Source organism: Elaeis guineensis, chromosome 12 (genome assembly GCF_000442705.2).
Source record: "Elaeis guineensis isolate ETL-2024a chromosome 12, EG11, whole genome shotgun sequence".
NCBI classification, from domain to species: domain Eukaryota; kingdom Viridiplantae; phylum Streptophyta; class Magnoliopsida; order Arecales; family Arecaceae; genus Elaeis; species Elaeis guineensis.
In genome coordinates, this window is record NC_026004.2 from 2,455,237 (window position 1) to 2,526,555 (window position 71,319).

Sequence of the window (71,319 nt, forward strand, 5' to 3'; positions counted from 1 at the left end):
GGAGGATCTTGCGGACGCCGGTGCCACGTAAGCTCTCCTTCTTTTGGTTCCTCCTTCCCTCTATCGCGGCAGAATTTTTGGGGAGGGACGGCTCTTGTACTGGAGGAAACTGAAACGGTCACACGTGAAATGCTGTGCCTGGGATTCAAATTTGCATGCCTGCACGTGCAATGATGGAGCTTCCGACATGGGTCATGCCCCACACAGAAAAAGGTCATTACCACCATGGTAACGCAGGTCCTGAGCGAGCATTTTACTAAAATGCCTGTGGCAACTTAAAGCAAATTATACAGGACATGATACATTACCCAAATTATCAAGAAAAGATATACCATGTTAAGCAGCCAAATGCTTGCATCCATAAAAAAAATATATATATATTTTTAAACTATAAGCAATGTCAAAGCAAATAGTGCTTTAATTAACTCATTTTCCACTTTATAAAATTATATTAAATTTGATGTACAGAATTTTTTTAAACAAGGTTCGTAATCTCGGTACTGAACCTCATACTCAATACTCGATACCATACTAATAATGTGGTATTAGTATGCTCAATATGGAGTCAATTTGGCATACTGAGATGTGGTGCATCCCCTTTACCAAATCTTGATTAGATAACCATACATGTTAGGATATATTTAGTACGGAGCATTATACACCGGTATGACAAACCATGCTTTTAAATGTTTGGTCTTAACATCTATTGCAGCACAGTGACCTTTCCAACTGACTGACTTATATATCTACATAGTAATGAGTAATCTAACACCAGGATGGCCACTTAACATAAATGACCTAGCATCTCTAAAGCCACTGACATAGACTGAAGAATGGACCAAACACCTCTGTTTCTCCCTTCCACAGTAGACGAGGCATTGAAGTCCTATCTCCTGCCAGTCAAAAAGGAAAAAACAAAAACAAAAACACATGTTAAGAAAAAGTTCCAAGAGACACCAAAAGCTGAGGAAATGCATCCAAAAATTTATACATTAAAGAGCAATGAAGATGCAGCATCACCCGTCTCAATATAACAGATAAGCATTAACACCCATGACAAAGTGAAATCCTTAGTTAACTAGCCTGTGGAATCCATAAGCCAAGCCAAATACCATTTCAAGGGCCAGAACTGAACATCAATGTCATACTGCTAGTTTAAAATATGATGTAGATGCCCATAGCAAAGGAAGTTAGTTATTTAGGCCACAGAATATCCCTAAGCAATGTTCTACTCTTAACAACCGTGTCATGGTATACAGCCAACATTCAGTTCGAGTGCATGACAGCTTATACCCTTTGATGAGTGTCACAAGTCATTTTTTGCCATCGATCAACTTAGGAATTACTACTTCAGGAGTAGCCCTTGGGTTCCATATCAAGAAGACAAGCATAGCTAAAAATCAAAGGAACCCTAAGAGCAATCATATGTGAAACACACCTTACCCATGGAAGTTCTTGGAATGTCCATTCTCAGGCATAAAGCAATACTCGGATGGTCATGAAATGTAAGAATGACTAAAGCATGCATTTTGTGTTTCAATGTAACATAGATCTTGTCTTTTCCATTTATACAAGAACCAACATACTCAGTCCAAACAGGTAGAAAGACAAAAGATACAAGATACTTCCCCAATCCATAACACAATAGCCAAGAAAATGTACGTTTCATAAATCAGCTGAATTATAAACAATTATCATCTGCATATTATTGTACCCACTATCACAGTATATGAATAATTGGGAATGTCCAAAATGTTGGATGCCTAACAAACAATGTCATAACTCGAACAAAGAAAAAGAAAACAAAAGAAATTTTAACCCTTGATATATTAGATGAGCATAAACTACATGAACAAGCAGCTCTGTAGGAAAGAATGTCTCACCAAAGACAATAGATCTAAAACTATCCAAATATGTAAATTGATTGTTCATAGCTTAAAGGGGAAAATTCTCCAAACTTTCAAAAATGATATGCAGACATAATCATGCAAGTTATAAACAAGGCTAGGATCTAGAGTTGTAATTAAGAAATTACAAAAAGGACATCCCCTGAGAGGACTGCTGTAAATGACAAACTCTATGAAAATTAGCAGGAATTCAACAAATACGTCCATTTTAGGGATGCAAATACTTGTCTAAAGACTGTGAGGCCCCACATCTTCTGACTACAGACTTGACTAACTATAAATAATGAAATCCTAAAAGTTGGGTAAAAGTTTAGTGTCAGGATTAGTCTAGGAATGTGGATGAGCTTAAAAAAAAATTTGAGTAGCAAGTAACATAGTGAGTTCCAAAATTGCTTCTGCACCTTCACATGTAAGGACAACTACAACATGAATTTTACCATCACTTCCATGACTTTTTGGTTTTTTTTCCCATTAAATACTTATGACTGAGTAAGCTTTACAAGCTTCTACCTTTACCATCCACATCAAATGCTCTCAAGTTTAAAGATCCCTTGGCTGCTATACTTATTAAAAACTTAATTTCAAGTGAGAAAGATAACGAAGAAAGATTACAAATTGCTTCAGCATCATTACATGTAAGGAAACCAGCATCATGGATTCTACAATCAATTCTAGAGAGATTGATGGATAAATTTTATTTCCTTATATCATATATCATGAAACCCTAGGTAATCAGCTGAATTTTTACAAACCTTTAGTTTTACCATCTGTATCAAAGCCCCTAAAATTACAAACCGTTTGTATCTAGTCCTTTTTCAAGAGTTTCTTTCCTACTCTATGCTCCACAGGCCAGTCATTCCTCATGTCTTATCTGTGGTTTCCAGGTCGCATCATTTCCATTGTTTTGAATGTTGTCACATGTGTACCGCAATAAAGTATAGATCATTAGACTTCATGTTTAATAATACCATAGACAAAGAGAGGCATTTGCCGTACATTAGCCAGTAGGGCAATTTGATCTTTGACACCAAGTATTATAATGTAGAAATAGGGCCCCCTGACATAGGAACATCACGAAAATATTGGGATTGGTTTTCAATTTTTCATTCATCAAACATAATATAGGTATTAGGTAATTCTCAATCTAATTATGCCCTGTGATTAACTGATAAAGAAAAGCATTTGTCCAGGTCTAGGGATTAATTTATAAAACCAATTTCTGTTCATAAGCAATCAGTATGCTTAGTGATAGCATTTAATATTAACTAATCAAGTGCAACGTGCTTGCACCAAATCAAATTGCCAATAACAAAATACATGTATTGTGAAGTAAATCTGATTTCAGGAAAATATTATCTAAAGGACTGTTTTGAAATATTTAAAAAATAAATTGTAAAATATATGGCATCAAATTGTATTCTAAGTTCATATAACATCTACGGTTTCTGAAATTTCTATCTACTATTTAACACACCCAATCATCAAAACAGTGGACTATCTATCTTACAATACCATTCTCAAAATTTCCATGCCCACAAACAAAGAAGATGGCAAAATCCCAATCAGACAGAAACAAAGAGAGCTCCAAAAATCCCTAATTTGATTAGACCCGCATGGGCCAATAAAACATTCACATCCATCAAAGATTCTTCCTCGAACCCTGCTTTCCACAAAGATGCGACAATAAGAGACATTAACTCCTGTCGAATAAATAAGAAACACCAACTCCCATGGAGACACAGAAAGAATTCTCCTTTTACAATCGTGCACCAAATCCAGAAGAGGAGTAAAGAATCCCAAACAAACACACGAACACCCATCAAAGGTTTGTTCCGAAAACCCTAATTTCCACAGGCACGAATCGAGAAACCATAAACCCTAGAAGAGGAAGGAACGAGAAGCGATAAAGATCAAGAAGAGGAGAAGGGAAGTACCGGGGAGGGAAAGAGGGAAATGGTTGTTGATCAGGCAAGGTCTTGGTCGTCGAAGTCGTCGTCGAAGGAGTTGAAGAAGTCGGCGTCGACCGGGGGGAGATGCTTGTCGAACTCGGGGAGGACGTCAATGGGGTCGGCGTCGTCCACCTCCATGCCCACCCCGCCGACGACGCCCGCCTCCTCCATCGTATCCTGCTCCTGCTGCTCTTGTTGCTGGCACAAGAACCCCCCCGCCGGAGTCTGCATCGCCTTCTCCTTCTTCCCCTCGAACGGCCTCTACTCTGGAATTCGCTGCCTACACCGACAAAGAGGGTGAGAGACCGGCTCCTCTGGAAGGAAAGCGTAACATGAGGTCGGCAACCAAGGGGCAGCCACATTGCCGACTTTCATACATGTATCCCTTTTCTTTTCTTTTGCGTTCATGTGTGTATGGTATGGTCTTTTTTTTTCCAAAAAAAAAAACCAACAACTATAGTCGTGTAAGAAGGTCGCATGGTTGCTGGTCTCTCTAGATTAGGGATGGATTTTGTCGGGGGAAGACTTTATGATGTTTCCCCATACAGATCTTTTCCAACACAAGGATGCAACAAGCCTGAGGTAACGCCTTGGACCGACTGAACCTCTTGACCCGGTCTGCAGATGTGAAAAAGGAAAAGCAAATCTGAGCTGCCAAAATGAAAAATTAGTAGAACCAAGCCTTTATCTCAATGGAAAGCTTCAGAGTAGAACTCAACAACTTGACTATCGGTGGATGATCAATGTTTACCAAAACTATAACAAAGTAAACCTGAAAGGAGATGCTCTTAACCATGAGATGTTATCGTCGTAATAAGAAAGATAATAATGGATGAATGCTACAATGATAGGTCACGATCGTCTGAGCCAAAAAGCTTTTAAAATTGTAGTGTTTTAGGTTTGTACTTCATAACAATAGTGCCGAGGAATATAATGATATATGATAATGTGAAAACTAGAAATCATAGCCCATCCACAGAGATTAGCCAAGCTGATCCCCAAATAGTGTTTAATTGTCATTTTCTCTGCTTTCAGATCCGAAATGATCACATGACAGACTGCCTCATGCTATTTAAGGCAGCAACAAAGAATAAGTGTAGCTTATATTACACCAGTTGAAGCGCCCCTGCTTATTTCCAAGTCTCAGGAGTGGTGGTATATGTGAAGCTTAGTGCCAAAATGGAGCCAATCGGGGGTCTGTGCGCCATGGCAAACCACTCCGAGCACCCAAAGCCCTACATCCAGCGGCTGCCTGCAACCGATGCCCATAGATTCGTGGGCCAAGTCATCCACAAAGAAATGAAATGAGAAACAAAATTTGGAATGACAGATGAAATCCCAAATCAAGCTGCCTTGAAGGGCAGAAGAAAAGCAAAACCAGAAATAAAGATGGCCATTAACTAGCGAAATTGAAGTCTATAGTGGTGGACGAAAGAAAGTTAGCGTACCACTTGAGAGGCAAAAGGCAACATCTTCTCAGGAGGCATGCCTGCACATAAAGCTAAACAGGAGATGTGGGTGGGGGGGGAGGGGAGGGACACAGTAAGCACACAAATGGCAATATGAATTACACAAAAAGCACATGGATAAACACCAAAAATATTCGTTCAGGCACAGCAAGAGAGATCAGATGACATGGCTCTGAGCTTTTGGCTTAGAATTATTGTTTCGAGCTCTTAATGCACATCAGAACATGAACTCCGGACTCATGAACAACAATAAATTTCCATCACAGCTTTCAAACCAATACACGATGTCAGGTGGACAAAGAAGACATGGTATGTTCTTTTTATTATCTATATTCAAAATTAAAATTAAATTAAAACCTCAATCATATGACTTATAGAAGATGACAGAGAAAAGGCAGTTCTTGATTTAGTTCAAAACCAGAACTTCAGAAGAATGAATGACTAATTAGGATGACAAACAGAGACTATTGAAGATATTTCCACAAAATCATGCAACACAAAAGAAAATGAAAACCATATGTTCAAAATACCATAGAGAACTGCTCCAATGAATGCATCTCCAGCACCAGTGGTGTCAATTAGCTCTGAAGGAGGTACCACCTCTGCTGTACACACAAGTAACCTCCCACTTATAGCACCTATTCCATCTGCACTAATTCTGAGGCTTGACTGAAATGATATAAAGAATCACAAAGTTATTGGATCGTACAACAAGCGTAGAAATACAATGCTAAATTTTGGAGGTTCCTGAACAAGTTATTTAACTGGATTGGTTGATATATAGAGTTATTCAGGTAATTAGTTTGACATATTGCATTAGGGCTGATGAGCTTGAGGCAGCAGATCATGGAACATCATGGTCCATTTATCTTGGATGAAGCTTGAGATTGCAGACTCCATATCCCAGCTCAATCAAAATAATTTGGAGAAAGAAAATATATAGGAGAGATTTATGTTGTCCGAATATACCTTGGAAGAAATACATGTCGGAATCGTACTGCTTCCACTAGCTTTCTGCCTCAGTGACTCAACTAAACTTTCTACATATGTTTCCTCCGTCTCAGGAGCCTCTATTGAAGACAGTTAAGATGGCAAAATGAGTAAGGCAGATAACAACAGCACAACCTGATCAAGCCTGGCACACTCATCCTCATTATTCAGACTTAAAATGCCTTAACCAACATCATTTTGCAGGGAAATACAAGATTTGAAACTCACCATTTATGCTTCTCTCAAGCAACATGCAGCCTTTATCTCCAAGGGTCACAATTACAAATTTGACATGAGGTAGTCTCAGAAGAATAGATACTAGTGCAGTAGGAATAGATGGTGCAGTTGTCCATGCCTGTCAGGTAAAATTATTAAACCAAAGAAAGAATTGTTTATCCTTCATAGTACTAGGTGACTACAGATGATCTGCAGCTTTAGACCCAAAGTACTGATCAAACTTTTTGAAGATAATTATATAAAATTTACATTATAAAAATTAACATGTATTGTAAGTGGATTGGCATTACGTTATGTATCTAATGAAGATCAATAGTAAGGGCTATTTTTCTACTGACACAGTTGCAGAAAATAAACTAGTGAAGGAATACACAAATGATATGTTTAACATGTCAAGGGCATGTAGGATGGAGCACTGATAAGAAGAGTCTAGTGAACTTCCAGGATTGAAAGGGCCAAGACAAGGGTCTGCATTAGATTGTTAAGTTGGCACCTCATACGGTGCTTCTCATGCTGAATTCAAGAATTGCAAAACCTAGTACAGGAAGCCAACACCTAGAAGATGCTGCTCACGGCATACCTGAACCCAACGAACCTAGATCCACCCATTAAGGTGCTTCTCAAGAACTCATCCAGGTCAAATTTAAAAAGAATGTACACATCAAAATGCTGCTAATGCTGCCCAATCAGGCCAGGTTCAACAAAGAAGCACCTTGCAGAGATGCTCAAGAGAAGGTCTAGCCATGCACAGAATAGGAGTAAACTTCCATGAGAGTAATGTGTATAAAGTTCGACTCAAAAGAGTGTTTAAGGGTCTACTGACATCATAAATAGAACCAGTCAAGCCATTTTAGCTAGCTGATAAAGCTGCCTTTGGGGGATTGATACATTCTGAACCATATCCTAGTATTGTGATTTAGCAAACAGACTATAACCATAACTGATAAGCCATATGCATTCAGAGATATTATTGTCCACCAGAAAATTTTGACTTCATAGACAAAAGAGAGAGGATATAAATCCATTCAGCTTCATCTAAAAAGATTTCCTTGCCTGGGGAAATTTTTCTGAGCATACAATGTAAGTTGCCAGGTTAAGAAGATCATCCAGTCCCTCCCTCTTTCTTTCTGCATCAATTAAAATAGGAATTTTCCTTCGGCTTGCCTGCACTGAGGGATTCCTTGAGCAACGATTAGATGAATTGGCAAAAGAAGGAGAAAGTTTAGCATAAAAAAACATAAAGCAAAAAACATTGTTTCCATAAATATTAATATGCTCTTCAAGACTTTCAGAACTATAAAAGTAAGATATATTATTTATAACATAATCATAGACAGCTTATGCACAATGTTCAGCCAACTGCAAACCAAGTAAATGTTATGGTGAAAATGTTGATACAGGTAGAGAAAAGTATCTAATAAATGTTTTTATATATTTAAGCTTTGGCGCTAGATTGGGCCAAGCAGAAGCGTAAGCAGAATCATAAGCATGTCTCTTCAGGATGTACACTCTAATGTTTTGCTATCTTTAACATCAATGTATTTTTTGATAGTTGGTGAGTATTTAGCCTCCTGCTTTGAGTTATTAGTAAGCCTATGCAGAATGAGAAGGCAACACAAGAGCTGTAGATGCAACCAGAATAAAATGATTACCACCTCTTCAGCAACAACCAAAGCAGTTTCATGCAATCTTCCATCAAAGTACACAAGACTTGCACCATCTAAAGCAGAAGACAAGCTAGACCGTGAAAGATCTTCTGGCACCATTTCAGGGTCTCCCGGGGTGTGAATACAGGTACGAGTTTTCCTGAGAACACAATCAGAAATTTAATCTACCATCACTGCTGCTTCAGAAATTCAATTGATTACACATGAATTTTTATCCCCAGAAAGATCAACTATAAAAACTCTATCACATAGTCTGAGTCAAGAAGACCCAAAGATCAATATGGTAGCATGTAAAGAGATGTTGAATAGCATGCTCTATCTATCATATTTCCTTTCACATGCTGTAACCATATAAATCATTTACAAACTGGCCACTCAAGCTGGGAAGGGAACAAATAACTAGGAGAAGAAAAAAGTAAAAGGAAGTATGGACACAACTGGCTGACATAGAATATATTTTTTTTAAAAAAATTGTTATATTAGCTTTCATACCTTTTTTAAGAAATAAAATGTCATAGGTGGACGCAAAATAGTGCAAAAATTTCTTAGGTCAAAGTAGCTTTAGAAAAGGCATGGCAACAGTAACTAATCATATGAAGAAAATGAATATGGGTGACCTTTTCATATTCCAAATCAAACTTTTCTCTGGGTTTGAAGATTTACGACCAAACGGTTTATACCTTGTAGTTCAATTCTATTAGATATGGAGTTAACTAAAAGTAATCAAAGACCCAATAAAGTTGCAAGGCATGCAACTGAGATGAGTCATGTGTGATGCAAATCCTGTAATTTATATTGCCTCATCCGTAAGCTTCAAGGCATTTCTTAAGTGACTTGCCTAGGTGTGAGGTTTTGCTAGATATGGATAAGCTTTTTTTAACCAAAGTTTAATGTCTAAGTATGTATGGTTACCAAAAATTTAAACTGCAAAACAATCTAATCAGATTACATTTGCTCCAATAATGAATTCTTGATAACCGCAACCAAGAAGATTGTATTTGTCAATATCATTAGGGCAACACATATTTTGAGATTGACGGTAGAACAGTAGAGAAGTTGAACAGTAGAAAAGTGCTTACGTTTGGTTGTCGACTATTATATAGGTAAATGGTGAATTTCCAGTTTCTGAAACCTGAAAAAGAAATGGCTCAAGTCATGAAAAAGCACCAAACACTTATTTTAGGGTAGTGCAACTAGTTGTACCCAATTTTGATGAATTCAAAAAAGAAAAAGAAAAATGCACGTTAAATGAATTGAATAATAAGACAAGAATTTAAAAAAAAAACTAAATAATGTGTTTGTTAGAGAGAGAGAGAGAGAGAGAGAGATAGTTCCTAATAACATGACTAGATTAGCATCTATGCACCATTTTGGCTAAGTGCGTTGTAGGAAACCTGAAAAGGGGGGGATCAAGAAGCATGATGACCAGTGAAGAAATATTTGGATGTGGTATCTCTTCTTTCGTAAGCTTACAATGACAATCATGAAAAAAACCTTTCACTGAAATAAGCAGTCCATACTCATACCAGTAACTCATTTACATTTAAAATTTCATCTCTCCTTCCATCAATGCCAGAACACAATGCAGTAATAGGTAGATGGTATAATTCATGGAAACAGTGAAAATTTATTTGATAACCAATTCAGTTGGCAGTATGTCATGCATAATATATCAGGGTTATGGAAACATGACAACACATGATACATCTAGTGCAATACATCTAAAGAGGAACATGAAGAATTGTTTGCCACGATACATTTAAATAAATGCTTCAATAGGCAGTGATGGAAAAGAAAGGCATACTGAACATACCACCATATAGGATGTATCAACTCCATCAGCTTCAAGTTCTGCAAGCGCATTTTCACCTTGTGCATCACTAGCCACCTAAGGCCAATAAGTAGAAGATGACATGAGTAAGGAGATCAGTCGATAACAAAAATGTCAGTTGTTCATAAACTGAATTGCGGTTAAAACTTTAATAAAAATTCAAAATATTGCTTTAGAAGAAGAACAGGATGCAGCAAACGAATATGACCTAAAGATTGAAGCTTGTAGCACATCGGCTCTGTTTTTTGTATAACGTACACAAGCATATTGCACATAAGCAAATCTGCTGTGAATTGAATTCTCCATTATTTTTTAAGGAAACGTCAGGTCTGGCGAAAGATGAAACTATAAAAGAAGGAAAATGGTGCAAAACCTTAGAGATTATCCTAGGTTTCAAACCCAGACGAGCTGCACTTGTTAAAGCATTTCCCGTATTTCCGCCTCCTCCTACCTGTAATTGTACATGATAGGTTAGAAACCCAAGTTACAGCTTTACTTTGAAACAATATAATGTTAGTTGTACTAGAGAGTAGTATCATTCCATTTCACCAAGACCAAAATCACTCGAAGTCTCAATCTTTTCTAAGCAAAAAGTTGGTGAACCCCCAAAGGAACAATCTTTCGCAAAAATATGGGTATCACCATCAGATAATCCAGTATAGCCCCATACCCTACCCTAAAGTGAAGGTTAAAACGCACCTTCAAGCTCGTGCTTCGGATCTTATCATCAGGCTTTGGGAAGGAAGCCACCGAGGCCAAATAATCCACCGACACCGCGCCGCAACCCAACTGCCGACACAAAATAGAACCGGAGAAACGGCGAGGAAAGATTAGATTCACAAGATCGCTCAACAAGAAAGCGCGCTGCATGGTAATGCTCAGGGTTTTCTTGATTAAGAGTAAGGGAAACCCACCACGATTCGGTTGGCCGGTAGAGGAGGGGCGGAGGATGAGGCGACGGCAGCCTGCTCCCTTTGGGAGGAGGAGGAGGAGGAGGACGACGACGACATCTCCGCCCTTTCCACGGACACAGAAGAAGAGAAATACGAATGAGAAAGGGGAGAGAGAGATTAAATAATGGTGATGGATTGGGAGCGATACCTCGGGATGCGTGGTCGAAGGAAAGGGAGGTTTGGGCGGCGAAGACAAGGGAAGAGGAGTAGGAGGGAGGGAGAATGGGGCCCGTTGGAGATGGCGGGGGTCAGCTTCATCATCATCACCTCATCCGCCTTCGGATGCCACTGACGCAGCTGCCTCATAAGAATGGCTAAAAGCGAACTGGACTTTCTCAAATCTCAGCCCAACACATAACTTGGTAAGTGGGCCCACGATGAAATATAAAACTATGAGAAAATTTTTGTGCATCACATACGGTACAATAAAATTATCATAAAATATACTGTCCAATTACATTAGAACACATAGGATAAAAATCAATTATATTAAAATATATAGGATAAATATTTAACGAGTCCTACACTCATGCAATGCACAAAATTTAGAATAAAAAATTTATAAATGATAACAAAAAAATAATATTTTTATTAAATTACATAAAAATAAAAATAAAATATAATTAAAGATGAAAAAATTAATAATAAATAATAAAATTAAATTCATATAAAAAAATAAAGAAAAAATAAAAGATGAAAAAAGAAGATCCATATACCCACGTTAGAAAATATCAATATGTACCTATATTTTGGAAAGCACTTCTTATTGTTTTAAGTCTCTAATAGCAAGGAAAAATAGATATTTTTAGGTTTAGTATGTACCGCTTAATTCTTAATGAGCAACTAAGCTTAATAAATGCCTTTCTAATTTGAAAGTTCAATAGAATGAAAAAAAAAAAGATATTTCTGATTCAAAGCTTCCCATCTTCCTTTTGACTCACTCAACAATATGCACCCCATCTCCAGCATGGGATTCAAGTGCCCACTTAGTATCGCTAGTAAAACTACTGCATAATTATAGACATCACTCTTCTTTGTTATGTTCATAGTATAGCCATACTCTGCAATTGCAACGGTGATTAACATTGTTAGTATCCAAACTTGTAGCTTTAAATAATTTTTGCATATTGTTAAAAGATATATCATTTGGATGTTTGTAACTATTCTAATTGATACAAATAAAAATTGCAATCAAAAAATTAAAGGGCAATTAAAAGATCTCTCAAATATTCATGATCAAGTGCTTTAACAATAAGAAGCAGTTATTTTAAAGACCTTCCAAGTACCTAAGTTCCAATGCTTCAGTACTATATTTTTTAAGAGGCGGAAAGGAATTCACAGAGAATATTTCAGCTTCGTTATCACATGAAGCAGAGAGTAAAATTAATGAATTTGACAATAAAAGTAGCTTTAATAATAGAAAGCAGTTATTTCAAAATACTAATAGCAAATCTTATTAGAGACAGAAATTTTATACATTAAGCAACACATGTTGACAATTCAGGTAGAAGCTACTGGAACTCAAAGGAACTATAATTTGCTAGCCTTTACTATGATACTTAAAGAAACTATATGGGAATCCAATAAAGAACATCAAAAATTCCTTGTAAAATAGAAAAATTGAAGTTAAAAAATAAATATGATGATGATCAGTAGATATGATTATCATTGTAACATCAAAATAGTATTATTCATCTCACAATACATCAATAATTTAGAGAAGCAAAAGCTCCATTTAATATTCTCCAAATGTAATATTATATTGTAGAACTAGATTTGATATGCAGTGAGAAAATACAATGCGGTTTATATTTGATAGCAATTTTTCTGATAAAATATTCTACAAACAATATTCAAATAAAGGAAGAGAGTAATTCAGCAAAGTTATAATTTTTTTTCTTATCACGCTAAAAAAGTTGTTCAGAAGAAGCACTTTTCTTCCAAGTTTATCTATCAGAATCATTACAATAACTGAGCCTAAAGTGGATAAATATAGTTGAGAGAAATATAGATACAAAAAACTGCAAGGATATTTGAGATGAAAGCCAGTACATTAAAAAATAAAATTGATTGTATCAATGGGATGATATTACTTCATTAAAAAATATTTTTAGATTTTTTATTTTTTTTTTGAAATCTCACATGTTATGCACGTGAGGCAGGAAAAGAGAGACTCAATAAAAAAATTACATCCTATACATCGCACGGGCCTATAAACTAGTATCAATCAATAATAATAGTTGCATATGATCTAAACCTATAGATTCTTTTAACAGAAGTATACAAACCAGCACATATCTAACAATTATAACATCAGTCTTCCAATTATCTCAAATAAAAAAAAAATAATACTTTGGACATATAAAAATATAAAGACTTATGAAAATTTTAAAAATCTTACATAGATTTTGATGCTTTTTCAATCATTATTAGATTGTTGATTTTGAGGAAGTATAGAAAATTGACTATAAAGTATGCATCTCGCATTTAGTGCAATTCAAGATTCTAAGTATAAAAAATTGAGAGGCATTCATATTGATTATGTCAACTGATACGCATTAAACATCATTCTTAAGTAAGGCCTAGGAAGAAATAATCTTAACAGAGGTAATGACACAGTTTGATATTTCAGTTATTTATAATAATTAAGCTTGTTTTTATGTTTTAAAGATAATATTATATACCTTATATATATGGACAAAATAACTGTGTAATCTTTTTATTTCATTATAAGTACCCTATGTGGGTGACTTCTGATCCAAAAATTACTTCTAATTATTACATATGTTAATGTTTATTACAAATACCACTAATATCCATAATTCAAAACTTTAAATTGGAGTGCAAAATTCATTCTTTTCTTTTGATGGAATTTAAAGTGGAAAACACCAATACGAAATGATATCATAATTTCATAAAATTAATATCCATAACTCAAAACTTCAAATTAACACATCTAAATATCCCATAAACTTTAAACAAAAGTAAAAGAAGGTAAGTTTCTTCAACAAAAAATATCATCATTTAATGTTTCTAAAAAAAAAAACCCAAAGACATCCTAATAATAAAATCCTTCATATGGTATCTTAATCCTTTTCTTGCTTAATAATTTTTTTCTGTTTGATGTAATTAGAGGATAATTCAGTAGCTAAATCTTATCCAGAGTCTTCATTAAATACTTCATCACTAAGCCTCTTGGTAGGAGTAAGTCCCTTAAAAGGGATCATACCACTCTCATTTTCATCCTGTTCAGAAAAATATGTCTGAAACAATTTTAGAATTTTACATACTATTTAATTATCTTGTCGTACATAGAAAAGATATCAGATATAATGATAATAAATTAATTTTATTTTTATTTCAATAAAATAGTACTATCAAACCTTATCAAGACTATTTTTATTTTCAAAACTATCATCAAAACTCTAAGATTATTTCTGTTCAACACAATCCTATTGTACCAAATAAAATAACTGAGTATAAAAATTAATATTAATATGATAATTAAACAGATAAGTATGTAGAAATTTTGAATATATAAATATAAAAAATAATATTATATCGAGAAAGAATAAGGAGTAGGACTAAAGAACTTAATAAGTTCTTCATCTGAGCAGACCTTCACAACAGAATATATGTTAAACTCTCCAGTTAAGTTTTTTGCTTGATTTAAACTTTAAACAGATATTATTTTCTAATTAAGATAAAAATTTTATCAGGATAAATACTGACATCTTTTTCATTCTGCCAGATATAATTTTTTAATATCAAAATTGAATACAGTGAATTACAAAATAGTTAATATTTTTTTTTAAATATCAAAACTGAAAGCAGTTAGTTATAAAATAGTTAATAAAATTTGGCTGAAGTATTTTAATTTATCCTGATATATTTTTCAGACAATTCCTACTAAGTTGGAAGCCTCAATGTCAAATAATTTATCCTAGTACGAATTTCATATACAAAAATTCCTACTAAGTTGGAAGCCTCAGGGTCAAATATCACAAAAGAAGTATTTTTAGATTCATCAGCTATCCAAATTTGGATCTTAAATCATATATATTACAACATATTCATACTAGGATATAGACACATATTTTCAGCATAAAATATTCTTTAAATATTTTAAATTTAAGCATACCTTGGCACAATATTCCTGACATGATCTGAATATTTTTCAGCAAAAGAATCTTCCACCATCAGGCTTTACTCTGATGTTGTGTAGCTTGCAGACAATATAGTTCCAATCAAGTTGATTCTTTATGCATTCTATAATTACAAGAGTCATAAATTTTTCAATCTGTATCAATAGTCAAATTACATTTTAGATTCAATACATAAATAAATTAAAGGAGAATGAAGTAAGCAAAAGTTTATATACATTTCAATAAAATTTTAACAATCAATTCTAACTTTTTTGGAATCTGGGATCTCATCTATAGTCATCCATTTAGTTTGATGCAAGAAGTCATTAAGTATGGAGTATGAGGTCTGATTTCATATCTGACTTAGTTAATGCTTGGTCTCCACCAAATATACTATAAAATTAGAAATATAGTGTATATAATATGAGTATGAAGCAAATAATAAATTAATATATTATTGAAATTCAAACTGACTAATTTCAAATATTGAAAGGATCTATTTTTGAAATCAACAAACTCAGAGCCATCACCATTTATGATTAACTATGATTCATAAACTATATTTATAACTTGAACGGTGTTTGCAAATTAAATATAAAAAAATATATAAAAATAAAAATATTTCAAATAAAAATCAAAATGGTATTATAATAATGTGCAGTTAAATAGACTAAATCTTTATATAACTTTATCCGAACATAGATAATGAGCATGACAATAGGACCGTCGGAATTTTTTTCAAAGAAGAAAACAACATCCACAGCTAATTTATCCCACAGGAACCATTTCACCTGAATTTTTCTATTTAGAAGCGATTATCATTCATAATTCAGAATATATATTTCTAGATGGAGAATAAATTCTCATTTTGAAACACTTATCCCAAACCTTTAATCTTTAGTTCTATTTTTTTCTTTAGTTTCCCTTCCTTTGTTTTATTTTCAATGTCTTCCACCCCAGTAAGCAAACCAATAGCATCTAAAATCATATGTAATTACATAAATTTTAAATATCACTATCATATTAGACAAACATGATCAGCATAACAATAATAAACATATAGAGCCCATTGTATATACCAATTAAACAAGGATATTCCTTTTCGCTGGCATTTGAAACAATATCTTTAAAAGATATAAATAAGTAGCAAGTAAGGAGAATCTTGGGATCTTCACATGGATGAACAATGGTCTTATATTGAAAGTTAATTTTATAATGATTCATCATGATTCTGAAATTTTCAGATAGGACTCAACTAAATAATGATCCAGCATATATACATTGCCTTCAGTCAGCAAGGGCTTAAATTTATAAACTAATATGTTCTTCACACTTGCATGAATCTTCTCACCCTAATGAAGTTATTAGAATAATTAATATAACAGAAGTTAAGTCATATATACACAATGATAGAAATGCATCAGGTCAAATAGAAAAGATCAGAGAAAGAGAGAGAGAGAGAGATCAGGGATGTTAACCAAGCCAACATTGCTGATAGTTCATTAAAAACACTGGTTTAACAATACATGAGTAAAAAATCATGAAATAATAGAAATAAAAGTTAATATATCATAAAGCATCAGCATTGAGGCTTTAGATACAGGATATCAAATATGCTTCAACTAAAAAAGTCATTGATACTTTTATTTTTTCTCTTTTTGTAAGGACCGTGGCTGTATCTAGAGCCTCAATTTATAACAATATTTTTTTTATTGATTAAATTAAAAATATTACTATCTTAGTAGTTACATACCAATTCATCCAAAAGTACTATTTCAAGACTGCATTCTTTCTTTTTTGGATTGGAACGGAATGAGACCTCCCATGATCTTATTATTCTAATCTTAATCTTCTGTGGCTTACCACAGCAGAAATATTCTTGATATGATGAATTTTTTAGACCATCATAGAAATTATAATTTTACCAAGGGAAGACTAACAGTTTGTAATAAAGTTCTTGTATGATTCACTGATGAATATAGAGAAAGGAGAGGCAACGTTCCCAAGTATTGCTTTATTTTAAGGGTTAGCTATTTCAAAGGTCAGATTTATGGTTTCAAAGCATAATTTCAATAATAAAGAAGAGAATGTCTTGTAAATACCCAATAAAGATTGGATTTCAATGAAAAGGTTTGAAGAAAAGAGGGAATTGAGGAGCCAGATTTCAAACGTTCAGATTTCAAGAGAGGATAATAATGAAAAGGGTTGAAGGAAAGAAAGAATTGAGGAGCTAGATTTTAAGGAAAGATAATACTGAAAAGGGTTGAAGGAAAGAATGAATTGAGGAGTCAAATTTCAAGCTATCAGATTTAAAGAAAGGATAAATGTTAGATGACAAATGGCGGATTCTTAGCCATCATACCTTGTAAATGCCCAATAAAGATCAAATTTCAATAAAAAGGGTTGAAGAAAAAAAGGAGCTAAGGAGTCAGATTTTAAACGATCAGATTTAAAAGGAGGATAAAGTCTCCTTTTTTTTTTTTGCAGCTGAGATTTTATTATTTTTTATTTTTTTGTATTGGGATTATATTTTCAGAAGGTCACAAATGGTAGATTCTCAACCATCATACCTCTGCTTTTATATAATATATTGATGCCGGCCAGCTTTTTCTTTCTCTAATTTTCAGTAACGAAAATGTTTGTTCCTCCGTAGAACAAAAAAAGAACAATATTATTACTTTCTAATATCTTGTATGACTTCTTATGAATATATATAATATTTTGAATCATATATATGACTTTTTATATATTTATGACATCCTGAACAATATATATATCTTCTTAATACTTTGTATAATTTTCTATGAATATATATGATATTCTGAATAATATATATAATTTTTTATAAATATACATGATATTTTAAACAGTATATATAGCTTCTTAATGCCTTATATAATTTTTTGAACAATATATATGATTTTTTTTGAATATATATAATATCTTGAATAATTTATATGACTTTCTAATATTTTATATAATTTTTATCAATATATATGACTTCTTGTGAATATACATGACATCCTAAACAATATATATAATTTTTTTATGCTTTATATGACTTCTTGTTGGTCATATAAGGTATCAGAAAGTCATATATATTATTCAAGATGTCATATATATTCACAAGAAGTCATATATTTTATTCAGGATGTCATATATATTCAAAAGAATTCATATAAAATATTAAAAAAACTATATATATATTGTTCAGGATGTCACATATATTATTTATGATGTCATAAAGATATAAAAAATCATATATATCATTTAGGAAGTCATATATATTCACAGAAAGTCATCTAAGGTATTATTCTTTTTTTTATTCTATAGAGAGAATGATATTTTTATCATTGAAAATTGAAGAAAAAAAGCTGAGCGATATTAAATATCTATCATATCTAAGTACGCTACGTGCTCCAATATTATTGGACAGTGCGCTTCTATTGCACTTGCACCGCATGCGGTGCATAATGAATTACTCATAAAATTATACATTAGGATAGTGACTGGGTGGGGGGCAGAAAGTTTGAACACCCATACAAGGCCCAACACTGTTGATAAAAATTTTTCCTCTAGAGAAATTCTTTGTGCACTGCAGGTGATGTAGAAAATCTAATGCAGAGTGCACTGCCTTATCCAATTGGTCCATGTAGTCACCACTTTTCAATGTGCAGTTAATATCTGCAAGTTGATTTTTTCTTTTAAAAATTTTATATCATGAAAATAGCTGCCTTTTAAAAAAAAATTATTATATCTTATGATGTAATATAGCTCAGGATGTCATAATATGGCCTAAGATATCATAATATGAGAGGAGTATTTTTGTATAACCATTTTTCAACGCGCATTTAATGCCTGCAGATCGATTTTTTTATTTAAAAATTTTGAATGATGAAAATACTCTTATTTTTTAAAAAAAATTATGACATTCTGTGTATTTTATGGATGCAGGATGTCATAATATAGACATTGAATATCATAATTTTTTCAAAAGATAGGAGCATTTTTGTCATATCAAATTTTTAAATAAAAAAAATAACCTGTAGGTATTAAATGTGCATTAAAAAGTGATAACTATGTAGACCAATCGGATGAGACGGTGCACTCCACATCGGATTTTCTACACCGCCCGTAGTGCACAAAGAATTTCACTTTTCTTTAGAGAAATTCTTTATGCACCACAGGTGGTGTAGAAAATTCGATGTGGAGTGCATCGTCTCATCTGATTAGTCCACATAGACACCACTTTTCATCATGCATTTAATGACTGCAGGTTATTTTTTCTGTTTAAAAATTTTACATGACCAAAATACCCTTATCTTTTAAAAAAAATTATGACATTTTGTGGCGTAATATAACCCAGGATGTCATAATATGATCAAGATATCATAATATGAGAGGAATATTTTTGTTCAACTATTTTTCAACGCACATCTAATGGCTGTAGATCGGCTTTTTCGTTTGAAAATTTTGAATGACAAAAATACTCCTATTTTTAAAAAAAAATTATGATATCCTATGCATATTCATTCATAATATGCACAAAATTGATCTGCAGACATTAAATGTGCATTGAAAATGGTGATTATATGAATCAATCGAACGAGATGGCGCACTCTACGTCGGATTTTCTACACCGCCTGTGGTGCACAAAGAATTTTGCTTTTTCCCTGTAGCTGGCACACCATGTGGCATGAGAATGGAGGATCGTATTGACATCATGTATTGAACCAATCAGCCCATGCCATGTGGAATGCTAGGTAAAATGAGAAAATTTTTGGTACAAGATAGGGCTGCTATGTTACATGTTTGGTTGTCCAAAACAGAAATCAAAAATTATTTTTCTATTCCCAAGTAATCTATTCACGAGAATCATTGTGAATGGTTAACCCAATTCATGTGCAGACCTGTTGGCATAACCAATAATATGCCATCAATACATTAATATTAATATATTACTATTATTAAGATATATATTAATGAATTATCAATGTCATTCAAATTTTGGTAATAAGTATTAGGATAATTTTAACACATCAATATATATATAATAATAATAATGATAATAATAATAATAATAATAAAATTATATTGATATTGATAATATTGTGACAATGATTGCTCAAATCTTATACCATATAATATTATATATATCACATAAGAATGTTAACAGTACCACCAATTGTAACATTAATATACTCATATTACTCAATATTATTAATATCGATTATTAATAATATTAAACAATTATTAGTGATTGAATAATATATGACTAACAATATAATTTTATAAAATAAATAATTTAAATATGATAGATGATATACGATATTATATTTTCCATGTTTCATACACATTATTATATTATCTATTATATATCACTGATCTTCCTAAATTTAATAATATATTTGCATTTTTGCTCGGACATGTAGCTAGGACTCGAGAAATGTCATGCAAGCTTCCCTTAGGTATGGCATTACTTATTTTCTATGAGAATTCAGTGCCATTCAGAATTAGCATTTCCATGTTCATGGGAGCTAGCAAACATGGCAACGGCCGGGTTGGAACTAGGATGAGAAACGGATATATACTTATTCTCATCTCCCAATTATTGTAAATAAAATATGGTTTTAACTTTTTACAAAGCTAAATGAAGCTCAACCATCATCTATCACAGCGGAGTCGGTCCTTTGTATCAAATCTTACCATATGGTATGTATCCTAATTGCACCAATTCGATCATGCCATGGGAAAATAGTTTTTATTGGATATGTAGTGACCTGTAATATGTTGTAATTCTATTGGAGCTAGGGAAACGACGGCGATAGTTTTAAATGTGTTGGCAGAATAGAATTGCAACTTGAGGTGCCAATTAACAATGCTAGATAGTTGCTTTTCATATCCATTTATGTTGACATGCAACAGAGCTGGCCACAACTAGTACCTGGTTTTAGATGCATTTTTTTAGTGTCATTGCATGTGTCTCACTGCTAATTGCATTTTTCTCCATAGTCGGTGCATGTTTGACGTTTGCTTGCATGATATGTCCATAATAAGTCATGTTTATGTCGGCCATATAATCAAAGTATGGAATACAAGACGCTAAAATGCATAAGCTCAGACCAAAATGCCATACACATCACGTCCTTTGGTCATTCTAACTCATGCAAAACAAATACATATGAAAATTATATAGCACATGGGACGAGAAGATAAGATCATTCTGTCCTATTGCATCAAGATTTGGTTACTATTTGTGCTGGAATTTTCACATACAGTCATAGGACCCACTAACATCAGGCCTAAGGTCCGAGATCTTCGGATCTAATTCAACCAATAATAGCCATGGTAAGGTATAGGGTTTGGCTGGAGATGATGACTGCATTAGTGCCAAGTTATCCTACTTGTGTATCACTTGGACTACACTTCACAGTTATAGTAGTGGGGGGACCATTGGGACCACAGAGCCATCCCTCTCGCAATCAGTCACATGGCAAGCATCACGCTGACACTCCAACAGCTTCGCCGCACGGAAAGGGTCTAATTTGGACCTGGTGTGTCTGGATCAAGCCCAAATCGTGACCCCTTATGAACCCAAAGTTCGACATTTTGGTCTCGATTAGATTGCCCGATCAAGTCGATCGAGTGTGGTCTAATAAGATCGCCAAGTGGTAAATTATATAGCTTAGAACACTAAGATCTGATCCATGGAACCCTGTCTAAAATCATGAACCTCGGATCTCAGGCAAGTGGAATGAATTCCGTGATCGGTCCAGCTCTTGGTCCGAAAGCTGAATCCAAACCCCGAACCCGGTTCGAGCCGTTAACATTGCTATCCACAGGATGGAATTGTGGACTTGGCAACCCAAATGTAGACACTGGGCTTGTAATGAGGCGCGGGCATGGGTCTCTTTCACTGAAGGAATCCTATGAAGGGATGCTTGCTACAAACAAATGCAACTAAATGTGCATGCTTGCTCGCTTTGTTTAAAAAAACAGGAAAGGAATTCACAGGACCACTTCATATCGTTGGATAGCGAGGGGGATAGCTGCTGGAATAGTCTAATATTGGCAACCTTGACTCCATTAGAGTGCCAGAGAGGTCTCTTTTTTTTTTAAAAAAAAATCATTGGGGAGTGTGCGACGCAGAATGGTGTATATATTTCTCTACGAGAACATGTCATCGCACTGATAATGACCGAACACCTTAAAGGTTGCTGCATTGTCTTATGGACCGTTTGGATGCGAGATTTTATTTCTTAGATCGATCGTTGAATGTTAACCAGGAAAAAGAAAGGAAAAAAAAAAACACATGCATTATGTACATTTCTTTATATTTTCATAAAACAAGTCATAGTACTACTCGTAATAGTATAGAGAAAATCTTTTAAATTATTTACAACTATCATTGTACTTAAAGTTTCATCACTATATTTGAACGTAGATTATTACGGCCAATAGTCACCACATATGAATGACCACAACCTGCCATGTTACCCTGTTTAAATATAACAATTGAGTGGACTTCCCAACAGTTTTTTTGTTTTTTTACCAAGGGAAATAAACAGTGCAAAGATGCTTGCCGAAAACAATTTTTACCGAAGCTTCATACTTTTTAAGAAATAACTTATCATATGTTCTAAAAAGAAATATTTCTTATTATATTATCCATTCAAAAAGCAGCATCAACATGGAAACCATCTTTTACATTTTTTCAGAGAAAAAGGTGTTACGAGGGGGCAAAAGTTTCTAGTGACCATGGTGACAATTGTTACTGCCAAAAACAAGATGAAGACAGGAAACAAGGATGACCAAAACGGAGTTCACTACCGGTAAAAAAGAAAGACTTCTCTCTATCACTCTCCCTAGTCTTCTCCAGCCTCTGACTTTGGGTACATAGAGAGGGGAGGGAGCAGGACCCTTCACACTCTTTGTCGCCTACAATATTTATCACGCCAGACTTGATGAAAGGTAGCCACCCCAACGGTATAATATATCCAGGGATGGCATTTCCTCCCCCCACGAGATTCTACCTCCAACTTATTTATGTCAGCTGCCCATCATTATCCAAACCACCACAAAACCTCCACCACAGCCCCCATGACCCCATAGCACGGCCCCTTAATGACCACGTTAAGGACATCAAGGAGGGAAGCCAGTTAAAGAGAGAAGGCTAGAGAGAGAGAGAGAGAGAGAGAGAGAGAGCCAAAGAGCTCTCAAGAAAGAAAATGGGCATTGCCACCAGCAAGTGTTACAACTACCACAAAAAGTGCAGAGAATTCAAAGCTAAAATCCGAGTCCTAGAGGAAGAGATCAAGGAGGTGAAGCGTGCGAGGGAGCAGGAGGCTCGCGTCTATGAGCAAAAGGTGGCGGTCTTTGCAGGCAAGGAGGTGGAATGGAAGCGAGAGAGGAAGAAGCACAAAGAGGAGGTGACAAAAATAAGGAAAAAGCTCAAGGAGGAGGAGGATAGGATGAGAAGATTGGAGGAGGTGACAGCAAGCAGAGGTGACAAGGAGTGGTACCAGATAAGCACCGGTTACCTTGTGGAGCACATGAAAGAGGAGCAAGCGCGGATGGAGGAAGCGGTGGAGAAGTGGAAGCAGCTCTACCTTGCCATCAAAACCGAGCTCGACGACCTCATCCAGAGGACTAGAGAAGGTAATGTACTTTGGACTAGTTCTCCTGCTTCCAATGCCTTGGCAGACAAGTTTTCAAATGTAACTCTCCAAACTTCACATTAGTCTCTTGTGCTTGCTTCATGATAACCCTGTCTGAAACAGAGACGGCAGGAGGATTAGTGTGAAGAAGGAAATTACATTAACACATCTGATCTACAAGTCTTATCCATGATTAATTTAGCTAAACTTACTCGGGAAAGAATAGTTCTTAACAATTTAATAAGAAGAATTTTTTGATGAATCTCTGATCTGAGGAAAGAATAACGAAATACAGGAAGCGAATGATTATATGATGGTAACTAAAAATTGAAAGAAAAAAATGATATGAGTATACTTCTAATTACAATATAAGGTTGAGTGTATCATGATGAAAAAAAAGATAGAATTTTGTGTAATCGCTGTATACACGTCCATTATCAAAAAATAAACTCTGTTAAGCACCCATATCAAATAGCTGTTATAATTAATATATGAATGAAATTCTTTTTTAAATTTACAGTTGCTGTTTAGTTTCTAAGATACTTTTCTCTGATAGAATCCAAGGATACAGGTAAATAATGTTATCCTAATACTGGTGGCATGTGGTTGGAAAGAACAACTTAAAAGTGTTGCTTTAAATATGAATCATCTCCCTTTTCTTCAAAAAAAAAAAAAAAAAAAGAAAAAGAAAAAAAAATGAATCCATCATCTCTTAGAAATACACCAGAAAAAAAATAGGGTAAGATTAAAAAAAAAAAAAAAACATTTCTGAATCAAAATAAATTGTGTCAATCATGCTCTAACTTTCTGAGAGAAAAATCTTCATTCATGGAGCAGGAAATTTTTTCACTATATTACAGCCACCTAGAGAACTGCCAAAATGATAACAAGAACAAACATATACAGCCTCGTTCAGAAATTTTTTCAGACGCATGACACATTTCTACATGTTCTTCACATGAATGAATACATCAGTCAAATAATACTCTCTTTGTCCTCTTCTCTCGGAAAGGTATACATCAGATCCGACTACAGGGTTGCTTCTATAGTTCCACATTGAACATCAGTAATCTTTTCCTTGATTTACCTCATGCTTATATCAGCCCTCTAGAGGAAACAAAACTACTGAAGGTTCTTGGGTGCTCTTCTTTCCTAACAAAACATGAGACTTATTTTCTCAATTAAGGTTGAGATATCTCAACTCGCTTACCACTCTCTATAATTCAATCTGATGAAAAGCCTGTGGAGAATCAAGAAAGACGAGCATGGTCTGCCGCCATTAGGACACTGCTGTTGACTCTGAACTGATCTGAATCGTTTCTCATCTCTCAGAAGATGTTTAACTGCGTCTTCAGTCTCGTAGATGAACTACTGATCAAATTTTATCGCAATTAAGTGTTCTCAAGTTTTATTCCTACACCTCTTGTTCTGGTATCTAACATCTAGACTCACCCTTATCCTTTCACTTTTCAATTTAACACCAATTCTATATTCCATCTAGAATCTTATAAAGATCCAGTGAGAAGATCATCATTAGATATTTCAAATTAACACCTTGATCTTTTATAGGGGAAGGATTCTGCTGGGGAGTCAAAGAAGGCATGATTGAAGAGCTCCACAGGGAGCTGAAGGCCAAGGAGGAGACCTTGGAAACGCTGAGATCACGCATATCAGCAATGGAACAAGAAGGAATTAAAAGAGATAGGGAGATGGACATTTTGAGGCAGAGCCTAAGAATTCTTAGCAACACAAAAAAGAATCGCATCAGAAAGAATCCGCCCAGAAGCATGCGCTTGGGAAGTGGCAGAGAGATGCAGTTAGCAACTTGCATGGGATCCTTAAATCCAGAGTGATCTCATGAAGTACTAGTGCAATAAAAACCGTACAATTGGTTTTCACGTTGAAAGATGACAAGCTGTGGTGGGCAATTAGCAAGTATACTAGCAGTCACAATTAGATATCAGAATAAAGATAGCGTTGGTTCCTGTTAATGTCTTCATTAAAGTGCATGCAAATGCAATTGCTTTTGAGTTATTCCAGAGATTTTTTTTTTTTTTTTTGCTCTTTTGGTTCTCTTCTGGTGTCAAGAGTTTCTTAGGTGCAGACCAAGCAATCGCCAATTGGAAACTTGAGCCTTCACATCACGTCATTGTATCTCTAATTCTTTGACCTCAATTGAAGTTGCATGAGCAAAACACCGATCCAACATTCTATATCATAAGAAATTATTAGGCGGACCAGGTTCATGGATTTAGGGTAAAATCATCCTAACATGTCTTGTTATTACACATCTAAAAAAGCAAAAAAAAAAAAGAGAGAGAGAGAGAGAGGGAGGTGGGGGTGGGGGGCCAAGGGATTCGTTTTATACCTAGGTTCATGTTCGATCTATGCATGCACCTAATAGTTTCTCGGGTCAGGGTCCAAGCCTATATCAACAGACATGAATGCAGAGGCATCTGCCACCTTGATGGGTCCAATCATGTCCATTTTGCCGGGCAGCAGCACCAGGTGTGACTTCATTCCAAACCCATCTCTACCCTGTTGCCAAAAATCCAAGGAGGTATTAAGTGGATGAACAATTGGCTCTCAATAGTTGACCAGACTATCATCACCATTATTTGTTCCCCATACCGCTAATTATTGGATGGTTTCATGGATATTATTCTGTGTCCTCCATCAAAGTAATGTGGGACTAGATCGGGCATATCAATCATGCTTACCAGCTAATTTGCTAAACTGTAGAGTCATGGATCCAAGCTTTATAATCTCATATCCGAGAGAAGCCAAAAGAATGAAGCTAATTGATACTCCAATCACGTCAGGGTTTATAAGTCCCACCCCAAACTCGAGTCAACGAGGAATACTCGCTTCGTGGAGACCTTGAATCTGCTATAACCAAAGCTTGTTATTCACGAAATTCGCTGGTGCCCGTTTGATGTATGGGGGCACCTGATCCTGGAATATATTTGTTTCGAGCACCAAAGCCCTGTGGTGCACCCACGAATGCTGTCCATCACACGATGAACTGCTGCGCACAAGCATGAACCGTGTAATGAGCGTCATGCACAGTGATCCATCTTATAATGGACGGCATCCACAAATGCACCGCATCCTCCAATGCAAAATGTGCAGTACTAGTGCATGAATCGGCACTCATGCATTTTGATGGAAGAGAGGATTCTAGAGTATATTGAGACAATGTTTTGCTCCTCTTCTGAGGTTTCTCTCTTAAAAGTACCATGACAATATGAAAATGTAGAGTCCGTGTAATCTAAAAGCCAAGGCCTAGAATGGTCAATAAATATAATGGGCCTTGTAAATGGATTTCCCTTTCGAGCTTTTTTTTTTTTTTTTTTTGGGTGTGGGGGGCGGGGGGGTGTTAGAAATAAGTTTTGTATTCTTTGGTCGCATGCTATGGTCAAATTATCTAAGCCATGAAGTATAATATTCCTTCTAGGAGCACCTTTCGAAGGTTATAATACCCAATATATTAACCTTTAAATATACATAATGCAAAATTTGATGAATGCATTTGATTGGCTAACAGTCATTTTGATATTGCCTTTTTTTTTTAAAATTATTTTTTACTTTCAAATAACCCATGAAGAAAAACACTGGCATTTGCTAATCATTTCTCATGTTCAAATTGAGTGGTTGTGAATAACCATTGTATTCTCAAAAACAAATCAAAATAAAATCAAGAAACATTAGAAATTCTACTCAGAAGTTATCCTCAACATCTTCTCCAAGAGGTGTTTCACTGATTTGTAGAGAAACAAAATCACTAGTAAAAAATGATACTAAATATGCCCTTAATAATCGGTTGTTTCAATCAACAATTCAAAATCCGGGCCAGTATAAAATACATTAACCAACAACCAGCTAAAGAATTATACTAAAAAAAATAAAATAATATATATATATATATATATATATATTTTTTTTTTTTTCAAAAAGATCATAGAAGATATTGGAGCAAGTCAAACACAATGATTGTTCTTCATATTTAGCAATGGTTAATTACGACGCGGACCAAATCAAGAAAAGGATTCAATCATTATACCAATATAAAGTGCTACCAATCCTGCAATGCTCTTCAAAATCAAAGTACATTTTAAATTTGAAATTATATCATATCTGCCATGATCAATGTTTGAGGAACAAGTATGAGTACAACTGATAAACCATTTTGTGAAAATCAGGGAAATACCTATTTTAGTATCTAAATTTAGCTTCAATTAGAGGAATCGCTACAAGAAATAATGTGCTAAAAGCCTAACAAACTACTCTAGGGCGTCTCCAAGAATGTCCATGCTCCTCTTAAGCTGTCAGGTTTCAATACCATGCCGGGCCACTGGACCAGACCGGAACTAATAACATCTCAAACCTGTCGCTTTCGGCCCGGTACATTCAAACCCAACCGGCCCAATCTAAATTTGAACCCCACCGGTTCAGTTCCCGAGCCGACCGGCGCATGGAACCAGAATGCCAGGTCGTTCATTTCTTGGCGCTTCGAACCCTAGCCGCAGGAGAGGAGAGGGGAGGGAGGAGAGATGCCGGCCGGCCATGGAGTCCGATCGCGGACGAGGGATCTCTTCGCGCGGCCCTTCAGGAAGAAGGGGTACATCCCTCTGACGACGTACCTCCGGACGTACAAGATCGGCGAATACGTCGACATCAAGGTGAACGGCGCCGTCCACAAGGGGATGCCCCACAAGTTCTACCACGGCCGCACCGGTCGCGTCTGGAACGTCACCAAGCGCGCCATCGGCGTTGAGATCAACAAACAGGTCCAATCGATCCCTGTCCCTCATCTTTCTTTCGAGCCGCGTTGTTAGATTGATAGCCCAGTTCTCTTCTTGGTTTGATTCGTGGGTCAGAATGATTTCTTTCGAGGTTTTACTGTTTTTACTTAGTTCCTTTGGTAAAAGATGTAGGAGTGAAGTTAAATCCATGCTTATAGATGCATAAGAGGCTTTCTAATCTTAGTTCTGCTCGTAGTTTAGCGATTTCATTTGATGTTCTTGTGGTATTTTTGTGCTTTTGTCTAGGGTTGTTATTTTGATTGTTTATTGGTTCCCTCTTGTTGCTGTTGGATCAGCGTTGGATGGTGGCGATTTTATCTGCGCATTGAACGATGGTTCCTTTAGTATTAGGTTAATAGAGACTTTTGTGAGGGATGGTGCTTTTGCATTTAGTTTTGGGGCATGTTAGATGATTATTCTCTGCTGCGGTTGGTTCTTGTATCTCTTTTCTTTTTTTTTTTTCTTTTTTTTTTTTCTTTTGAGTTTTAGGGAGATTCATTTTGTTGTTTTGCGAGTTGGTTTCAAAAATGTGGGTTTGGGTCATAGGTTTTGTTTTTTATCGTTTTTTTGGAGACCAGAGATTTATTGATTGACGAATCTAGGGATCGAATTCTCATCAGTAGTTTTATGGTTATGGAGATGGCATGTTTGTGCTGAGTAGGGAAGAGTGGTCGGAATTATCTTGATAACTTTCAGTGCTGTGTTTCAGGGTGGTACTTCCTTTCTGCCACCAAAGTAGTGATCGAAATTTGGGGAAAAAGGGTTTGAGTTTTTTGAGGGTGTATTTGCTACATGTCTGGAGGTGACAAGTGAAGGTAAGAAAGATGTTGGTGTGTGGGACAACATATTTAGTTTCTATCTTTATATTTTATAAACTGATGGCTGAGTAAGACATGGAGCTTATGGGAGAGATCGGATACCAGTTGTAAACTTGCAGTAAAGATAGCTAACATTTAGCAAATGTTTTAAGGATTAGTTGAGGCAACGGAATGCAGTGATAACTAACTATTCTTTCTTGAGCATGGTATCCGATTATTGCCTGCCTAATGTTGTAGTTGGTACAAATGTCTTTATAGTTCACGTATATGCAATTCTAAAATCGGAAGAACTTTTGTTATAAGTGCTGATTTTGGAATGCACTCTGATAGGCTTTGCTTATGATCAATTGTGCCTGCTGGATTATAACTGGTGTGGCTGGTTATGGTAGGTGAACAAGCTTTCATGTTTGCATTTACCTGTCCTCTAGCCGTTTTGGTCATAGAAGGAAAAGGTGAAAGTGAGATTTTTTTGTTTTGTTTTTTTTTTAAAGGTTGTGCAGATTCTCTGTGGTGAATTTTCACCAATCATAGGAAAGAATTATCTTGTGTGGAATTCCAGCTTTTGTTTGTCTGTAACTACTTTATGGGCAGGTTGGTAACCGAATCATTAGGAAGAGGATCCATGTTCGTGTGGAGCATGTGCAGCCTTCCAGGTGTACAGAAGATTTCCGCTTGAGAAAGAAAAAGAATGACCAGCTGAAGGCGGAGGCAAAGGCACGTGGTGAGATCATCAGCACAAAGCGGCAGCCTGAAGGTCCCAAGCCTGGTTTCATGGTTGAAGGAACCACGTTGGAGACTGTCACTCCAATTCCCTACGATGTCGTCAATGATCTCAAGGGTGGTTACTAAGATGTTATCTCTCTCTCTCTCTCTCTCTCTCTCAAATGTTTGCCTCTGCTTTGCTAGTTTGTCGGATGCTGTGTGTTTTTGGAGCGCGCTATGATACCTGAAAATATTTTATTTGCTTCCGTGATGGTTAAAGCGTTAGAGACTGGTAGCCAGATTTTTGATTTTTAAGTTGCATGTTTCATTTGGTTTTATCAGTTTTGCGACCTCAAATGCATCCCTTCTTTTCCTAACAGAAAGTCGGCAAAAGAGTTAGAGCTGTTATGTTTCAAATTCAAATTGACCCTGGAGAAAAATTGGGACGGCTGATTCTGTTGGGAAATGTAAATTCACCTTTGGCACTTGAACTTCATTTATTTATTTATTTTTTTGGAGGTCAATGTTGCGGTTTTATGTTGGTCACTTATGGGTGAGGACGTCAATGTTGCAGTTTTACGTTGGTCACTTATTGGTAAGGGCTTTTTTTTTTCTTTTTCCTTTTTTTTTGGGGGGTTTTATTGGGGGGTGGTGTGCCAAAATTCGTCTTCTAGGTTATCTCATCCCATCATGTGCACGGCCCTGTTATTTCATCTGCCCGCGTAGCTGTTTTCTTTATTTGAAGTTCGGGGCATCGGTTCTTCGTTTTAAGTTATTTGTTTTGTTCTTTTGTTTGAGTCGCGACGGACAGAAAAAAAAAGTACAGGGCGTCGGTTTTTTTTTTTTTTTTAAGAAGGCGAGGGGCTATGTGGCTACGTGCACAAATTTATGCTGCGCTGGGATGATGATATTAACTTGTGGTCGGTTGTAATTTAGAATCTAGGGTGGATGATAGGTTTCTGTGATGCGGTTGTGCAAGCTTTTGATTATAGGGTAACTTGAATTTTGATCAAGAAGATTGAGGATGTAGAAACTGATATCCTTGTTGAAGAAGGAAAACCAGCCAAGGGTTTTTGTTATTTCTCGTAAAATCAGCAACTTATTTGGGTTGATGAGTGATGCTCCTTGTAAATGCTCATGAATCTCTATCCATAATATCTTTTAGAATAACTTACAATGATCTCCATCAAAATTTGAGGTAGTTAAATATTCCTTTCAATATTTTAGAAATATATATTCTACTTCTTAATTTTTACCATATACATGACACAATTTTGTTAATATTTTTTTACCGAATAAACTAATGATCTTCCTAACATCTTCACTATCAAATCTATTTCAGTTTTAAAATATTTTATATTTTATATTTTTATAATTTTTTATTTTTTAAAATTTTAAGTATTAATATTTGATTGGAGGATTTTATATATATATTTGAAATATTGAGTGGAATCATCTAATTATTCCAAACTTGAGTGGGGTCAGGATAATTTATTCTATCTTTTAAACTATATAATCCATGCTTCTTTGCTAAGTTGTCGCCAATAATTCAGAGCATGGCAAGCTTCTCAAATTATATACATCACGCTGTAATTTCGAGGACTCAGCAAAATGAAGAGGAACATTGATATGGTCAAGCCTCATTTCAACTGGTGCTTAGTTGTAGCTTATTGGGCTGATCTAGAACCCCTTTTGGATTAAGTACGCTCTGGGCAGGCATGATTACCGCAGAACAAGCTATAGATCAGCTCGTCCCACGTGCATTTTCTGTAAGGCTTGTGTACCATTTATTGATTGCGATTGCACACTGTAGCAGGAAGAATTACACATGCACGTTAGTACAGGGAGCTTGTATATCATTTATTGATTTTTGATTGCACTGTAGCAAGAAGAATTACACATGCACGTTAGTAGGGATGTCATCACAGTCAACCAATTTTGCATCCATACTTCCCTCATTCTCCTCAACACATAAATGAATCATGAGCTTCAATATTATGAGGATTGATTACAAAATGCTGAGGATGAGCTTCAATTCATCCTAAGTAAGAAATTAATGAAACATGCTTTTCTTCAGTTGGGCTGAGAGCCTACAAGCTCAGGATAGGCTTGGCTTCTCTTTCCACCATCCACCTTTGTATGGCGAACAAAAAGCTTGCTCAGCAAAAATTTGAAGAACAAATATCATATCAGTCACAGCTAAATTCACAGAATGCTCCTGCATGGAACCTTCGAGACAGTTTCTCAGCAGCCAGTTCCACCCTTATCTTGTTCTGAGGCAAATATGAAGTTTAGATGCACATGAACAAAATCTCTCCCATTAAAGAGGGTAAAAAGAAACCACAAATTTGCTTGCTTATGAGTAGAAAATGTGATATTGCTTTTATTCTTACTGTGGCATAAAAAGATTGAAAATTAAAAAGATGGAACTCAAATGAAGATCTTGGAATAGGTACCTTCCCAACAAAACTTATTATCAGAGGACCAGCTCTAGACTTACGATGGCATCCTGCTTATTAGAGAATCAAAAGTTAACAAACAGAAAGATCATTTCTATGGCCAAATCCATCACATGAATAGACTGATAGCAAATATGTACATTCGCACACTAAAAAAGGACCACACAAAGACGCACGAAAGGGGAAAAAAGGACTGCCTGATTGTCTCCAACATATGGGAATGCTGAACAACTTACCTATATAAATATCTGGAAAATCCATGCGTAATTTGGATATGACCTGAGCAGTTTCAATCTGCACAAGGGAGGATGAAATATAAGACAATTTAGATATCAAATCAAACTTGAGATTTTTTTTCCTTTTTTCCCTAAAGGCCTGTTTGCAAACATCCTTGCCGGATCCGGTGGAATAGGAAGGAAGAAAGCGTGAATAGGAAGACAGGGAGTGGAAGGTTTTGTGATGAGGCCCAAACCCAGCCAGATTAGAAAAAGACTTCCAAAGGCTTATATATATATATATATATCCTGATGAGATTGGACCTGTAATCCTCTCCTCTCTTCTCCCTCTACCTCTCCCCCTCTCCTATCTGCACTCTCTTCCCCACTGATCCCACCGGATCCAGCAGGGATGTTGCCAAACAGACGCTGAAGGGTATCAAAATCCAGCAATTTCATTTGTAACACAGTTAAAGTTATGAATATTTGAAGGACAAGTTGATTAAGAGGCTATTTGGATATTTAGCATAGTTTCACATGGAAAGAGTTCATGAATTATGAGATAAAGCAAAAGAAATATTTGCTGATGTAGAAACCATAAATTCTGAGATAAAAGTGAGAGAATATCATATATACAGTTTATTTCCAGGTTAAATACCTACCATTCTGGAGAGGAGCGAATGGTTCATGGATAGTGGAAAACATTAGTTAATTGGCAGAATCACAATTTAGTGAGCAATATTCAAATAGATCACTCGGGACTTGCACCCAAACAAAACACTCTGGACCATTAAAAATGGAGGAAGCCCAGATTCAAGCATCTTGATAATTTCATTTTCAATAGCTGACGGAACACAGCTGATGCACTCTTCCAAGCACAGCTTTAAATATTATGTATATTGCCATTTCCAAAACTCTGCCATTTGCTTGACAAAATGATGTAGAACTAATCCAAAAAATCTAAGTGAAACCTACAAGATAGGAATTTCTTTTAAAAAAAACTCATATTTAAAAACAAGGATGAATCTGAAAACTTTGAATTTAAAAATTTCATATTTAAAACAAGGATGAAATCTGAAAAGTTTGAATTTCTCGTGCAGAAAATCCACACAAGGAATAAAAACCTACTCTTGAGGATGATTGACAATATATCTGGGGTGATTTCTCAAACGCCCAAATAGAGAAGAAGAATTAGAGATGAAAATAGGAGGAAAGAAGCAATAATGTATACCGTTTTGAGAAAACACATCTATCATTTATGAACAAAACCTATTTTACACCATTCTCCTCTCCTCTTATAGCTCTAGTAATGTCAAAACTTACTAAATGATAACTTGAAACATTTTCCTAACTCAACCTAGATCTCAACTGTGATTCATATAATCCCACCTAAAAATAAGACACAAGAACCAACTAGAAAAATGGCCCTAAATATAAGCACCAAAATTGCACAAAAATAAAAAATACCTTATCTTCTCTCAAAATCAAATAAAAACCTCTTAAGACTCAATAAGACAGCAAATCAACTGAAAATGAAGTCTAAAAACTAAAACTAACTGAGACTATATTTCAAGCTTAACTAATAAGAAACTAGCTTTAATGCTTAATAGAGACATATAACAGCATATTTAACTCAATGTTATATAGCAGATTTTGAAAACCCATGTGCCAAAGTAATGGTGTAACCGAAAAGATATCCTAGTGTCAGCAATATACAGAACTTTTAAGCAAAGCAGCACTAAATTATTGAAGGAATTTAGCATAAGAAACATAAAAATGACAATACATCTACAGAAGAGAAGCAAGCACAGAAATGTACATCAGAAAGCATGGTGCTAAGATGCTTTGATATGAATGGTGCCATCTGCACTAAGGGGGTATTTGACAATTCTAGAAGACACTCCCATTGCGTTTCTAGTTCGCATATATTTGTTGCAGCAAAAATAATTACATTTCGGCATTTGATCTGCAATAAAAGGTCACTGCATGCTCAGGCACACAAGCTGCCGATCAAATAGAAAAAAACTGTAGAAAAATAGTTAAATTCCAAAAACATTGACACATACATAATATTCTTAAAATAATAAAATACAGATGGGAACCAAACTTGCATAGCTTAGCAGGAAAAAGCAAAATTTTTACTCAATTTGAATTGCAACTGACAAAAGAATATTCCAAGGCTTATTAAGAATCAAACGAAACATCATAAATCTAAAAACACATACAAGTAGCATTCTGACATTTTTATGTATTCAACCCTCAAGAAAAGAATCCTTTTTGAAGGTAGTGATCCATACCCCAAACAAATTTCATCATCTTTTTCTAGAAATTCTTACTTAGATCTTCTAATGGAAAATCATGTTCATGTCCAATACATTTCTAGAAATTTTCTAATAGTAGTTCTTCATACAGGTCTGGATGTGTTCCAGCTTATGGGTTAGGCTTGCTAGTAACATTTAAAATGCACGAAGATGTAGAGATCTAGGATGAGATACAGGATTTTCAATTTGCAAATAGGACACCAATAGATACTTTTAGTCTGCCAATGCTTGAGCAGAAGCCAAATGCATGCACTTACACAATTGTAAGCTTCATCAGGAACACTGAAACCCAAACACTGAGGCCTAATATACCCAGATTGACATAACTATAATGGATGTCCTTGTCTTCTCTCTCTCTCTCTGCTTCCCGCCGCCCCACCCCCCCTCCTCCTCTTTTTTTTTTTTTGAGAACTAGGACGAGAAATCCGAGCCGAAATACAGGTGAGGTTGGAACTCAACCCAAGTCCTTGGTACCTCTTCTTCTTCTCTCTCTCTCTCTCTCTCTCTCTCTCTCTCTGCTTTTTTTATTTTATTTTATTTTATTTTTTTGAGAACTAGGCCAAGAGAAATCCCAGCTGAAATACAGGTGAGGTTGGGGCTCAAATCCAGGTCCTTGGTACCAACCCCTAAAGACTTGACCAACTTCACCAGTTGGCATCCTCCATTATGGATGCCCTTGTCATAACTATTACTTGGTATTTTACTTATCATAAGTCACGTCATAAAATTTTTTGTGTCAAGCACAATGATGAATCCCATTGTTACATGTGTCTTTTGAGGACGGCAGAGCTTATTTGAATGTCAAATAGAACATACACAAGGTTTACCCAAGTGCAAAGATAAACAAAAAGAAAAATCATCCATTCAACCTACAGTTTTTTTGAGAAAGAAAAAAAAATCCAGGTCAAAAGACATACCAGTGGCACAGGTAGTGTCTCATGGTGCAGTAGCTCAGTTATGCCTTCAGGCAACAAAGCCAACTGGAAAATAAAGCAAACCACAGATCAGAATGGCAATCCTTTAGCATGTTCTACTTATAATGATTCTAAAGTTTACGTTACTAATCTTATTAGCTTGAGGTACTCAAACATGGTTAATAAAATAATCATCTGGGTTTGCAATAATATAGATATCAATGTCCAACAAAAGTATTAACAACACATGAATGGCTTGATAGGTAAGCTGAGCATTTAATATACATCAACCAAAAATACCATAAAACTTTGCCATATTCTCTGCCCATCCAACAAATACACATCAGCAAAAATGATCAATTACTAAGCACAATCATATGTATCTGTGCATACGAGATCCATGAATACTTTCAAAAACCTGTTATATGCATGTGTATTTCAGTGCCATAAGAGCTAAAAAATGGTCTTTATGCCTCTGTTGTCTTCAAAGGCGGAGAAGAATTACTAACAGAGGAGGCTGTTCAATCTGCTAACACAACAATTGTTACTTATCCTCCCGGGATTCTTATTTTTCCTTGCTTTAATTTTAAAGCACTGTGTCATACTTTTACTTTAAGGAAGAAATTGACAGAAATATACCATTCAAAGATATCAATTATATGCCAACTGACTCAAGAAATGTGTTTCTCATGATAAAGATGACGGTTACAACAAAACTTTCTCTGATATGTTGAAAAAAATCCAGAATTTATAAGATATTATGCGTAAACATATAATACCCTACATGTGTAAGCAATGAGACTTCAAGATATCCATTGTTATACATGTTTCCCCATTACAGTTATCAATATGACAAAGCCACAAAAAGATGGTCTATGCAGTGTTTCATGACAGACCATGGCAATATTATTTAATGTCTAAAAAACGGAAGAGATCTAATAACAGACCTTTTAACTGGTAGCTCCAGAATTTATTTAATGTTACTTTCACACATACTAATTTTAGTTTCTTCTTTTGATACAGTAATGGACAGACTTGACATAGCATTACAAATTAAAAAAGGTTTACCTTGATCACAAAAAAAAAATGATAAAAATTGGCATCCATCCTAAGAATCAATATTAAAATATTTTAGATTTACTAAAGTCTAAAGGAATAATTTTAAAATTACTTATAAAAATATATCCTATGTATATGGCATAAACTTTATGAATCCATCAAGGTATAGTCTGTCAAATTGTGAGAATGTTTTACAACAAGATCTCAACCTAATGCCAAAACTCTAGATAAAAGTGTTGACTTCCTGGCCAAGGCAACCTTTCACAAGAGATGGCCAGCCATGAAACTTGGATTTTGCGTATACAATTTAAGCTCATGCAATTACAAAGCAATCCTCTAAATGTTCTGCTAGACCTGGAAAGATTACTAACAAAGAAATATACAAATTGAGACGTAGTTCTAATATGAAAACTAAATTTGCATCATAATCCTCATATGCCTGAGTATCACATCACCTCATTATGGTCACCAGTGCAATGGTCCCCTATAAGATGCCTAAGAGACTCCTCAAACTCTTCATCAGGGGCCTGCAATTCAACAGCAGTTTCACATAAAAAAGGGACTAAAACTAGATGAAGAAAATGCAAAGTTAAGATCAATGGGACTTAGAATTATGTTTTATCTTGAGAAAGGTGGATGCTTTTACTCAAAATGGTCGTTACCAAACAAAAACCTTAAAGGAAAACTTAGTAGTTAAAACAAAATAGTTGGACGTTTGTACGTACTTCATTTCTCTAAATTGTTATCTTGATCATAGCAAAGAAGACACTACATTTGAGCTTTGACCATTCACTGGACACTAGCCATAATAACTTGAGAACACAGATCATAATCTTCTGCAATCTGCACCTAACAAACTTTAGACATTGCATGACTAGGAACTCTCTCTCGCCATCTCATAACTCTTGACTCTTCACAAATTTCCTTTTATGTGTATTTCACAGATACACTGGAACCAAGGATTCAAGTGCCAGTGGGACATCCCGCAGGATACCAGGATGGGATATCATTCCATATGTCAAGACAGGGCCGTCCTGCTAACGTTCCAACATCCCGATCGAGATGCCTTGGGACATCCTCTATCCCAAATGTTGGGACGGGACGGTGGGATGTCCCGTTCCATACGAAAATCAGAATAGTCCCGTCCCACGGGATTTAAAACCTTGACTGGAACCAAATGCTATGAACTGACTCATTCATGGAACCTAGCTATGGCATTTTTTGTACCACTTTGCTCTCTATTGTGCTTAATAACTTCAGGTTTGACCAGAAACAGCTTCACACATACAGAGGGGAAAACTTTCCAGAGATTTTTCCAAACATATAACAGTTTTGTATGGTCAATGAGTCATGCGAGTCAATGCATTACATGCCGGTAACTAAAAAAGAAAAAGGAGATGCCATAAAGCAAACTCCTTGATATATAAAAGTACTGTGTTATTAAAAAAAGGGATAAAATGTCCAACTATACAACATTTTGCTATGCAGCCATCAGTTTACTAAACTCACTAGACAAACTCCAAATGCCTTTGCAACACCTGCAACTGAAACATCTGAATGCAAAGGGCCCAGTCCTCCAAACAGGAACACCTGCAATTAACAGTTCAAGACTAGTTTATGAAAATCCAAAACTCAGCTTTCGCTAAACCTTGAGATAATAATTGCAAATAAATAAGAGCTGATAATCCTAACAATGTCGTCTCTAGACTTCCGTTGTTCAACTTCTTCAGCAACAGAGTCAACCTGTTTTTTACATAAACAACGGTACATGCTTGTAAGTCTTACTGAAAACCTGCTACTCAGCTAAGTGCCGTAAGGCAAAGACCAAGTTTCAGAAAGTAAGTATGCAGCATCAATATCAGGACAACATCTAAAGTCCTCTGAATATGTGTATCTATATAAGACAATTGATTTTGTATAAGCAACAAATGCCAGGGTACTCAATATTGCAGTTTAGTGCTACAATGTGTACAATATGAAAAGAGATTAATGAATCAAGAGAAAAATGCTAAGTGGCAGAAAAATCACCATTGCAAATCCTCTCCAGGATGTGGTAGTGAGTGATACAATTGATTTTTTTTTTCTTTGTTCATGATAGAAAGTTCTGCGTGCAATATATGCTCACATAGTAAGAAGGGATTTTCAACATAAGGTAGCCAGCAAGTCTTAGTTTATCTATTTGGGTTGCATATTGCAATATATCCAGAAAAACTGATAACAGGTCCAGCAAAATCTTAGTTACATGCTGAACTGGGAACTATAGAACAAATGCACAATTGGGAAATTGTACATATATAAAGAAACTAGCAGGAGAATAAAATTGTCAATATCATTTTTAGATCCTGCAGATGAACAGCACATGAATTTAGGAGCAGAAATGGCCAGCATACAAGTCATCTTACATCATTCTGAACAACTGCTATATGGGCAACTTGCCAACCGGTGGCATAAAGCTTTTGGCACAATGTTGCTCCTATTTGGTCCTCAGCAGTCCCAAACCTGAAATTATGTGCACTAAAATTTGTCAAAATGTTTCTTTGCTCAACAAAAATGACAAAAAAGAGAATTTTGCATATAAACATGTATGTATGCAAGCTGCATGTGTTTGTATATATATGTAAGTATTGCTATTTACGTACATACATAAATTTGAATCATATGGTCAATGGAAGAATGGTTCATTCTATCCTAAGCAGTGTTTTAGGGAAAATATCTAGATGTTTTAGTTTTTAACCATGACTGAGCAATTGCTGATAAATTTTCAAAGGCATCCAAGCACCCTCCATCCAGTTATCTAAATGAACTATTCTCACCATTAAAAGAACATAACAGATCGGTAAGATATTGCATAAAATTAACATGACAAAGACATGACCACTGCATGTCAACTGAGTATATGTTATGTCTCTATTAACTAAAGCATGCTCGTGCCATCCAAATGGAGAAATCTTATATTAGTAAAAGGGCAAAGAATTTCTACTTATGAAGAAGCTGGAGTCTATCCATGCCATTCCAATGGAGAATTTACCGCTTTAATATAAACCATTTTTTAGTAAAAAGTTAAGAAAAACAAAAACTCACTACTTATGAAGAGAATCCGATCTACATTGCCATTTCAGGAAAGCAGATAAATGGCTAGTAAACTAGAATAGCCTTATTTGACTAATCAAGTTTAACTTAAGTCCACTCAACAAACATAAGCAGAATCTCAGTTTCATTAACCTAACTGAACATTTAGCAAGTAAAATAATGACATTGTTCCCAGCAGAAGCTCAAGTAGATTTTTTTATTTTTTTGGCATGAAAAATGGCAGGTTACTCTAAAAAACTACTACACATTACATGGAAAATAACTTACAGAATCTCATCACCTACAGCAATGATTGATGCTGTGAGAAAGCTGCTCCTATGTGCACCAGTATTATCCATGCCATTGCTTAGAACATGAGTGCTTTCGCACTTTGAAGAAATCTTCTTTGCTCTCCCAGCCCTTTCTAGTCTTCCATCCGACAGCATATATGCAGGTTTAAAATTTTCTTTCGTGCTTGAAGAATCAGCAGTGCTCAACAATGCATTTGGAACCGTATCATAAATGCTCCCAATGGAAGTATATCTAAACAAAGAAAGTATCAAGTAAGTCTACATCGACATCCAAAAAAAATAAAAAATTTAATTAGGTATATACATGTAATAAGCAGGATGAAATAAAAAAAAGTACAACTAAATCCTGAGAAGTATGCACGTGTGTTAAACCTCGGACAGAGCTGGTGATAAGCTCATTAGGATGCTTGGAAAATGTTTGATTCCATTTGGTATTCTGGAACAAAGGCATAGAAGGCCTCATTGCAGAGAAAGAGTAATGATAGGGTCATAGATCTATATCCTTGTTCAATTCTTTCAAAGTGACCCGATCCCTTTCTTCATCCAAGAATCTCCCCCAAATGTAACTAAGATCACATTTTCATGGGAGCATTTTCCATTTATGATCAAAGGAGAAGATTATATTCTTTTTTATCAAACATAAGCAAATTGAACCCACATGAAGTCTTATCATGAGCAGTATGCATCCATTGGGCAAATATGGGTTCAATCAAGATTTGTTTTTCAGGAGTACCAAGAGCGAAAATGATGTCATTATGAACATAAAGGCCCAAGGTATGGAGGATGAGGGTTCTGAAAATGAGTTGAAGGAACCTATAGTAATGAAGCAATGAAAAAAAGGACTCCCAAGAACCCAACAGTACACAAAGAACAACACTTGCATATGGTTTAAATATAAGAAGCAGAACCAAAAACAGTAACAGCAAGAAATTACATAGTCACAATGCAAAATTTGGAACTTAAAAGTCAAACAAGAGAAGTTTTTACCCTTGATCATAGAGACTGCAGTACTTAACCTTGCAGGTTAAAATGAAAGCCCACACATCCCTGTTGGATAAAAAGTAATGAAGTTAAGACTATTTTTTAAAAAACGAAAGAGGGTGAGAAGGAAAAACTACAGCTGATAATTCAGTCATATGACCAAAAGAAGACCTGTATGACCAATCCAAGATAGGATTCACCCTCATAAAAGGAGGCCATCCGGTTGAACTAGGGGAGAACTGCTCCTGACCAACCTGAAGGGGAAATATAGCAACTAATCTGAGTAGAAACTAAACTGCTGTTATGTTGAAACCTTGCACATTTGGTAAAACTTTTTAAGACATAATCATGATATTGAAAGATAGCAATCCTCATTTTTCCTAGCAGGGTATAATGCTGTTATAAGAAGCTAGAGAAATACCGCATTAGGATCACCAATTCGGGTACCAAGAAAAATAGCTTTGATAGGTTTTTCCTTTAGTAGGGATTCTAAACCTGACTTGAAATCTGAGCGCATAATTTCCAGTTGCAAGTCATAACTAGACAAAAGGAGCAAAAAGAGAGTGATAGATTTAATGTTACAAGCTTGGACAATAAACATGCTTAAAGACATATTCCATGATAAAAGCAAAATTCTAATTAGTTCTTGTTAGGGAGGGGAAAAACATCTAAGTGAAGGAAGGAGTATTCTTACGCAGCAGCAGTTTCATAAGTGAATGAATTGATTTCAGGGAAAGCACAAGGGCATTCAAAATAGATAGTTCGAATTGGACACTTCAGCATGCAGTCTGGTTGGTTCCCATTGGAATAATTTATTTTCTCTTTGTGCAGATAATATCCAGCCCGAAGCAAATGCAGCAAAACCTGCCATATCAATATCATGATAAATACCAAAATGCCACAATCTGCTCTTTCAAATCATTCAGTAGTTAACAGAAATAAACATGTAGAAATAATTACAGTTGAGTCCTTTCCCCCATTAAAGCTGAAGGCAACCTGTTCAAACCTGTCCAGAGGCGATTTTCAATGGTTGAGAGTTTAAACAATATGATGTTTAATAGATAACACTAAAGAGAAAACATAACATGTTAACTTATTCCATATAAATCTGACACTAAATTGTGGTGAACATGTGCAGCTTTTCACCAAACTTCTCATCAGCATGTTGTGCACAGAGTCAGCTGGAATGGATAAGCTTGTGTGATCTTCCTCTCTCTATCTCACCCTCACCACTTAGTGTTTGTGCATGTGCACACAGTCTTGCATCAATTATACGCATCTTGAAATAACTTAAAGAACAGCAACAAACAAGACTAAGATATGATTTTTGCCAGAATTGTATTTTTAAGTATGAGGGAGAAATCTATCAGCATCTTCTTATTTGTGCCAATACAACATGAAGATTTCAAACAGTATCTTTTCCAGTAGTTCGCTGGACAAGAATCAGCCCTTACTTCTAACAACATACTCAAAGCAACAGAATGAAACTGCTCTTTTTTTTTTACATGGATTGAGGTTCAGAACTCGCATGATGATTTTCCACTAAGAGCTGCTAAAACCTGTTCAAGGGCTTCTACATGAATATGACATAGTGATTCACAATCAAGTAAGATATTTAAGCATAAACAGTAAACTAGAATCCTGTGTCAAGAATAGTGACTTTCTAAAACATTTAAAGACTCTAGGATAACCAAATTTCAACCTTTAGGTAGAAAGCCAAAAACTATTCAAGCTTTGCAGGGGGCGAACAAGCAACTGACAACAGCATCTGCCAGCAGGCTTGCACTCGATTACTGTTGTTGAAGGCTCTTAAAGGTCCCCCAAATGTCCTAAAACTCTGGAGATTTTTCTTCTGCAACTCTTTTTGTTATTTATATATTTTCTACTTTGTTTTCTAGTTCTATATCACTTTGATAGCTTGAGGTAAATTGAAGCCAGATCACGCTATTGTGCTTTTATTAATGAATTTAATGATTACCTTATAAAAGAAAATGGCATCCAGATTAGACTAAAATGGCAGAGAGCGACTAAATAGATTTTGGCATAGCTCAAAATGGACACTATACTAAAAACTGAAGACTAATGAAAACTGCCAAGGTGTATACAAAATTGCCTTCAGCATAACTCAGGAACCAAGAATATACGACAAAGAATGAAAGCCGCCAAGGTTTGTGCAAGATTGCCTTCCGCATAACTCAGAGCTGACAATATATGACAAAGAAAGCTAATTAAAACTGCCAAGCTAAATACAACATTAGTTGAATGACAGGGACATGGAATGCAGAAATTTTTTATCTAAACAAAGATTAAAAAAAACAAAATGCCCTAAAGCTTGGGCTAATAACAGGATTGAATTTTTCAGGGAACAAAACTTGGATTATTGTCGACATAGAAAGAACATCACTATGGAATTAACTTCCATCTTCTTGTCTGAATTGAACAAACCCTTTAGGCTGGCATTTCATCATGTGGAAACCGCTGATGGAAGATAGTTTTGCTCATGCTGCATAACTCACACTTCAACATCTTTTACATATCTTTTCTTTTCGCAAGACCTCCAGTATGGATCACAGATGTCACAAATGCTCAGACCATATCTTGCTGTAAACAGAGATATAATCTGACTACGCAACCATGAAATCATCAGGAAAGGGTTGCAATACCTCATTCATGACTGTAATGAATGTTGCCGGTGAAAGGACTGGTGAGTGACACATGAAAAAACTACTAGTTAAGAGGACTAAGTGTTGCGGCCAATCCCCTCGTCGCCTGGTCGCCGGGAATGAGCGCCTGCAAAAGAAGTCCGCACTGACCGGAGGTGACTCCGGCGGGGACCCTCCGACGGTCAAGTCAGAGAGGAGACTAGACAACAGTAGAAAGGAATCAAAGAGCTCAAGAGGAGAGGGTGAGAGCAAGAGCTAGAGAGGGAGAGTTCGAGGGTTTCGAAAAGACCTCCTCAGCACTATTGCTTTCCCTGATTTATAGTAAGAGGCGGTATGGTCCTGCCGTCGGTGATGTAGACAACTGGAGAGTTGTCAAATCGCCGGGGGTTGTCACGTCGTTGACGAGCTGACAGGTCCTAGGAATTAATTCGTATCCTTGGCAGGACAGCGTCCCAGGCTCCTGGCAGGACAATGCCCCCTGGCGGTTGCACGACATGTCCTTGATAGGACTGCAGCCCATGCAGCTCATTCGGCGTCTAGAAGGACTTGCAGAGGTCGGACGTCGGTTGTCCAATCCGACGGTGAGTCAGTGGTGTCCCATCCGACAGGGAGTCGGTGATGCTAGATCGGCTTTCAGACGATCAGAGATAGAGTCGGACGGTCCGGCCGGTCTGCTCCGATCGGGCACGATCGGTAGTTACTGTTGGTGTTGCCCATCATCGGACGGGCGAAGTCGGTCGGTCCATCCTCGTGGATGGGTCGGCATTGGGACCCGTCGGTGAGTCGATGTCGGGGATGGGTCGGCGTCGTGACCCGTCGGTGAGTCGGCGTCGAGGATGGGTCGGCATCGTGACCCGTCGGTGAGTCGGTGTCGAGGATGGGTCGGCGTCGTGACCCGTCGGTGAGTCGGCATTAGGGTCGGTCGGTATATCCCAACAGTTGCCCCGTCCACTCCTGAGCCTGATGTCACATCGGCCCGCGTTTCCGCATGGGTGGGGCGTTGGGTGAAAGGAGTGGATTCTTTATTGCGTCCTGCCTTGATCCTGCTGATCTCACCAGCGGACGATCCGGACAAATCGATATCAGGCGTCCTGACGTTCGATGATTTGACGTCAGATGATCCGGTGTCAGACGACCCAGTGTCGGACGATCTGGTGTCAGACGATCCAGTGTCGGACGATCTGGTGTCAGACGATCTGGTGTCAGATGATCCAGTGTCGGACGATCTGGTGTCAGACGATCCAGTGTCAGGCGCCTTCTGGGGAACGCAAACCGCCGCCTGGCGCCTTCTTTGGGAGCGCGGACCGCTGTCAGGCGTCCCATCGGGGACGCGGATCGCCGTCAGCGATTTAATTCTGAGGCGCGGTCTTTCTGCCACGTGTCGGGAGGTCGTTGGGCCGGCGTCATTCGCATAAATGAAGGCGACGTGGCCCGATCTGGGATGGGTGCGCCGAACCGTCGGACCGGAAGAGGGCCCGAATGCCGCCACGCGTCGATCATCCGGGAGGTCCTCGTTGGCGCGGCCACATCCATGCCGTCGAAAGGCCCTATATATATGGGGTCACTCGTTTCTCAAATCTAATCTTTGACACTTTTGCTGCGGAGACTCTGCCCAAGCGATCCCTGACCGTCTCAGGTAGCTGCTTTCGCCTTCCTTCTTTGGAAGGTTCCCCGAGTCTTGTGCTTCCATTTGCTCTGTTCTTGCTCCCCTCGAGACCCTTTTTCTTTCTTCTTCTTCTCTATTTTTTCTTTCTTCTTGGTTCTGGTGTCATGGCCAGGACTTCTCCTCGGGAGGCTCGGTCGAGGAACCCGACCGATGATCTTCGATCGACCCCGAAAGTGGAGGTTTCCTCGCTTTCGGGGCCGAATGTCAATCGGCTTCGGGATCAGTATTGTATCCCGGAGCAGTTCCGACTCTTCGCCCCTAGGGCCGGGGGACGGGTCAACAACCCGCCCGCGGGCCAGGTGGCTCTGTACGTCGAGGACCTCCGGACTGGTCTTCGGCTTCCGATTTTGGAGTTTGTTCGGAATCTGCTAGATTATTACGGACTTTGTCTGGCGCAACTGGCGCCGAACTCAGTTCGGTTGATAATCAGCTTCGCCCTGTTGTGTCAGCTGTTGCCGACCAACCCTCGGGTCTCTCTCTTCCGGGCGTTCTTTGTCCTCCGACCCCACCTTAAGGCCCGAGGGTGGTGGCTCCTCAATCTCCGGAAGGGTCTTTCTTTCATCACTGATCTTCCATCGTCCATTCATGGGTGGAAGAATCAGTTTTTCTTCGTTTCCTCTTCTTCTCCCTGGGGTTTTCCTTCTTGCTGGGGCGTGCCTCGGACCGAGGCGAACGAGAACAGCCGAGTGGAGGCGGACGACCGGGAGGATTTCTACCGACTCAAGGACATATCGGTACCAAAGCAGAGGGAGCTTGTTACCGAACAAGCCCTCTATGATGCTGGCCTGAGCTTGGTCCCCCGTCTAGGTACCGTCTGATCCATCGGTTGTCTTTTCGTTTCGCGTTTGTCCCCGAACATGCACTGATTCTCTTGTTGAAATCGCAGGGACGCCGCTGAGGATGAGGCCGACCGACGCCGAAATCAGACAGTATGCGGCGAGGAAGAGGCCGACGTCCGGGGCCGGGCCCTCACGACCTCCGAAGAAGCCCTCGACAGCAGCACCGACCACCACCGTGTCGGCGGCCGATCGGTCGGAGTCGGTCATCGCACTTTCGGCTCCGACAGCGCTACCGGAGGAGCAGACGGCAGAGGGAATGACCGAAGGAACATCGGCAGGTTCGCCGATGGAGGAGGTACCGGATACCGTTCGGGAACCCGAACATTGTCCGTCGGTGCCCGCTGCTGCCGCCGGGGGTGCTCAATCAAGCTCGAGCATCCCCTCCTTCCCTGACCTACGGGCTTGGGCGGCCGATCGAGGGAAAGCCCCGATGGCCCCTGCTGACGACCCAAGGTCGGGGAGCCGCGCCGCGTCGCCTGGCGCCGGAGTCCCTGAGGGAGCGTCAGCCCTGGCCGACCATAACTTGGCCAGGAGACTATGTCAGAGGATCCTCCTCCCAGCCGACGTGGAAGTTCTGAAGGCTCGACAGGTGACCGAGATGCTGTCTTCTTTTTACCCGACCATGGTCGGGGTAAGTTCCGCCTCGCCTCCTTCCTCCTTACTGTCATTGTTATTTCGTCTTTCTGACGGTCAGTCCTCGTTTGCAGTTGATTTACACTATGTCCGAATTGGAGGCCGGGTATCGGAGGTTCGGAGACATTCGGGCGGCCAGGAAGGACAGGGCGACGGCCGTCGAAGCCGACAAGGCGGTACTGGTCGAGCAGTTGAAGCTGTCGACCGATCGGGAGGCGAGGCTTGAAGACGAGATCTCGTCTCGGGGCCGAACTCAAGTCGGCCCGTGGGGAAGCCAAGCGCAAGGGTCGGACCGCTCACCGACTGCGGCGCGAGTGGGACGGCGTCGTCGCCGAGCTCGAGGCCGAACGCGAGCAACTCCGGGTCAGCCTGGAGAATCTTGCCAAGGCCGAGGAGGACCTGTCGGTTGCCCAAGCCGACGCCGACATAGCGAAGGCAGAGGCAGAGTCGGTGAAGGAATCTTTCGATCGGGCAGAAGCGGAGGCGAGGTCGGCGAAGGAGTCGCTGGGTCGGGCGATGGAGGACTTCCGCGGCTCCGACAGATATCGGGAAGAACTTCCGGAAATCGGCTTCGCGTCGTACCGAGTGGGGTACGAAGACAGTCGGGATGCAGTCCAGGCCTTGTACCCGGAGCTGGACCTCAGCAGTATCATCCCCCCAGGATCCGAGGACCAAGCCACAGAAGAGGTGGCCGACCCATCGCCGGGAGACGCTGCTGCGGTGGAGGAGGCCGTCCCAGAGCAGATCGCCGAAGAGGAGACGGCTCCGACCCCCAACCTGGCTCCGACCTCCGACCGAGCGCCGACCTCCGATCCAGCACCGACCATGGTGGATGCACCGACTGTCCTCGAGCTCTTCCCGATCGAAGAGATCGACTCCGAAGGATGATCAGGGTCTTATCACTTTTTGTTTTGCTTTACATACTTGTAACTGGGCTTTGGCCCAATTTTGTAGACTTGAATATACTTAAGAATCCTTTCAATTTTACTTTCAACTTCTTCCCTTCGCATGTCAGGATGCGCCCCGACTTAGAGTCGTAGAGTTATAGAGTCGCAAAGTCGTAGAGTCGTAGACCCGACGTACCACATTAGGTCACTTAGTGACATCCCAAGTCGCTAGTCGGGGTAGTCGGCAACATACGCCATAGGAAAGGCAAGGCAAACTTCGATCACGAACCGTCCGTTCGACGGTCGTAGTGTGCGTCCGTCGGAGGCCTGAGCCGAACGTCCGTCGCTCAGTCGTGAGCCGAAGGTCAGGGTCGAACGTGCGTCGTCCTGACACGAGTCAGGCACGTTCGTTAAGTCGGGGGTCGACCGACTTCCAGACACGCGTCCGTTGAGTCGGGCACGTTTGCGGAGTCGAAGGTCGTTCGCGGGGCCGAAGGTCGACCGACCTTCGGGCGCACCCCGATGACCCGAACATTGGGTAGGGTCGAATGTCGTCTGATATGATCAGTCGGATGGCGTCCGACGCATTTAGTCGGGGAAACGATGACAAGTCGAGTTCCCATTACCCAGACCTAGGTCGGGTGCTTACGTCGCGCCGTGTGATAAACGGTGGTAAGCCGAATATCCTTCGACCGGTCGTGACCTGGTCGGTAAGTTGCGAACGCGACGTTGGTCGCATTGGCGCTCTGCCTTTCTTGGCCGGGGTCGAGTCGGCAAATCGGCCGATCGTTCTGCACGATCGTTTTGCCCGAGAGTTCTAGCTGTAGGAGTGTGACTCCCGTCGTCGTGGATATATCGGTTCTTTCAAGCGCCCGATGCATCGTCGATGGCCAGGCCGTTGGTCCTCAGTGGAACGTTAGGCTCAAGTCGGGGCGTCGGGACCCGTATTTCTTGACGAGCACCGATCCACGGTCGAAGAGTCGAAATCCCAAATTCCGAGGTTTTGAAATTGGATTTGTATTCCTAGTGAAGGGATACAGGATTCACTGGTAGTACAATCTCAGATTGTCGGCATTCCAAGTCCGTGGGATGGCCGTTCCTTCCAGGGTCTCTAGCCGGTAAGCTCTCGGCCCGTAGGTGTCGGCTATCTTGTAGGGTCCCTCCCAGTTTGGGGACAACTTTCTCCGATCCAGGGGCTTTGAGACTTCCGCCTTTCTTAGGACTAGATCTCCAGGCCTGAAAAGCTTCGGCTTGACCTTGGCGTTGTAATATCGGGCCACCTTTTGTCGGTAGGAAGCCATACGGAATTGTGCCTCGCGTCAGAGTTCGGGCAAGAGGTCCAAGTCGGCTCTCCGACACTCGGAGTTGTCTGGCTCGCGGTACTGCTCGACTCTGGTCGATGGTAATCCGATCTCCAGCAGGATCATGGCTTCCGTCCCGTAGGCTAAGTTGAAGGGAGATTCCCCGGTTGGGACACGAGGCGTCGTTCGGTACGCCCACAAGACAGAGTTCAATTCTTCGACCCATAAGCCTTTGGCTTCATTTAGTCGGGTTTTTAGTCCATGCAGGATAGTCCGGTTGGTCACCTCGACCTCACCGTTGGACTGTGGATGTCCGACCGAGGTCAGTCGGTGCGTGATATGAAACTTCTCACAGAAGCCTCTGAAGTTCTGGTTGTCGAACTGTCGCCCGTTGTCGGTAATGATGGTGTTTGGCAATCCGAACCTGAAGATGATGGATTTCTGAACGAAGTCTTCCATCTTCCGCTCAGTGATTTACGCAAAGGGTTCGGCTTCCATCCACTTGGTGAAGTAGTCGATCGCGATGACTATGAACTTCCGTTGTCCGGATGCCGGAGGAAAGGATCCGAGTATGTCGATTCCCCACTGGGCGAAGGGCCACAGGGCGACGACCGGAGTGAGCTGGCTGGCGAGTCGGTGTTGTATGTTGGCATACCTTTGGCATGGTTCGCATCTCCGAACCAACTCAGCCGCGTCCTTCTTCATAGTGGGCCAGTAGTAACCCTGTCGCAGGACTTTGTAAGCCAGGGACTTGCCCCCCAAGTGATCACTGCAGATCCCTTCATGTACTTCCCTGAGGGCATAGTCCGCGTCGGTCGGCCCTAGGTACTTCAGCAAGAGAAGAGAGAACGACCTTTTGTATAGTCGGCCGTCGATCATCACATATTGGGAAGCCGCCCATCGGAGTCGTTTGGCTTCCGCGGGATCTTCGGGGGTAGATCCGTTGGTCAGGTACTGAGCGATCGGATCCATCCAGCTCGGCTCTGTCGCCAGTTGCAGCACCTCTTCGACCTTGTCGATGCTCGGTTGTTCAAGACTTTCTACGAACGTCCGGCCCAAGGTGCCATAGTCGGATGTCGTGAGCCTGGAGAGTGCGTCGGCCCGAGCATTTTTCATCCTGGGGATGTGGAAGATCTCGAAGTACCTGAAGGGTGCGGCGAGATCTTTTACTTTTTGGTGGTATTTGGCCATGATCGGATCCCGCGCTTCGAACTCGCCTTTGACCTGTCCAACGATCAGTTGAGAGTCGGAGAAGACTTTGAGTCGGTCGACCCCGAGCTCCAGTGCCAACCTCAAGCCCGCGACGAGCGCCTCATATTCGGCCTGATTGTTGGAGGCCTTGAAGTCGAATCGGAGGGCGTGCTCGGTAACCACTCCCTCCGAGTTGGTGAGCAGGAACCCGGCCCCGCTCCCTCGAGCGTTGGAGGCTCCGTCGATGTGCAACACCCAAGTTGAATCGGGGTCACATTCGGAGGTCCCAACCTCTTCGGGGCTCCCTTCCCCCGACGCCCGGTCGGTCGTCAGACATTCTGCGACAAAGTCGGCCAGAACCTGGGCTTTCAGAGCAGGTCGCGGCCGATATTGGATGTCAAATTCGCTCAGTCTCAAAGCCCACTTCGCCAGCCGTCCTGATGTGTCAGGGTGATGCAGGATTGCTCTCAGGGGTTGGTCGGTGAGGACCACGATTGCGTGCGCCTGGAAGTACGGACGGAGCCGCTGTGCTGAAATGACCAGAGCGAAAATCATTTTTTCTGCCTTAGAGTACCGAGTCTCGACTTCGTGAAGCACTTTGCTGACGTAATATATCGGTTGGTGAACTCGGTTCTCGTTCTCTCGGACGAGCACCGAGCTAACTGCCTTCGGGGAGGTAGCCAAGTAAAGATACAGTATCTCCCCGACCTCCGGCCTCACAAGTAGGGGCGGAGAAGTCAGGTATTTCTTCAGTTCCTCGAAGGCTTGTCGGCACTCGTCCGGCCAAGAGAAATGCTTTGCCTGTCTCAGGATTTTGAAGAACGGGAGGCATCTCTCGGCCGATCGAGAAATGAATCGGCTGAGCGCGATGATCCTTCCATTGAGTTGCTGCACCTCCTTTTTGGTGTCCGGATGTCGCATGTCGACGATGGCCTTAATCTTCTCGGAGTTGGCCTCGATTCCTCGTTGCGAAACGAGGAACCCGAGGAACTTCCCCGAGGTCACTCCGAAGGCGCACTTAGTCGGGTTCAGCTTCATCCGGTGCCGTCGTAGAGTGCGGAAGGTTTCTTCGAGATCTCGCACATGATCCGGAATTTGCGCACTCTTCACCAGCATGTCGTCCACATACACTTCCATGTTGCGTCCGATCTGGTCTTTGAAGACCTTATTGACAAGTCGCTGGTAGGTGGCTCCGGCGTTCTTCAGTCCGAAGGGCATTACTCTATAGCAGTAGAGGTCCTTGGCGGTCACGAAAGCCATATGCTCCTCGTCCTCGGGCGCCATCCGAATCTGGTTATACCCGACGAAGGCATCCATGAAGCTGAGCAGTCGATAACCGGATGTCGCATCCACCAGCTGGTCGATCTTCGAAAGTGGAAAGCTGTCCTTCGAACAGACCCGATTCAAGTCGGTGTAGTCGATGCAGATCCTCCACTTCCCGTTGGCTTTCTTCACCATAACAACATTGGCGAGCCAGTCGGGATAGGTGGTCTCTCTAATGAAGCCCGCCTCGAGTAGCTTATCCACCTCCTCGTCAATGGCCTTCTGTCTTTCAGGAGCAAAAGACCGCTTCTTCTGCCTTACTGGCCTCATCGCTGGGTCGATGTTGAGTCGGTGTGTCATTGTCTCCGGGGGATGCCCGGTATATCCGCTGCCGACCAAGCGAATACGTCGGCATTGGCCTTCAGCAGCTCCACCAGCTGTCGTCGCTCAGGGTCGGGTAATTGGGATTCGACCCAGACCGCTCGTTCGGGATTCTCTGTTATCGGGATGAGAACAAGCTGCTCAGCCGGTTCACCCCGTTCTTCTTCTTCCCGTTGGTCCAGCTTGTCAGCCGTCAGGGGGCCCTTCGATTCGCCGCTTTGAGCAGAGATCTGGAAGCATCGTCGGGCGAGTTGTTGGTCTCCGCGCATCTCCCCGACTCCGCTTTTGGTCGGGAACCGAACCAGGAGATGATACGTCGAAACTATCGCCTTGAGGGCGTTTAGTCCGAATCTTCCAAGTATGGCATTGTAGGCCGAAGGCACTTGGACGACCGCAAAAGTCAAGTGGACTGTGCTTTGTCGCGGTTCGGTTCCAGCCATCACGGGCAAAGTAACTTCCCCTTCCACTGTGACAGCATCTCCAGCGAAGCCTATCAAGGGTGTAGAGACTTTCTTGAATCGATCGGCCGACAGTCGCATCCGGGAGAAGGTCGAGTAAAACAAAACGTTCGTTGAACTTTCATTATCTACAAAGATTCTTTTTACATCATAATTGGCTATTGTTGCCGAGATAACAACAGCATCATCATGGGGAGTTTGGATGCCCCGAACATCTTCATTCGTAAAAGTAATTACATCGTCCGGGCGTAGCTTCTTCATCGGTTCCCCTCCAGCAGACGTCCCCGGGCCCAGTCTTTTGGAAATCATATTGATGACCCCGACCGTAGGTTGGTTATTCGTTGCTTCTTCAGTCGACTGGGGTCGTTGGTCGGCGACGGGCCGGGTCGGCGGATTCCTCCAGAACTTGCCGAGATATCCCCGGCGTATGAGGGCTTCAATTTCATCCTTAAGTTGGATGCATTGCTCGGTGTTGTGGCCGTGACCCCGATGGAATCGGCAGTACTTCCGCCGGTCGAGGCCCTTTGCCTTCAGAGGCGGAGGCCGTCGCAGATATTCTTCCCCTTCGATCTCCATCAAATCCTGCGCACGAGGAGCAGAGAGAGGAGTATAGGAGTCATACCTGGGACGTGTCGGCCTCGGACTCCGCCGTCGAGGCAATCTCTGATTCTGCCGCGGGGGTGAGACCCGACCGTCGGTCGGGGGCCTGCTAGGCACGGCTGGGTCCCAACCCTTCCTCCGCTTCTCCTTCGGGCCCTTGGGCTCGGCCAGGCGCCGGTCAGAAGCTCCTTCGTCTGCGCGCATGTACTTGTACGCGCGCTCTAGCAATTCAGCATACGTTCGAGGGAGGGTCTTGTCCAAGGAGTATGTGAACCGGGATGCCCTCAGCCCCCGCTTCATGGCCGAGATGGCCATGTCTTCATTGAGGTCCCGATCCTCAAGCGTGGCCGCGTTGAATCGCGCCACGAAGTGTCGGAGCGTCTCGTTTTCTCCTTATTTGAGGGAAAAGAGGCTGTCCGAGGTTCGTGGCGGCTTCCAGCTGGTGCTGAAGTGGGCCACGAAAGAGTGTTCGAGCTGTCCAAAGGAGTGAATACTTTCTGATCGAAGACCGGAGTATCAGATCCTGGCAGCTTTGCAGAGCGTGGCGGGGAAGCCGATGCAAAGGAGAGCGTCGGTTGCCCCTTGGATCGTCATGAGAGCCTTGTAGCTCTTCAAGTGGTCGACTGGATCGGTGGAGTCGTCGTAAGGCTCCACGTGTGGCATCTTGAACCGATTGGGGATCGGTTCGTCGAGGATAAGTCGGGAGAGAGGCTGGGCGGTTTGGAAGTCGACGTCATTCGAGGACTTCTGTTCGTCCACCTGCAGCTGGGCAAGCCGACGGTCGATTTCTTCGAACCTGCGTTCGTAGTCGTCGATCCGTCGGTGCTGAGAGACCCCAGGGGTGGAGTCTCCCGATGAGTCCAAGAGAAAGGCGGACGGTGTTCGCGGGCGCTTTTCCTTCCTCGCTCGTTCCAACTGGGAGGGAGAGGGCCGTCGAGACCGATGGGTGTCACGCCGCGGCCGCCCCTCCTCCTCTCGGTGGGAGCGCTGTGGCAGGTGCTCCCGAGGGGGCGACGGAGACCGACACGGGCGTCGGCGGCTGCTCCTGGAGGGCATCGAACGTGCCGCCGGTTGCTCGGCCGGCGAGGGCTGCAACCGGATCGGTTGTTGCTGAAGGCTTTTGACCGCGTCCGTCAGCACGGTCATTTGCCGCACGATCGCCGCGATCTGCGCCTCCGTGGTCACCGCGGGATGCGGAGAGCTAGGTTCCGCCATGGAGGGTGGAGGAGAGGCCTCTTCCCGACGGAAAGAGCGCCTCGCCGATCCAGTGACCCTCGACCGCTGAGCTCTTGTTTTCGTCATCTTGGATTCCGTGGGGGTTATAATCAACTAGGAGGGAGAGGGCCGTCGAGACCGATGGGTGTCACGCCGCGGCCGCCCCTCCTCTCGATGGGAGCGCTGTGGCAGGTGCTCCCGAGGGGGCGACGGAGACCGACACGGGCGTCGGCGGCTGCTCCTGGAGGACATCGGACGTGCCGCCGGTTGCTCGGCCGGCGAGGGCTGCAACCGGATCGGTTGTTGCTGAAGGCTTTTGACCGCGTCCGTCAGCACGGTCATTTGCCGCACGATCGCCGCGATCTGCGCCTCCATGGTCACCGCGGGATGCGGAGAGCTAGGTTCCGCCATGGAGGGTGAAGGAGAGGCTTCTTCCCGACGGGAAGAGCGCCTCGCCGATCCAGTGATCCTCGACCGCTGAGCTCTTGTCTTCGTCATCTTGGATTCCGTGGGGGTTATAATCCCTGGTGCTGTTGATCGAACCCGTCCCCTTCCTGGCACACCAAATCTGTTGCGGCCAATCCCCTCGTCGCCTGGTCGCCGGGAACGAGCGCTTGCAAAAGAAGTCCGCACTGACCGGAGGTGACTCCGGTGGGGACCCTCCGACGGTCAAGTCAGAGAGGAGACTAGGCACCAGTAGAAAGGAATCAAAGAGCTCAAGAGGAGAGGGTGAGAGCGAGAGCTAGAGAGGGAGAGTTCGAGGGTTTCGAAAAGACCTCCTCAACACTGTTGCTTTCTCCGATTTATAGTAAGAGGCGGTATGATCCTGCCGTCGGTGATGTAGACAACTGAAGAGTTGTCAAATCGCCGGGGGTTGTCACGTCGTTGACGAGCTGACAGGTCCTAGGAATTAATTCGTATCCTTGGTAGGACAGCGTCTCAGGCTCCTGGCAGGACAACGCCCCCTGGCGGTTGCACAACATGTCCTTGATAGGACTGCAGCCCATGCCGCTCATTCGGCGTCTAGAAGGACCTGCAGAGGTCGGACGTTGGTTGTCCAATCCGATGGTGAGTCGGTGGTGTCCCATCCGACAGGGAGTCGGTGATGCTAGATCGGCTTTCAGACGATCAGAGGTAGAGTCGGCCGGTCTGGCCGGTCCGCTCCGACCGGACACGATCGGTAGTTACTGTTGGTGTTGCCCATCATCGGACGGGCGAAGTCGGTCGGTCCATCCTCGTGGATGGGTCGGTGTCGTGATCCGTCGGTGAGTCGGCATTAGGGTCGGTCGGTATATCCCAACACTAAGCAAAATGAGCCTATCCCAGCAAAAGGTAGCACATTTCCATCATAAAGAAATACCCACAATCTCCATGAGAAGACCATTGTAGAATTTTGGAGTGCCTTATGTGAAGAGATTTACTAGAAAGTTCGATAATTTGTTTAAGAAGCCTGATAGAATCATCTATATGCTTAACATATAGGCAATCAAGAATGTCATAATTTATTAATAAATCAGCTAGGCAGTGTTTTACAGAAATTCCAGAGTAAAGTCCAGAACACCAGATTGACCCAAGAAACTAATTATTTTTAGAAAGCCTGGGAAGGACACCCGAACTAGATGACAGCTATAACAGCATCAGCAGTTCAACCCAATTCAAGAATGCATACAAGTTGATGCAAAAAGTTCCAAGGAGGGAGCGAGGGGGGAGGAGCAAATAGAAGCAGCACAGTTGTTTCCGAAAAATCGAACTTCCAGTTAAAATAGTTGTGCGCGAATCATTTCTGCAACCATATCGGCACGCATCGAAAATCACCAAAATATCATCAAATTCAGACACAATAGAAAACCAAGAAACATGTATAAGCTCATGAAAAGTGCAAGAAAGCTAAACAAAAAGAAAAAGGAAAAAAAAAAAAAAAGAACAGCACAAACGTTACGAGATCAAATCGATCTTCCCATTAAAGCATATAAAGCACGTGGGCGATCAAATTCCAACTTCCGCGTGAATCAAAAAATGCCAAAATATCACTAAATTTTGTCCCAGACAGAAAACCAAGAAATGCATATAGATTCATGCAAAAGAACTTCAAGAAGAAAAGCCTTTGAGAAAAAGAATAAAAAAAGATTCAATGATGCATGAATCGAGAATCGCCAAAAATAGCATGTTCTTTCCCAAAAGAAAATCTCCACCTTCATCCGGACAATCCCAAAACCCAGCGGAACAATCTCACTGGATGACAAGAAGGCCATAAACCCGATCAAGAATTCACCCCAGAAGACAAACCAGCAAAAGAAATCACAATTGAACTCCCGAAACCCAGAGAAAAGACCGAAATTAGAGGAGGCATCCAAAAGAGAAGCTCGGAAGAATCTTCTTACTCGTAGAGAGCGAAAGCTCTCTGGATCACGTAGACGGCGTTGTTATACTTGGTCTGAAGCCTCCGATCGCTGCTTTCTTTTATAGCTCGATCAATTTCCATCCCTTTCACACCCACGCACACGCTCTCTCTCTCTACCCCCCACAAGGAGGAGAAGAGACAAGGGAAGAAAAAGGACGGATTAGGTTGGCTTCCCGAGAATAACACCCACTCTCTCTCTCTCTCTCTCTCTCTCTCTCTCAGCACAAAACGAAGAAGAAAAAGAAAAGGTCCGTTTCTTTCTTTCTTAATGGGCGAGTGGTGGGAGGGGAATTTATGAAAGGTGTGATTCAACCGTCCAAGAGCGAGGGATGGGGATGGTGGGGATGGGATGGGGGGTTTCCAAATGGAGCGATAAATAAATGGGTGGCGAGAGTCTCTTTTATCCATCATGCCTTCCAATTTTATTTGATTTTAGTTGTTAATTACCAAAAAGAAGGAAATTGTGTTTGGGTTGAACCGTCCGGATTCAGACCACCTGGCTGGATCCGGGTGCCGGGATTTGACCCGAAAGTGACTTGGCTTGGACTCGTAGACCGGAAGTCAGGAATGGATTCAATATAGCAATTTAGGAAATCTTTTTTTAAATTTTTTTTAAAGACATTAATTTACTTCCCACCAAAGGTCAGTTTGGATTATCCAGCATTAATATGGTTTGATTTCCTGCTGGAATTGTGGATTGAGCTGCCTATTGGGGCAGGTCCCATTCAGCCCAACACCCTCGTAGCTCAGATTATATGGGAGCGTGAAAAAAGCTTATAGGGATTTTTCCTTTTTGGTTTTTTTCAAGGCCTCAATAGGACTAGAGGGTATTGGGTTGATATGGGCTATGGGAAGCCCAATCTATGAATCCGGCTGGAAATACAGTCCCATACTGCTGGATCATCCAAACATATCCTAAATGTTTTACCTAAAAACCATAACTTAAAGTTATTTCAGAGATTTTGCAGCTTTTGCTTGCATGGAATTTGCAATTCAAGAATGAGAAATAATTTTGAGTCTGTTTAGAAAGCTCAAAGTAATTTTTCTATGCATATTCCACGGAGTCTGCAACTGCTACAACTTCGCAAGTACTACTTCCAACTTGGGCACCATTAATCAATGATACACTAACTCAAGGATCAACAAAAGATTTTGCCTTGTATAACCTAAAGTCAGAGAGCATGATGACTGTGTACCTACTTGCAACTCATGATCTGCTAAATAATTGTTTATTTAGGGACCTAAAAACAATTTGGGTTCATCCTATGGCACTCGCGATTCACTAAATTCAGGAGCTAGTAACTAATTAAATATCCACTCGAGAACTCAAAATAATTGCTTTGTATATGATATAAGGTCAGGCCACAGCTGAAGCATTTATATTGATTTGTGACTTAGGGCCTGATGAATAATTGATGGTCCCCTTAGATATGAAATAATTATCCGTATCATAAATGGCACAGAGGGACTGGAGAGAGTTTACATAATACCATCTGGTTCCAACAGCTAAGGAACGCACCGAATAAATTCTTCTGGGAGTCCATCAAAAATGGGCACCTATTCCTTGAGTTTCCCTTCTTTCCTTTCCCTACACTTCTCTTTTCCACGTCATGTGTACTTTTTTCGGCACTATTGTACGTCGCGTGTACTTGGGAGCATTTACTTGATCCGAGATGAAGGAGAACTTCCATTAGAATTCCAGATTATTTTGGAAAACCCCAGATGTCACTTTCCAAACACCAAGGCTGGTCCACACGGTTGCACATAGTATTCCCATCTACATCTAGTTGAGTATTCACAGATGATTCGATGGATCCTTTAGATTTCTACTCAACTTGGTGATTTTGCTTTATGATAATGGGAAAGTTACGACTTTTCGTGATGATAATGAAAAATTTTTCCAAATTTCCCGAATGGTTTTGTTTTCTTCGTCATTGGAGGATAGGCCTTGTCCATCTCCGTATCTAGCGGACCACTACATTCTCCTTGACCGGGTTAGCTATGGGTTGCCCTGAGGGCAGATGACAATGATTCATATTCTATTTCACGACTATCAATAAAGATCACAATTTTATCAATAGATTGTTCACCTGGTCCTTTCACTCTCTATGTTAAATAAAATTATATGGATCCATACGAAAGTCATTTATGCAACTTCTAATTGCCTTGCCGCCAAGGGGTAAACAACCGCCGAGAAATATCATCACAGCAAATGTCTAAATCTTAGCCCACAGAAAGGCCAGATAATGGATATTATCTCCTTTTGGAAAACGATTCTTTCATCACCACGTTCTTTTCTTTTAGTTATAGTTTCATTACAAAAGTTCCAAGTCTGATGGACGGTCATGCGGCGTGATAAACTAAGTTTCCTTACAAATATCATGCAACCGGACCATGACCATGAATTCTTCTTAATGTAACCACAATCATAGCCCAAATTGACAAAAAATTAATGTAAGCCCAGTATTTCGGTTCCACCTTCATGGAGGCCCGAGGTTCAAGTTTTGCAACGTGTATCTGAGAACCATATTGCACGTGTCCACCGAGACTTCCACCTGCCATATTCTGGTTTGGCAGTTCAAAGAACAAAGTAATTAAAACAGGAATGATCATTGTATGAGCATGGCACTGCAAGAAATTGTGATGGCAACTGTAACACACTCCAGATTACACATCAAATGCTCGAGAAATGAATCATGGTTCCGAAATAAGAAGCCATAGGTTAACCCCTTCACTAACACAGGGGTGGCCCATAGAAAAACAAACTATAAAGATGAAGCACATCATCAGCCACAAGAACAATAAGACTGTACATTTTAAGGTAAAAAAAAATGAATTAGATAAATAGAATCTCCTTTCACAAGCTAGAAACATAGTGCCCGTCAATACCAAGATGCCATGAAAGATGCCCAAGTTCGCTCATGCTCCCTCTCAATCTGTATAATGCAGTCCTCTTCCTCTTGGTTCTTAGAGGACCTGATCTATTGTGGCCGGACATGTATTCCACCCTTCCGGCCAAAGAAGATGTAGAATGGGGCCTCTGCATTTCATCCATTGAATCCAAACTATACTCCATGGTCATGAAAGGAGAGGTATGCCCATAACCATAAGCCAGGTTCGGGGAGCACCCATTTCTCCACCAGCTGCACTCAGGGCCAATATCTCCCGTGTGGTCATGGTCGGGACAAGAGGATGACCCTCTCTGACTGTGAGAATTTCCACATATCTCATCTATTTCTTTGTATGCTAGTTTCAGTGCCTGCACAACTTCTCCCATGAATGGCCTCTGAGATGGCTCTACACGTATACACTTTGAAGCTATGGCAGCAACTCTGGCCACATCACTGAAGTTAGAGTTTCCATGCAAGGAAGGATCTATTAATTGTCCCAGACCTTCCCTGCTGGTCAGCAGAGGGCGTGCCCATGTCACTAGGCTCACTGGCTCCTGAGATTCATAAACATATACAGGCTCCCGACCTGATAAAAGCTCCAATAAAACAATGCCATAGCTATAGACATCGCTCTTTACGGTCAGATGCCCTGTCATTGCATATTCCGGAGCAACATAACTGCAATTTACAGATTAGAATATATCAGCATCCATGATAATTAATGGTCATAACTGCGATTCACATATTAGAATATATCAGCATCCATGATAATTAATAGTTGCATGAAGATCAACATGCATAAGACAGATTCAACCACTGGAAGATGATCCATAAAGTCAACCTCCAGTATATGGCATAGGCTTGTAGCTTATTTCATGGCATATGATATCAGGAGAGAAAAAGCATCCAATGTTCAGAAACCATCAAGAATTAGGAGAAGATGGAGGATTGGAGGCACTAAATGAACAAAACTGGTGCATGGTTCAAAGTAACAGTAGCTATTCTCAATAACAGGCTTCTTGTAACCATAACCATGGTTCCTGAGCAGTGACATATACCCATAATCTTGCAAGACAACAAAGATGGAAGCCTGCCTTCTTAACAGGCCAACTTTCATATTATCATATCACAAACTTGTTAATCCTTTCAAGGCAATGCAGCTCCCTGAAATGCTAGGAAACATGCAAAATAAGCATCAACTTTTAGAATATCCAAATTAAGACATAATAAGACAAATATTAGAGAACCCAACAAGGTAACATATCTCTATGTTATGCATGAGTTCATACAGCAATTTACCTGTACATTGCACAATATGCAAGCCTTTGTTTTGTATAGTGGATTGAAACAACTACTCAAACAGCTCAATATAATTAATAAGATGCTCATTTGATGCAGATGTTAGCGTTGGCACCTTTTTATGACACAAAAGATAATCATAATAGGATAATAGTAAAATGCAAGAGCAACATGAAATATAGTGGATTGCTCAAGTGTAATAAGGGCCCAATACATAACGATTATCAGCATTTGAAGTGTCCAGCTAACATTTTCTCAGAATGTGGCCAAGGGTTTAATATTGGTTCCAGTGGGCCAATCACCTGTCAGCACAGTAGATGCTGTGTTTTACCGTGCCACACCATTTAAAAACAAGACAAGATTTAAAATCTTTTCTAATAAAAAAATTTACAAAATCATATAGGTTTTGAGTCAACCCATGTCAAGTGCCATACTGGTGCATACCAACTGGCATAGCTGGCACATGAAACCATGCCCCAAACATGCCCAACAATCTTAGGATCAAAAAGTGATGCTAGTGATGGATGATTTCACCCACCATGTATGAGTTCAAGATATCACTTGCTACACATAACCAAGACTCCTTCCAAGGCCATGAAGGATGGTGATGGCAGTGCATTGAGTCAATGTCTTACCTTAAGTCAACAAAAGCTTGACCCAAACCTCACGACTTTTTCCCAACAGAACAACAATGGCTGCCCTGAACTTGACCCAAACCTCAGACAAATCCAAAACCTAAGATGAACCCAACTCATTTAGCCACCTAACCGAGAGCAGATGGAAGGAGGGGAATGAGGAAAGGGTTTTGTAGCAGTTTTCCAGTGGTGTGGTGGTGCAATGGCAAGGTTAGACTGTACTAGAGTGCAGAATATGCCATGGTGGGAAAAAGGCTCAACAATGGTGATAAAAGGGCAGCGAGGCACCATAACATTGGTTAGATGATGTTGGGGATTAAGATAGCTATCTAGCAGCAATAGGCATAAACAGGGCGGGGTGATACCACCGATCATCATTTGATGTTTCAAGATGGTGAGGAGAGGGAGAGAAGGAAGGGAGGAGAGTGGAGAGGAAAGGGTATGTGAAAGGGGAGGGAGAAGGAAAGGAAGAGAGGGAAAAGGAACAGGAGAGGGGACATGAGCAAGCAATGGAGACAACAAAGGAAGGGGAGGGGCCAATGATTTGGTTAAGAGTTTTTGCTCTACAAATTTATGATTGATGATCATGATTGCATTTGAGAGGTTTTTAATACCAGAACATATGACAAATGCACCTCAATTTAGTTAGTATACATCTATTATTTGTCCTTCAGCCAAAATAAAATTTTCTTATGGGATTAGGAGTTTATATTAGGATGACCTAATACATTAAGATTCACTACCCAAAACCAGCCCACCTGCCACTGGGTCTTATATGACTGACCTGAACCCAATCGATGGACCCAATAGGACAAGTTAGAAGGGTTAGTTCTGGGTTGGGTTGGGTTGGGTTAGGTTAACAAATTCATGTAATGCCACCCCTAGTGAAGGTTATTGGTTTTTATGGTGGGTCTTCAACATGCTTTAGAGAGCCTTCCAGAAAAGGGCTGTTACTGCTTGGCCACCAGCCTTCCTTGCCTGATTTTGGATTCTCCAGCTTTCGACTTATAAAATAAGAGTTAGCTTTCACCACCTTATAGTCAATTCCACTGTTTGCTACTCCAACTTGCCTCCACCCTGATGCAGACTGAATTTGATATCCATCCACCAAGTTTTATTATTTCAAGAACCTCAAAGAAACAGGCCGATCGGTGCTTCAAATCTATGCTCAAAGTGTGAGGGCTGTTGTGTGACTTTGGCTAATAGATTAGAGAAGATAGAAATGGAGTAGCCATGACATGCAGAGTGACAACATCCCACACTCAATACTCAATAGGATATTCTTTATGTTTTGTTTTATCTTTTTTTTTTTTTTTCCCTGGGTATGCCAATGGATAATGGGTTGAAATGGGTGGGACTAAGGTCTTACTAGAAATATAGGATTGCATGTACCCTTTATGGACCTTGGGAAGGGTCATTGGGTTTTTACTAGCTGGTTGTTCCAAAAGGAGGCAACAAGAAAACCCTTACAGTACATTTGGTTCATTGGAATGGATGGAATGTGGGTTCCAACTGTTGCCCCATTCCAATGTTTGGTAATGAAAATAAATGGTAAAATTACATTTCCTTTGCAATCATGATTCGGTCCTTTGAAGGAATAGAAATTCCACTCTTTCACAGGAGGGAATGGTCATTCATATGAAAATGAGAATGGATAATTATTTCTTGCCAATGAGTTAATTGACAATATTTACGGTATAAAATAGCAACAAATAATATATTTCCTATTAGTTAATTATCAAAGATGATGATATAAGAATAAATATTTAATTAAAATATTACTTTTGTTAAAAATAATTAAAATAGCAAGTAGTAGGCATTGCTATTACGTAGAGGTTCACTATATATCACATAATAGCAAATGAGAATTGTGCAAACGCATGTTATAGAAAAATTAAAAATATAAGTATAAACTATTAAATAGTATTAAATAAAAAGATTAAAAAGTATATTACATGAATATCAAAATTAAGTAAAAATTTTAAAAATAAATAATAATAATTTACATTAATAAAAATATGAATATAACTCGAAATAAAAGTATAATAAAATATAAATAAAGAAAATTAAATTTCAAAAATAAAATATTAAAACTAAGATGCAAATTTTAAAATGTAAAATATAAATAAAAAATAAAGTTACAAATAATAGAAAATAAAGTGCATAAATTATAAGTCATGATAACTAAATATTAAAAAGAAAGAGGCAAGACAGGGTATCATGGTGCATTTCACCTCAAAAAACTACTAACTACAGTCCCTTTTTAACATACATACTCCTGTTATACCATGTAACTTAGAGAAAGATGCCACATAAAGTTTTCAAAAATGTCGTTTCTATTCATTAGTTTCAAACATGCAGCATTGAGTGATAGCCTAAGTTGTTCTAGGCTTTACAATATTTTTTGACCATGATTTCCTGTTATGTTCCTTTACAAACTTGGAAATTATCCATGAACTATACCAGACATAAGACATACCTAAATCATTTCATAATTTACAAATGCATTATTCATGAGACCATGAGGCATCTACTAAACCTATGCAAAATAAGCCCGATATGCCCTATCTGACTCTAATTGGGCTTAGGTAGGAATTTTTGGCATGTTGAGTCAGGCTAGGCTCAGATTTTCATTTTCCAGCCCAATCAAAGCTTGGGCTCAGGATTGCTTAACCATACATTAGCCCAACACAACCTAATAAGAATAAGTAATCAATTAGTTATATGCAACATATATATGGTATTTTGGCCCCTTCTTTTCCTACCTAATTAGAATGGTATGCCAACAGCCTCGAAGCCCATACAGTTTTTCCACCTCTTTTTACTTGTCCTTGTAGTGACCCACTACTTGAGAAAAGCCTCACCTCCTCCCTCCATCAAAATTTTATTTTAGTGCCCATGTCAATGGGAGTCATGGGATAGACTAGGGGTGCAAACGAGTCGAGCTGCTCGAGCTCGACTCGATTATTATCGAGTTCGAGTCGAGCTCAAGTAGCTAAGTCGAGCTCGAGTAGCAGGATACTTAGCTCGAAAGCTCGTGAGCCTACTCGAGTTTATATATATATTTCATAATATTATTTTTATTTATAATATATATTAATATATATATTATTAGTAGGCTAAAGCTAGATTTCGAGCTCAAACTCGAGCTCGAGTATGGCTGGTTGATTTTCGAGTCGAGTCGATCTCGAGTTTTGCCTATTTTTCATCGAGCCGAGCTCAAGCTTAAGATATTAAGGCTCAGTCCATTTCGAACCGAGTTTCAACCTCGAGCATTTTAAGTCGAGTCGAGCTCGAACTCGAGCTTCCAGCTACTCAACATGGCTCGATTGCACCCCTAGGATAGACTGTCCCTTCCCTTTCTAGATCCAATCATTTTGCTAAGATTGCTAGCATCAAAGAAGTGAAAAATAACTATCACCTACATGATTGGCACCTTCCGAAGCCATTAATTTTCCTATCTCTCCATCTCTCTCGAATAAGGTTTACACTAGATTAAGTCAATTTGGACCATCCATCCCCTCTCTGATGTAGCCTTTTCATTAAGATCACCAACACTGAAGGCAAGGGTGTCCTTCAACATCAACACTCCAAACCATGATTTGCAGTACTGATGCATATCGCCTTGCACCGAGCATACCATACTGCATCAATACTGAAAGAATACTCAATATGAAGGGTGTACTAAGCATCGATATATCAAACTGACACCCATACCAGGCATGCTGATACTGTACCAAATGGTATTGGTACAGGATCTGGTATCGATATTGCAAACCTTGCTCCAAATTATCAATCTCTCTATCTCTTCAACAATTGAGAATAGGGTTTGGAGCCAAAGTTTGGATCAAACTAGGTAGGCCAACCTTGGGACTAAGCTTTTCCTCCTCCAAGTTGTGCTTGGATTGTGAAAATTCGGCCGAAAGCCATGCTAAGGAGCTCAAGCTAGAGAATTGTGGCCTAATTTTGGATTTTCGCATATCCCAAACTTAGCCCCACCATCAAACTCAGGTCTAACACCTACCTATAAAAATATTCTTGTTCAGCAAACATTTTTCATTAGTTCCTTTTTCATTTTTTTAAATTCCCTATCAATTTGATGTCAAATGTTAATATTAAGCTCCCATATGATGGTCCTGCAAACAATTAACATATGAGAAGTACAACTTCTCCCATACCATTGGCACAAATAGATTACAAATAAGGTCAGTAAAACTTTTACCACTCCTCCCTCAACTACTACCTCAAGCTCCTCACCCAGACCCTTGATGACCTTCGCATCACTGCCGTCAACCTCATTGGGGAAAATGCCTCTACACACATAAGCAACATCTAGATAGTGCTCTCCACCACCATCACCAACTAGTACTGCTGCCTTGACAACTTTTGCATATGTTGATAGCAGCAATGCCCAATTGGCCATCAAGGGCTTGCTCAACTACACCTCGCATCTCATCAAAAACTCCCTAACGATGGTAAAAACTCTTTCTCATCAATGGCAGGGGCAGCAAAAGGCTTTCAAGTTGTATAGTAGGGGGTGTCACAACATGGAGTAGATCCAAACTTAATATCTGTAAAATTTACCAGCCAATGAGTTGTAAAAATTATATTGGTTTATTTTGAATTGATAATATTTTCCCTTATTCAAAATAATATTTTATTTGGTAAGCTATGGCTTGGACAAACAACTAAGTTATTTTTATTATATTTAATTTTAATAGAAAATAATATTTATTAGAATATGATCTTTTGATTTGAAATTCATTTTATTATTTCATTCTAACATGGCCTCTCCAATTGTATTATACAACTGATGGATAAGTGGGCACTGAAGAGCTTGCTCAACTCCACTGGCTCTCTTTAGTCAAATAACAGTACTAATAGAAGGGTAAATTTTGTCAATAATCATTAATGTCATATGGGTGAGTGGCACTTTTTAGTTTACGATAGATCAAAGAATAAAATAAGCTTTTTGTCGTGTATGGAGACAAAATGAATAATGAAAATCGGCCATTTTTAAAACATGATGACTTTGACAATTTTGTGTAAATTGCTCTAATCTTTTCCTATTTATTAAAATTTATTGGCTGATATTATCAGGTTACGTCCGTTTGAAAAAAGCCAATGTTGCATATGGTCCATATCTAGTCATCTAGCATCGATACCAATTGATATTTTAACCGAGATTAACACCACGATGAAAAGTGTGAAAAATGTTTAAGGGTTATTTGGTAGTGTATGCATGTCTAATAACCCTTCATGATGTGTCTTGTGCATGGCCATAACATGTGGGTCACAGTGACAGAAAACATGCATCTCACTAATGCCCCAGAAGCAACAAGTAATATCAATCTGTCCACTTTGATCACTGTCAGATCCATTTGATGTTGACCGGAAAAACAATGATAGAGACATGATGATTATGCATTGAATTCATTTGACAAGTCTATTAAGATATGCAGTTCATCACAAGTCACTGACCATAACTTGAGCCATATCAATGTCATGCACCCAATTAGCATTATAACAAAAATTCACTTCACTAGTCATTACAGATCCCTAAATTTAGAAATGAGTATGTAAAAGCCTACATCGTGGTAACTGTCATGTTGACTAGGATTTTCACCCAAAATCATCGCAAACACATACAGACAAATCGAACCAAGGTGCAGCATGCAGCACATCAATGCCCAACACATAATCTATTGATAGAACTGCAGTCAAGGCATGTATGGCCCCAGGTCTTTGGCAATTTCATGTTACTTTATAAGCAAATTATTTGGCACACAATGGAAGAAGTGAAAAGTAATCCATACCCAAAAGTTCCCACAACTCGAGTAGAGATATGATTCTCTCCTTCTGATGCTTCCCTTGCCAGCCCAAAATCTGTGACCTTAGGGGTGTAATCTTGCTCCAATAATATATTGCTGGCCTTAAAATCACGATGTATGACACAAGGGTTAGAATCTTCATGTAGGTATGCCAGGCCTCTAGCTGCACCAAGGGCAATTTTTATCCGAGCATCCCAGTCTAAAGGTCCTTTCTTCTTATCTGCACCTGAAACATCAGTTCCCACCCACTATCAGTGGCTTGTTATTTGGGAATAATTTGGTTGGTGCATGGAAAATCTGCTGATACATCATGAAAATTTCAAGAAAATAATTTTTTTAATGTTAAACTTGTTATATGCATCTGATAATGTACACAAAAACAAGCAAAAGATTGACAAGAAAGGAAGGTGGCATCAGTCAGATCAGCAGCAAAAACAAAATTTCAATTATCCCTTAATTTTCTGTATAAACGGACAACTAGTGAGAATTGTGAATTACAAAATGGTTTGTCAATAGTTTGTTTCCAATACAATTAGCATGATCAATGATCAACAAACATCCATAAAGAATATCTCAAGTGCGTCATATGAATTTACACAAGTAACAACAGATTACACAAATCAGGTAGCTGAATTTATTAAAAAAAAATGCGATAAAAAATGTCAATGATAGCTACCACAGTTCTTTCAACAGAGAACCGTACAAGATCCAGCATGAGACATTTGTTGGAACCAATTCAAGATCTAATGAGACGCAAAAAACCAAGAATAAACTCATATTGCTAAAATGAAACCTTTTTCAGAACCGAGGGATGTATGAAAATGCAATGACTATGGAATAAAAGCAACATTTTGAGAAACGTACCATGCAGATGGGACTCAACACTTCCATTGCGAACAAGCTCATAAATCAGACATCGTTTGTTCCCTTCAATGCATATACCAATCAGTTTGACAAGATTACGGTGATGCAGTCGGCTAAGCATCTCCACTTCTGCAATGAACTCACAGTTGCCATTTTTGTCCTCCCTTGTAAGGAACTTAATGGCAACCTCGCTTCCATCCTCCATGATCCCATGGTAAACACGTCCAAACCCACCTTCACCCAGAATTCTCTTAGAGCTGAACTCATCTGTGGCCTTCTCAAGTTCCACTAGCGAAAATGTCTTCACCGATGGTGTGCAAGTAGCCCTTGCGGAAACACATAACACTGACGATGAACCTGCCAAGCTGTTTGATGTCATGGACTTGATACCTGCATCATAAAAGAAATACAATGCACCAAAAGGTTATCATAATAATATCAAACATATAAGCTGTAACATATGTAAGTACAGGACAAAAAAATGTTGTGGTTCAGACAAGCAATGAGAACTAAAGCAGACAATTCCAGCATGGAGATCAGCCTTACAGGTCCTTATTCTCTGAGCACTTTTATTTAGGGGCTGATGTAATTCCGCAACAATTAAAAAACAAAATTGTGTTAGTCCAATTGGCCAGTAGGAAGACCAGAAACCTATCATTGTAAATTTTGTATCAGCATTAATTTCCTTGAAATTCTGCTTTTGTGAGTTCACATCAATTTATTTCGGGAAACCAGCCCCTGATTACACAAGTTGGCAAAATTGTGAACATATCAAATTGTGTACATGAACAAATCTGATCTCCAAAAAGCACTTGATTGCCTGTAATGATTAGGCTTGGATCTCATAACTAGATCAACAGAAATCTATATGGACACTGATTTAAATAACTGGATTTATTCTCTCTCTCTCTCTTCTCTTAGGGGTGGGGGGGCACTCTTTGCCGAAACCAAACTTGATAGTCCACTTAATTATATGGCAGAAAAACCTCATATCAAAGGACTGGCTTTAAAGACTTGAATTTCCAAGAACTTGACAGCTGCTTACCATAAAGATGGAAGAAGGCAATTTCATTTATCTAGTTAGATATAAAGCTCCTATAATAACTGGAATAAGCTGTCAACACCTAGAGGTAGCAAGCTGTTATAGGAAATTTCAGAGAAATAGACTGCAGGTGCATTGTCATATGTACATGGATTACTGTCCTCATGGGTGCAATTTATGATGAAATACAATGAGCATTGGCTAAAATTGCATTTCGAAGCTAGGTGATGATGTCAAACATGTTGACTTCTTCCTTCCCTCCACCTCATGAGAGAGAGAGAGAGAGAGAGAGAGAGAGAGAGAGGGAGGGAGGGAGGGAGGAAAAGAAAAGGAAATCACTGTCTACATTGCTTTTTTGTGTGTGTGTGTGCGCGCGCGCGCGCAACTAACCCACATACATCCCAACAAGACCCCAGGTCCCAGTCATATTTGCCCATCTAAGCCTCTATCCATGCACGCATGCATCACTCATGGACCTGAGCCATCAAGAAATTACTTGTAATTCCCCTGCAAATAGAAAGATTTTTGTTACTGCTGACTATACATTTACAAATGGGTTTGAAAACATGCATCTAGTACTTGTGGTAGTTTTAAAACTAAAATTGACCTTGTTTCATATTTTGATCCAGCTTAGCAAATTTTTCAGGTTGTAGGTGGCTAGGTGCTATCCTAGTCATATATCAGATGTCGATGTGATGCCAATTTGCTAACATAATATTCAAGTAACAGTGCAATCTGCCTCCGCCCCACACCCCCCCACCCCCCCCAAACCAAACCTAGTCATAATAACAAAAGCATGTCTTCCAAGCTTGTTTAAAAGGTATCCAGTGGTAGCATTGTATTTTCACGCAGCAAGGCTATTTAACAGTGAGAACAACCAATATGTTAATGGAAGTCAAGTAAGCTTAAAAATTATCTTACCAGATCTTTTAGTGATCGACAGGATATTTGTAGGGCCCTCAGCAGGGGCTCGTTTTCTGAGGTCAATCACTTTGCAGTAAAAAAGAATTGTCATAAAGCATCCCAGGACAATTGTTACAGATGCAACAACAATCACAGCAATGATTCCAGCACTCAATTTTTGTGTCCTCCCGGTGGGAACATCTGCTGTAAAAGGATATTGATGACTTCCAATGTTGGACCCTGTGGGTCCACCAACCGCAGATGGTGGAGAGGAGGGAAATCCTGCGATGGTGTTTGCATGCATGAATTACAACAGATGCATATGGTCTGTGGTGGACAGAAAGAAATGAGGTATGTGATATTACCTGGATAATTAACCTGAATCACTTCATAATTGCCAAAAATGGACATGTTTATCGGCACCTTCTTCTGCCAAAACCTCTCATAAATTAAGAGAGCAGTCATGTGGTCAAAATTCTCTCCAAGAGGCACCAAATATATCGTAACTATGGTTTTTTGCTGATCCTGGCTACTACCAAGGGCAGCCATGATTTTCACCTGGCTTTGTTTCAGAAATGTGCCAGCTGCAACCTCAACTTCGAGTTCTGCTATATGAGTAAATAATAGATATGGAGCTATTCTTAGATCAAGGACTACTCGAATAGGAAATACACAACCACATGGGGACCCAATTGGTGTGGAAGTAAGTGGTTCAGAACAGGAAATTCCATCACATTCTGAAGATTCAAAAAAATAATGAACAATAACGGGAGTGTTTAAGATTAGACACCAAATAAAAACTGATGAACATGAATATAATTACAGCAGCATTCCCACTTATCTGATAAATTGTCAAGTTATACAATGTATATGAAGTACATTATGAATCTCACATTA

At 39.8% G+C, this 71,319-nt stretch overlaps 5 protein-coding genes across 17 annotated transcripts in view; 2 read left to right on the forward strand and 3 right to left on the reverse strand.

The window, feature by feature from the left end:
- Window positions 1-416: 416 nt before the first annotated feature.
- Window positions 417-11,333, reverse strand: LOC105055774 (uncharacterized). Of its 3 annotated transcripts, none has more exons than XM_019854154.3 (14): window positions 11,152-11,333; window positions 10,965-11,067; window positions 10,750-10,839; window positions 10,424-10,501; window positions 10,033-10,107; window positions 9,299-9,351; window positions 8,208-8,358; window positions 7,606-7,716; window positions 6,544-6,670; window positions 6,295-6,395; window positions 5,856-5,994; window positions 5,305-5,357; window positions 3,842-5,108; window positions 417-893 (listed from the first exon to the last, which is right to left on the reverse strand). In XM_019854154.3, exons 1-13 carry the CDS (start codon window positions 11,307-11,309, stop codon window positions 5,025-5,027), a joined length of 1,323 nt encoding a protein of 440 aa, XP_019709713.1. In that variant the 5' UTR covers window positions 11,310-11,333; the 3' UTR covers window positions 417-893; window positions 3,842-5,024. The 3 variants fall into 3 exon arrangements, with proteins under 3 accessions (XP_019709713.1, XP_019709712.1, XP_073103027.1); XM_019854153.3 differs by having other exon boundaries at window positions 8,205-8,358; XM_073246926.1 differs by lacking the exon at window positions 5,305-5,357 and having other exon boundaries at window positions 3,842-4,474; window positions 8,205-8,358.
- Window positions 11,334-23,191: 11,858 nt separating this feature from the next.
- LOC105055775 (uncharacterized) lies at window positions 23,192-25,954 on the forward strand. The gene is made up of 2 exons (XM_019854056.2): window positions 23,192-23,806; window positions 25,375-25,954. Exons 1-2 carry the CDS (start codon window positions 23,377-23,379, stop codon window positions 25,656-25,658), a joined length of 714 nt encoding a protein of 237 aa, XP_019709615.1. The 5' UTR covers window positions 23,192-23,376; the 3' UTR covers window positions 25,659-25,954.
- A 2,349-nt stretch (window positions 25,955-28,303) lies between these two features.
- On the forward strand, window positions 28,304-30,445 carry LOC105055776 (large ribosomal subunit protein eL21z/eL21y). The gene is made up of 2 exons (XM_010937756.4): window positions 28,304-28,595; window positions 30,020-30,445. Exons 1-2 carry the CDS (start codon window positions 28,359-28,361, stop codon window positions 30,275-30,277), a joined length of 495 nt encoding a protein of 164 aa, XP_010936058.1. The 5' UTR covers window positions 28,304-28,358; the 3' UTR covers window positions 30,278-30,445.
- A 1,520-nt stretch (window positions 30,446-31,965) lies between these two features.
- Window positions 31,966-57,341, reverse strand: LOC105055777 (uncharacterized). 10 transcript variants are annotated; one of them, XM_010937759.3, is made up of 16 exons: window positions 56,938-57,312; window positions 42,420-42,465; window positions 42,154-42,323; window positions 41,881-41,998; window positions 41,631-41,713; window positions 41,466-41,525; window positions 40,456-40,710; window positions 39,501-39,597; window positions 38,791-38,841; window positions 38,608-38,688; window positions 37,554-37,625; window positions 36,043-36,105; window positions 34,624-34,770; window positions 32,826-32,883; window positions 32,587-32,639; window positions 31,966-32,403 (listed from the first exon to the last, which is right to left on the reverse strand). In XM_010937759.3, exons 1-16 carry the CDS (start codon window positions 57,036-57,038, stop codon window positions 32,320-32,322), a joined length of 1,539 nt encoding a protein of 512 aa, XP_010936061.1. In that variant the 5' UTR covers window positions 57,039-57,312; the 3' UTR covers window positions 31,966-32,319. The 10 variants fall into 10 exon arrangements, 9 of the variants coding, with proteins under 9 accessions (XP_010936061.1, XP_073103155.1, XP_073103153.1 ...); XM_073247054.1 differs by lacking the exon at window positions 56,938-57,312 and adding an exon at window positions 56,749-56,853; XM_073247052.1 differs by lacking the exon at window positions 56,938-57,312 and adding an exon at window positions 44,123-49,824.
- Window positions 57,342-59,600: 2,259 nt separating this feature from the next.
- Window positions 59,601-71,319, reverse strand: part of LOC105055778 (receptor-like serine/threonine-protein kinase ALE2) — a 15,004-nt gene continuing 3,285 nt past the window's right edge. The window contains exons 4-8 of one of the 2 annotated variants that reach the window (XM_073247100.1): window positions 70,788-71,027; window positions 70,441-70,704; window positions 68,478-68,867; window positions 67,599-67,839; window positions 59,601-60,526 (exon numbers count right to left, since the gene is read on the reverse strand). In XM_073247100.1, the coding sequence (XP_073103201.1) occupies window positions 59,815-60,526; window positions 67,599-67,839; window positions 68,478-68,867; window positions 70,441-70,704; window positions 70,788-71,027 (1,847 nt within the window). In that variant the 3' untranslated portion in view covers window positions 59,601-59,814. Of the gene's footprint in view, window positions 60,527-67,598; window positions 67,840-68,477; window positions 68,868-70,440; window positions 70,705-70,787; window positions 71,160-71,319 lie in introns of both variants that reach the window. The other variant, XM_010937765.3, reaches the window with a different exon arrangement.

Bases quoted from the DNA above. Each gene is read 5' to 3' on its own strand.
- LOC105055777 (XM_010937759.3), bottom strand. From the start codon at position 57,038: ATGGAAATTGATCGAGCTATAAAAGAAAGCAGCGATCGGAGGCTTCAG. The intron at 42,324-42,419 runs GTAATTATTTCT...TTGATATGGCAG, and splicing joins ATGGGGGAAAGGACTCAACT to GTTTTGCTGCATTTGCTTCG. The intron at 39,598-40,455 runs GTAAGTTATTTT...ACATAATTTCAG, and splicing joins GCTGTAGGTGATGAGATTCT to GTTTGGGACTGCTGAGGACC.
- LOC105055774 (XM_019854153.3), bottom strand. From the start codon at position 11,309: ATGAGGCAGCTGCGTCAGTGGCATCCGAAGGCGGATGAGGTGATGATG. The intron at 10,108-10,423 runs GTTTTGCACCAT...TATTGGCCTTAG, and splicing joins AACCTAGGATAATCTCTAAG to GTGGCTAGTGATGCACAAGG. The intron at 5,109-5,304 runs GTACGCTAACTT...CATCGGTTGCAG, and splicing joins TGCCTTTTGCCTCTCAAGTG to GCAGCCGCTGGATGTAGGGC.
- LOC105055776 (XM_010937756.4), top strand. From the start codon at position 28,359: ATGCCGGCCGGCCATGGAGTCCGATCGCGGACGAGGGATCTCTTCGCG. The intron at 28,596-30,019 runs GTCCAATCGATC...CTTTATGGGCAG, and splicing joins GCGTTGAGATCAACAAACAG to GTTGGTAACCGAATCATTAG.
- LOC105055775 (XM_019854056.2), top strand. From the start codon at position 23,377: ATGGGCATTGCCACCAGCAAGTGTTACAACTACCACAAAAAGTGCAGA. The intron at 23,807-25,374 runs GTAATGTACTTT...GATCTTTTATAG, and splicing joins CATCCAGAGGACTAGAGAAG to GGGAAGGATTCTGCTGGGGA.